At 46.1% G+C, this 72089-nt stretch overlaps 1 protein-coding gene and 2 pseudogenes across 1 annotated transcript; 1 reads left to right on the forward strand and 2 right to left on the reverse strand.

Annotated features, from left to right (window-relative positions):
* Window positions 1-22334: 22334 nt before the first annotated feature.
* Window positions 22335-26588, reverse strand: LOC146180825 (uncharacterized; annotated as a pseudogene).
* A 6318-nt stretch (window positions 26589-32906) lies between these two features.
* On the reverse strand, window positions 32907-51600 carry LOC146180826 (uncharacterized). The gene is made up of 8 exons (XM_084576154.1): window positions 51122-51600; window positions 50899-51040; window positions 50090-50404; window positions 49094-49463; window positions 48550-48723; window positions 48303-48486; window positions 46124-46321; window positions 32907-33036 (listed from the first exon to the last, which is right to left on the reverse strand). The coding sequence occupies exons 4-7, from the start codon at window positions 49178-49180 to the stop codon at window positions 46218-46220; spliced, it is 549 nt and encodes a 182-aa protein (XP_084432280.1). The 5' UTR covers window positions 49181-49463; window positions 50090-50404; window positions 50899-51040; window positions 51122-51600; the 3' UTR covers window positions 32907-33036; window positions 46124-46217.
* On the forward strand, window positions 35766-42706 carry LOC146180827 (P2X purinoceptor 7-like; annotated as a pseudogene).
* Window positions 51601-72089: the final 20489 nt, after the last annotated feature.

Consider the following 72089-nt stretch of genomic DNA (forward strand, 5'->3'; position numbering starts at 1 on the left):
GGAACAGCTGTCCCACGAATCTCTACAAATGCCACCCGGCTCGCCCCTAGCCCATCAGACCCGACCCGTTCATGGGCCCCCTGCACAGCTCGCACACCATCTCCAGGGAGGAATGCAGAATCTAAGTGCAGCTCACCGGACCCCGCCAATGCCCCCACAACAGGCAGGCACAATGCATATGGACACAGGCCGCAACACACAGGTGACCGACCATACCCACACCCAAACCCTGCTGCTACCCCACCACCCTCCTCTATATCATCCCTCTGTGGCCCCACCGTGGTTGGACCGGCGGCTCGAGTGTGTACAAGCTCGGCATCAGCAGGGCACACCCTTGCTAGAGATGTTACCGGCGCAACCACCGAGTCCGCAGAAGCCAAATGCGAACCCCAGCCTGTATCATGTTGTGGGCGACATAGTTCGTCAACACATGGCCCAGCAATGGACCCATTGGAATGAGTAGAGGCCGGCCAGGCGGCGCCTTTAGCACCGCATTATCCGCAGCAGGGTGAGCTGCCTCCAGATGGCACAGAATTCGCTGATGGTCCCCCAGTAGTGCCTAGACGCAGGCACCGTCACCGCCATCACGGCAGACGAACAGCCACTATCGTCAACGTAGGATTTCTCAACCTCCATGGAGCGAGGAAGGCATCTAAATGGGCGGAACTCTATGCGGCGCTGAACGACGAAAATGTCACCCTTTACGCTGTTGCAGAGACCCACCTAGGTAACTCGGAAGAGCCTCCAATTTACCCCGGATGGCAATGGGCTGGTTGCAACCGCAACGGGGACTGTCGCAAGGGATGAGGCGTGGGTGTACTCTGGCGCAGCAACGTCTCATGGGTACCAATGACGGACTCTTGTGATGAACACTTGTGGGTGTCTGGCAACATCTTCGGCGTGCCGGCGCTTGTGGGCGTCGTATATGCACGTGGAAAACACGATGGAAATGACAGTTGTGCAGTGCGTAATCGAAGATGTAAAGCGACGGGCTCCACAACATGAGGTGCTATTGATGGGCGACTTCAATGGACACATTCAGCCTACTGACGGATTCTAGGACCGGAACAGGGAGTTGCTGATGCGATGTTCCGACGAGCTCTCACTCGAAATCGTCAACCTTCGGGCCGACTGCGTGGGTGAATTCACATGGTGCGCTCGCAGCAGCCGTTCCACTATAGACTATGCACTGGTGTCCTCAAAATTAGCGGCCCATATCACAAAGGTGCATATAGATGAGGATGGACGCTTCAGCTTGGGGAGCGACCACAACCGCCTCCTGTTGTCGTTCTCGTCTTCCACATGGCGCCAACGAAATGCGAAGAGACACAGTCAAGCCCGCCGGTACCTACCTACTAGATCCTACGAAGCTGTGCCGATGCAGTTCGAGCGGAGTAACGTGCGGATGCAGGCAACGACCTATGACACATACGTCGATGAGCTCAGGCGCATCATGCGCCAACACGAGGTGCGCTCCAGCGCAAGGGGCAACACACAGCGGAAGCCTTGGTGGGATCAGGAAGTGAGGCAAGCCCTAGAAACGAGAAGCAAACCGTGTACACCGTAGAGCTATCAAGCTATCTCCTGCTGAAGACTGTTGCCCAGCATGGGAAGAGTACCTCCGGTGCAAGCACAACATGCAAGAGGTGGTACAAAGGAAGACAGCCCTCTGCAACCATCGGCAATTGCAGGAGATTGTGACTGCCGGTCGCGACGGAGGCCGACGGTTTTGGTCGTATGTGCGGACACTGGATCGCAAACCACCCAAGCAAAACCTAAGGGATGAAGCGACGGGATTACCGATCACTGACCTCCCCCGCCATCTGACGCGACATATGCAAAACGTGTATGACCAACCACACTGCGAACCGTGTGGAAATGACGCAGAAAGCCGCCCTGAACTGAACAGTTCCTAAGCAGATATTTAATGGCAGATGACGCCGCGAGCATTAGAGCAGGCCATTGCACACATCGGGGCGCAAACCGCACGAGGCCTTGACGGCATTCCAGCAGGCTTGGTCAAATGTCTAGACACGCAGGCACGAGAACAACTGGCCGCGCAATATACACAGGCATCATATCGGGTGACCCTGTGTCCAGTGATTGGTCTAAAGGGCGCGTGTGCCTTGTCCCTAAGAGAGGAGGTGACCGAGGCCTTCACCGGGACTACAGGCCAATCACAGTGACTAGCGTGCTGTACCGGGTTTTTGCACACATTATCAAGAAATGGATGGTCTCCTGGGCCGAAGCACACGGCCACCTCACGGAACTGCAGGCTGGTTTCCGACAGGGCCGACGGCTAGAGGACAACATCTTCACCTTGACCCAATGCATCGAGATCGCACGTCAACAACTACGGGGTCTCGTCGGCTGCTTCTTGGACGTCGCAAAGGCGTATGATAGCGTCCCACATGAGCCCCTGCTACGCCGCATGAGGACGATCGACATGCCACGGGAGTGGACTGATTTGCTGAGCCGCCTATACACCGGCAATACCGTGGTGGCCAGCCTCAACGACAGCAGCTCAGAGCCAGTCGTCATCCGAAGAGGCCTGAAGCAAGGATGATCGATGTCCCCTGTCCCCACTCCTGTACATGCTGTACACTTCCGAGATGGAACGGCTGCTTATCGCGTCGGGCACAGGCTTTCGGCTCTCCTTCTCATGGGCAGGTCTCCCGGAGACATGGACGCTGCCAGGGGTAGCGTATGCGGACGACCTCGTGCTACTAGCCGAGAACGAGGCGCAACTGCAGACCCTGGTAACCATATGTGCTGACCACCTATCTACACTGGGGCTGAATTTCAATCCTCTCAAGTCAGCAGTGCTGCGTTTTTTCCGGGCTCGCCCGAAGACATCCCTACGGTGCTGCTGCCCTGTGGAGACCCCATACCGCGCGCCGTGGAGTACCGTTACCTTGGAGTGCTCCTCAACACACAAGGTGCCCTATACGCGGCGCAGGAAAGACATTTGAAAATGACCTCAACTCGTGCGTCCCATATCCTCAGACGACAATGCCTTTGAGGGTGCAATCGATATATGATGGTGCGCGATGTGTGGAAGGCTGTACATGTGCCGGGGCTGACCTTCGCAAACGCCACTTTGCGCATACCTACCCAAACGAGAATGCGAAAACGAAATGCAAGAAAGCAAACTGGTTATCTGAAGAGGCTTTGCAAATAGCTGAGGAAAGGAGGATGGCAAAAGTTATGGGGGAAAGAGAAAGATACAAGGTTCTCAATGCGGATTTTCAGAAAATAGCAAGGAGAGATAAGAATGCCTTCCTGAACATACAGTGCCAAGCAGTTGAGGACAACAGCCAATTAAGGAACACAAGAGCTCTGTATAAGACAATCAAAGATATCAAAGGAAGCTTCTGTGCTAAGCTGGGCGTGACAAAGGACAAACGAGGCAACGACCTCACTGAAGCCTCAGAGATAAAGAGGTGGCAGGAATACACAGAAGAACTGTACAAGAAGGACCCGAATGTGCAAACCCAACATAAGACGGTTGTGATTACTGATCTCGAGCCGGGCATCCTGAAGAGTGAAGTTGAATGGGCCTTAGCCAGTCTTGCTAAGAAAGCCAGCGGAAGTGATGGCATTCCAGCTGAGTTGCTTCAAAACCTCAACCATGACGTTGTTAGCATTCTGCATACATTATGTCAGAAGACTTGGACAACCCTGCAGTGGCCACAGGATTGGAGGAGGTCAGTTTACATCCCCATTCCAAAGAAGGTCAGTGCCAAAGATTGTTCCAACTACCGCACTTATTTCGCATGCTAGCAAGGTGATGTTGAAAATCCTCCAAGGAAGGCTGCAGCAGTATGTGGATCGGGAGCTTCCGGACGTGCAAGCTGGGTTTCGCAAGGGCAGAGGAACTAGAGACCAAATTGCCAACCTCCGCTGGATCATGGAAAAAGCAAGAGAGTTCCAGAAACCCATCTACTTCTGCTTTATTGATTATGCGAAAGCGTTTGACTGCGTAGATCACAGCAGATTGTGGCAAGCTCTCCAAGAGATGGGAGTTCTAATTCACCTCATCTGTCTCCTCAGGAACCTGTATGAAGGACAAGAGGCCACAGTCAGAACTGGGCATGGTCTTACCGATTGGTTTCCGATTGAGAAAGTAGTGAGGCAAGGCTGCATACTGTCGCCCTGCCTATTTAACCTATATGCAGAGTGCATCATGAGGAAGGCCGGTCTGGACGAGTCTTCATATGGAATGAAGATTGCTGGAAAACGTGTCAACAACCTTAGATATGCAGATGATACCACTTTAATGGCAGAAAGTGAAGTGGAACTCAAGAGACTTTTGATGCGCGTACAAGAGAGTGAGAAGTTTGGGCTTAAACTGAACATCAAAAAGACAAAGATCATGGCGTCTTGCCCTATCAAGTCCTGGAGCATCAATGGACAAGAAGTGGAAGCTGTGACAGATTTTCTCTTCTTGGGCTCCAAGATTACCTCGAAAGGAGACTGCAGTCATGAAATTAGGAGACGCCTGCTTCTGGGAAAGAGAGCAATGGTTAGCCTTGACCGCCTAGTAAAGAGCAGAGACATTAGTCTGCCAACCAAGGTCCGTATAACTCGTGCTATGGTCTTTCCAGTTGTGATGTATGGATGCGAGAGTTGGACTGTGAAAAAGGCTGACCGCCGAAGAATTGACGCGTTTGAATTGTGGTGCTGGCGAAGGCTCTTCAGAGTTCCTTGAACTGCCAGAAGATCAAATCAGTCGATATTGTCGACCATAAACCCTGACTGCTCATTGGAGGGTCAAATTCTAAAGTTAAAACTCAGCTACTTTGGTCATCTGATGAGAAGAGAGGAGTCGCTGGAGAAAGATTTGATGTTGAGAAAGGTTGACGGTCGCCGGAGAAGGGGTAGGCAGCGAACGCGATGGTTAGATGGCATCCTCGAGGCACTGCAGATGAAGTTATGTGATGTTAGGAAGATAGTGAGAGACCGGAAAGCATGGCGTGAAATGGTCCATAGGGTCACGAAGAGTCGGACACGACTTAACGACTGAACTGAACTGAACCCAAACGAGGGAATGGCTGGAACGCGGACAACGCGAGGTGGGACGACTGGCGCTCGGTTGCCACGGTCGCGTTGCTGTGGAGGCCATCCAGGGGGACATGGGCTGGTCAACGTTCGAGGCCCGCGAAGCCCAAAGCAAATTTGGGTACGAGGCCAGACTCTGCGCCATGGATAATAACAGATGGGCGAGGAGGCTGTTCCGGTATATACACATTGCTGGCATTCGGACAAAATGGTGTGCTCGTGTGCAGACTCTACGACGGAAATACAGCGCGCAGACGGACACCCAGGACCAGACCGCCTTGGCCAAGACCACCATACGCACCCTCATACAGCAGGCGGAGAACGCGCAGTGGAGTGCTGCTGTCCAAAAAAGGACGACTCTGGCGCTATACAGCGCACACAAAAGAGCGATCTCCGCTGAAACGCTGTACGACAACAGCACAAGTAGCGCACTCCTGTTTGATGCACGAGCGGGAGCGCTTCGCACACTGGTGTACCGCCGCCACTTCGACACCGCCCCGGAAGTTCAAGCGGCGCTGTGCAGAGCCTGCGGGATCGAAGAAGAATCGACGGAGCACGTAGTCCACAAATGCACAAAATTGTCGCCCCAGCCGAGAGAGGGCACAACGCTACCCCTAGCACTTGAATTTACAGCAGCGGAGTGTGGCATGGAGTGCGGTGAACGCGGCGACAACAGTGGCAACAGTGACAGTGCTACGTCAGTCACAAAATCCCGTCTCCGCATGTGGTGGACACTCGTCCACCGTTAACTCTTCCTTTTTTTCTCTCTATTTCCTTTTTTCTTTCTTTTTTGGCTGGGACGCAGTTTAGTGTCCACCCGTTACAAAGGGTGCAGCCTCAAATCATCATCAGCAGCAGCAGCACAGTTTTTCGAGGCTTGTATGAAAGGTCCACACATTTTGCTTCACGTACACCACGTACGTGAAACTAAAAGTAGTCCTGGCGAAATACACGCAGCGCACGTAGACTTATCCCGTTTGAAACTAAGTTTTAGTTTTTAGTTTCAGGTTTTAGTTTCACGCACGTGAAACTAAAACTGTGCGGTCGGGTTGACGGAAATGCACTATAGGCGCCCAATTAACGCCGGACATGCCGTGCGGCGTCGCTCGGTAACAGCAGGCGGAAATGACTGAATGGTTAAATGATTAAAAGTGAATGAGAATCAGTTCCGCCCCGCCACGGTGGTGCATTGGTTAAGATGCCCGACTGCTGTGCCGGAGTACACGGGCTGCGTTTCGATGGAGGCGAAACGGAGAGGCTTCCGTGCTGTGCAATGTCAGCGCATTTTAAAGATCCCCAGCCCTCAACTACGGCTCCTCTTTCTCCCTTTACACTTTCTCTCCCACCTTCCTCCCTTTCCTCTTGGTTTTAGAGGTTCCAGACGTCAAACTGTTTTCTGTGAAAAGAACACGCATTCGCAACCGCCGAAATATGGGCCCATGTGTGCCTGGATGTCGCGGAAATTACGACGGTAGCCCAAAAGTTATTAACAGTGTTTGATTTTCCCAAGAATGAAGCTCGCAGAAAAGCAGAGATGAGAGAAGTTCTTCCAAAGGTTATTACACCAACCGTACACATTTCAAGGTAAGTAAACAAAATTTTACCAATTTTGATAGCTCTTTGAAACCCAACACACAATAAAAACCGCTTGCAAATTTAAAAGTTGTTGCATACTTGTGTCTAGAGAACTGGACGCTCCATTTCCATGAGGGCTTTCATCACCAAGCTGGTAAACAAACTGGAAGAACTGAATAGCTCAAATTTGATAGTGTTCACATTCAAAAGGACGCAGTGCTTTCAAAGTTTCCCAGTTAGCTATCGTACCTTTCCTCTACACCTTCATTCGCGAGTCCCCATAAGAAAGAAGGCGCGTGAAGAAAAATGACACCATCCAGCAATTCATCAAGCAAGCACAATGCGAAGAAGAAAAACGCAAAAGTTCACTGCCTTCGTTTGAAGAATTGCACAGCAAGCCAGTCAAAGTTTGCGACACTAGTTTGGACAGTCACAGCAAAAGAAAACAAATTAATTCTGCCCGGAATTTGGAAATATTATCGATTTGAAATATTTTAATGCAAAGTACCGAGAGCGATATAATGTTTAATGTATTCGTGTAAGGTTTTGTACGGCCTACTGAGTTTTGATTATTTTCGATGTTTAACAGACCATGCAGTTTCGAAATTGACAAATAAAAAATACGCGCTTCCTCAAAAAGGTCTAAATGCATGAGGTGGACTTGTGTCATGAATTCTGCTTCTATGCTGTCTAGGAAATAATGTTTAGCGTTAATATGATCTGCAGTGATCTCGGGAACAGTAACTATAGCAGTGCAGTGGCGTACATGAAACCGTGAAAACAAACCGCTTAGCTGCAAAACAAAGTTTATCGCGATGGGCCACGAAAGAAAGCACGAAATATAACTTAACGCGGACGATATATGAGAATTCATGCACACGGTTAAAAAACGGTTTTTTATTCATCAATTTATATTTATTGGCTCATTGCTAGAGCCATTGTACCTCTAATTGGCCTCGAGATCGAGCAGAGTCGCCACCTTGCGGCTCAGCGGCGAAACCTACTCAGTGTGGATGCGTTTTCGCGTCGCGGGCCAGCCCGCAGAGATTTAAGCGCGCGCATGCGGCGTGTACAGGAGTGTTTTGTTTGTTTCATCGTTCCTGTGCGCTTTTGCTTACCTATATGCCTCTTGCAAAATAAATATGAACAGTCTATAACCCCACGCTTCATTAAAAAATATATATACTTGTCCGTATCGAGCATGTCATGCTTGGATAAGGACATCATCCATCGCGGTCTTCGGCGCTTGAGATCCTTTGACATGCAATGTCTCAAACGAAGTGGTACTGTCGTTACCGCCGTGTCAAAGCAAAACAGGTCGTTGCCGTCAATAAAAGTTAATGCAAACGCTCAGAAATCGCATATTCCTGTTTCTGCTTGGAATACCGCAGCTACTAAAACATATGCCACCGCAGACTGCTTCATATAGCAGAATGCAGTTTGAACAGACCACTCTATGCGTGCTATGCAGTCTGTATGCACGATAGAGTTGTGTGGGTACTTTGTCTTTTTTTTGTTTGTTTGTTTGTTTGTTTTTTCTTTTAAACCTCTGTCGCGGTGTCTCAATGGTAAGGGCGCTCGACTGCTGATTTCGAGAACGGGGGATTCAATCACAACCGTTTCGAAAGGCGTTCCTCTGCTGTGGGATTTGACTGCACAATAAAGAATCCCACGTGGAAAATGTGGTGTTAATAATGAAAAAAAAAAACCGACACAAGAACCAGCCTCTGCAATCATCCGTCCTAGCCGATGCCGCTTTCATGCGTTAAACCCGGGCCAATATGCATTTTTTTTCTTTTGTTGTTGAAGGCTTCTGTGCATCCGTAAAAGTTTTAGTGAGCACATTTTGCTTTAGAGAAATGCTCGAATGTTTGGGAAACATATTCCCTGCACCTAATTGTTACCCTAAATATTACATAATACACCTAGATCAATGTACTTTACTGGTAGCCTATTATAATCATTATATATATAATCCCTTTTCGTCCAAGTGATGTCTTCCGACAAAACTTGTCATTTCTGACAGGGGGAGTAAAACAGCGTCATGCGGGATTAAATATCAGTGTTTAGTTCGGGAATAAATACATTTTTATAGTCGCATGATAAGATGACCTCCATTTCTTTCGGAATAGTTTTATATCCGGCATCTGCTTTGGAAGCAACCCTAATATTTAACTTCGCATAAGATTTAGTCACTGCTAAATAATTAGTGATAAAGAAATTTTCAGCCTGTAAAATTACTTCCCAGAACATGGCAGTGCTCATGCGCAATGTCTTCGCAGCGAGTAATTCGTAGCTTGCACATTAACATTACTACAAATTAATCGCTGATTATTGTAAATTCTGTCAAGTGTGTAAAAGTTCTCTCACGGGGTGAAATTTATTCGCATTGCAAAACAAAATAATTACACTACTAATTTACCGTTATATATTAACATCACACACATCAAAAATCCCTTATACTTTCCTCGGTTTCAGGAAATCATTTACAGTTAGTGGCGCATGCATTAATACACTATCACATTCTATGACAGTGGTCGCAAAAAGCATCTCGGCAAATTCAATCCACTCAGCGCTGTACACGTGAACAATCAGCTTTCCTGTGTGGTGAGGTTTCCTGTATGGGCCTAGTGCGCTGGTATGGAGGCGCCACTGCTCCGGAACAAGTAGCGCCACCTCCCGCCGGCGCACCCATATGTGGTCACGGCCGGTCTCGAGGGAGAGAGCGCTTCTCTTCTCTTACGGCCTTTCCAATGGGGTCTGTTTCTACCGCCCGCCGCGCCTCGGTGGGGTCGCCACCGCCCCACTGCTGCTCCTCCGCTACAGCCGTTCACGCGCAAGGGAAACGCGCGCTCGCTTTTAGCTTCGCCCGCGTCAGTTGCAACTGGCAGGTCCTGACATTTCGCCCCTTATGGTTTATACAAAATTCGTAATCAGCATCGAATATTTATCGTGTACGAGGAATAAAATACAGTCAACAATTCGCTTACGCGAGCGCTCCTTCGTCAGTGCGGCCTTGCACGGTCGAATGAAGCGTCGGGAACACTTAACATTTTTTACCCCTACGTTTTGTACAAAACTAAATTTACCAAGCTATGCAATGTACATTTGAATGTTTTAAGCAGATGTAGCGCGACCTGACGTGAGTGCATGGTGAACTGTTGGGTGGAGATTCTGTCAACCGCTACCGTTTTCGTTTAGATCAGAAGAGGCACGGGCACAAATTCATGGCGCGTCTCAGATTCAGAGTAAAGAACAAAAATCTACTCATATAGTAAAAATTTCACTTGTCTAGTGGAGTGGGCTATTCTAGCTTCGTTCAAAACATATCAGTCAGTTGAGAGACCGAAGATGTATATGTAGTCTCGCGACTACTTTTAATCAAGGAAATCGGCATAAACAGTTAAGCAGAATCGAAAAGAGCAGCAAACAATAAAAAAATTGTCCTTCAAAGTTACACATTGCACTATATGTTCATCAATTCATCAAAACGCGACCTGCGTCTAGAAAATTCAGTCTCAAATCTTCCTGCACGGCTGTGCACATAAGGAGTTGGCCTCTCTGTCTTCTCTGTCCCTTTCCTGGAATAATTAATTGAGAAGAAGAATTGTGAGAAATGTTTCAAATATCAAAGAAGCGGACCTAATAACATAGCTGTTGTCAATTCCTTTCGGGCAACTCAGTGCTGAATTCTGAAATGCTGACTCAATCAGGATCTTAAGTACTTCGAAAACATTTGTGTGTATAGTAGGTGCACGGCAGCTTTTTCTAAAAAAAAAAAAAAAGAGTTTGTTCAATAGAGCAACAAGCTCTGGTTTCAGATAATGCAGTCCACTAGAATATTGTCCTCGTAGAAAAGCGTACTACATGGGGCTGCTTCTTTCGCTAGTTTCAAGAAGAATAGAGCAAGCGTCACACCCGAAGTTGATTAACTAAACGATATATCCAGCGGCGTAAGGTAAACCGGAATATGTGACAGTGGGAAATGGGATGGTAGGAGATGCCATCACTTCCTTCAGTGCCTTGAGTTTGCTCTCAGATGAAACGTCTGTCTTGACAATGTAGCTAGCTGCTACACTGCTACAGTGCCGCTAGCTGTTGCGGCCCTCGCATATAGCATATGTCATTCCCTTGCGCACATTAACCTTACTTTCCCGAAGAGAGCCTCAATGGGTCGCTATATAGGGCTTGAAATGAGTCTTCAGTGAAAGTGTCCTTCTTTAACGCTTTAAAGTTTCTTGCATACTTTCGATATAGCAGCTGAACTCATTTGTAAGTCACTGCATCGAGTATCACCTTCATCATTTATTGGCCTTTTTTTACCACTTCGAGCACAAGTGGTGTCATGAATATCTAACTATTTTTAGTGGTTTCATAACAAGCTTAATGTCATGTAAAAATTTCATTAAAACAATGTTTATTTGCAAAATTAAAAAAATGTGTATCCACACATTGTCTAATATATGAATTGTAATAACATTTAAAACTCAACCCTACAACGTTTACTTTGACTGTTATACTAATCTTTTATATCATGCAAGCATTTTGCAATTTACATTACATTCTTATGAAATTATTTTCATTTTCGGTGTTACATGAATGGTTTCGCATCTAGCGCTAAAGACTGTTTTGCTGTAGCAGACGAGTTGCTGTCATGTTAGCCTTGAAGAAGCTTCGATGTGATCACTTCTCATTCAGTTTTTTTTTTTTTTTGTTCCTATTCTTGTACAGGCTTGGGAAAAATTCGGACTAAAATGGACAAAAGTAGCTACCACGCCGAAATGTATGCCAAGCTTGTCGAACGTTTGCTGAACGACAGTGTTTTTTATATCCGTTCACGTGTGTAGTACGTTGACGACATGCCGCTGCATCATCTACGTTCTGTGTTCTTTAATTTCGGTGCTGCCCTAACCACGAAACTCGCGAGCGACAGCGCGAAACCAGGCAAAAGCCACCCGCCGCCGCTGAAGCAGACGCGGAGCGAACAGTGAGCAGGTCGCGCCCCTTGCGGTGGCGGAGAGCGCAACTCAAGGCGAAACATTCCCATTGTTCCCGCGGCGATTGAGAAGGCCGTAAGAAAGAGCGCGCGCTCTACCCCGAGACCGGCCGTGATGTGGTATGTCTGCTCGTCGAAGAGAGGCGGCGGAGTGAACGCGAAGTCTACTCTTCTCGGCAGAAACCTTGTGAGAAGAAAACTTTTGTCGGTCATTTCCTGCCTCGTGTCACACGCGTACATAACAGACACATGTACAATGTGTGCGTGTCGAAAAATAAACCAAAAACAAAGCGAAGAAAGCCGCTACCCATTAATGCCGTCTGGGAGAAGGCCGCCGGCGCTTTGGGCGCAGCGCATCGTCGGCGCGCGAGCGCTTCTGCTGGCGGCTCTACGGTTTTTTTTTTCCTTTGAAGTAGGAATTCGGAACCCGAACAATATGGCACTTCGACAATAAACACATAAATAAAGCAAAAACTAAGCCAGTGTGCAATGCGCAGCACTGGCTTTTCCCCTCGGTGGCAGTGTATGTGGAAACGGCATGCTAGACCCCCCAGAAGCGACAGCCGAGAGCTGGGCTCCGTTGGTCAATAGAAAGGCTCTTAAAAAAAAAATCTCGTCTTCCCCAGGACGGGACGAGCAGGCTGTATATGGAGATGTACCCTAAGGCGTTGGGCCTTGCGTGCACGTGCTTTTTCGGCGCTCGGCAGTTCTACCGTAGCTTTTATTTTCTACTCGATGCGTCGAAATAAGTGGTGACGGTTCAGTGCGCGGAAAAACAGCCATAGCTGAGCAAGCTCCACAGCGCGTGCTGTTCGGGGGATTTCGCGTGATCGGGAATGTTGAGACTTGATTTAAGAATAGCTGCTTGGTGCGCGGTCAGAAACTGTACGAAGCCAGCACGTGCGTGGAGTGCGCGGGGAACTTCACAGTGCAGAAGGGCCCTCGGATATCTTCAGAAAATGCGCTAACGAAATGAAAACCGCCTTCTACGACGTCAGCTTGGAGGTAAGTTTTATTCGGCCCTTTCGGCGTCTCTTTACCACATATGTAATCCATTTTTTTTTATGTAGTTGTTGGCAAACCCACGCAATATCACGGATGCCAGTTGCGTCTGCAAGGCCTGGTGCCACTGCTAACGATGCGACACTTACTTCGCTCTCGTATGATTTCCAAGGAAACCGCAAAAAAAAAAAAAAAAAAAAAAAAAAAAAAAAACAATTTTCGATTGCCTGCCGACGGTTTTTTTTTTTTTTTTAACTTTTATGACACCCATAAACACAACAGCAGATCGAGCTGTTAGTTTAAAAGGACGTTTTCTCTTTGCGGGTAGCCATGAACGTGTGTCAAGTCAGCAAGCGCGCACTCCTGCAATGTGCTTCGCTCTCCATGTCGTGCTTCTACGTCTTTTACGTCAGGCTAGGCTTCCCAAAAGCGAGCACTGAGAACAGCTGGAAACTATCATTAGGAAGTCGTTAGAAAAAAAAAAAAAAAAAAAAAGCTCTCGTTGGGCAGGAAGGCTCCGCGCTCTCTACAACACAGGCTGTGTCCGAAAACCTGCCAGCGCTGGTTACAACTTTTAGAGCTCGAGTTGGGTCCAGAAGTAAAATAAAAAAAAAAGACCCGTTTTTTTGTGCGCGTTTTTTGCGTGTTGCGCGCTCAATACAAACAAGCGATCGCTCGTGCATGCTTGAAAGAAACCTAGCGTCAAGTACTGTACAAAAAAAAAAGTGGGAAATGCGCAGCCGAAACGAAAAGCAATGGGTGAGATATGAGATTCGAAATGACTAAGTAAGTACAGGCCCTTGTTTTAGTCGCTGTTTATTGTTTATTCTTACGGGGAACCAAAAAGAAATCGGAACACAGCGTCGGCGCTACCAGACAGCCGGCTTTTACAGCGGCGCCTCCCAGACGGCGCCACATGTTCGGCCAAAGCTGCAGCGCACCAGGCCCATAGTGTCGGCGTGATCTCATATGTGGGGAATACTTGTGCGTGGTTGTCTGGACCAGAGTTGATGTGCACTCAGTCTAAAGCAACTCGCCATGCAGTGCGCTGCCAATGCTACATTTAACCTGCTTAATCCTCGAGGCGCTTCGTATACTCCTCGAAGCGAGCGACAGATTTAAAAACCACGAGGAAAACAAGACCAGACACAAAATTATATGGGTACCGGGGCACATGGGGGTGGCAGGGAACCAAGAGGCTGACAGGATAGCTCGAGCATACACTACTTTCCGAGCATCCGACGGGTCCGCGGAACTTTTGCCAGCACCCAAGGCATACTCGGCCATACTAGAAAACTATAGAGGAAGAAGAATGCGATATCCCCCACCGCACAGTTCTCTCACCAGAGAAGAAACTGTCATATGGAGACAATTACAGACGGGTTCATACCGAAACCTACACATACTAAACAAAATGCACCCTACCATATACGCTGACAGATGTCCGTGGTGCTATGAAAAACCAACACTATATCACATCACATGGGCATGTCAAAACATAGATGTGGTCCCCAAAATTCGAAACCCGAGTGCGGAGCAATGGGAGACTCTGCTGTCCAGCGACCGCTGCGAAGACCAGAAAGGTCTGGTACAGCGAGCCCAACGGGCGGCAGCAGCCAGCGGAGCCCTGGACTGAGGGCAACCGACCATTGTAAAAAGTGGACGAAGTCGACGGAGAAGACTCTTGTGGATACAACAAGCAGACATCTCTGAAGACGTCCAAAAACCGCCAAATAATATAGGACTAAATAAAGTTTTTCCTCCTCCTCCTCCTCCTCGATTCAATCTAAATCACTGCAGGTCAGAGCACGAACCTTGTATCTGCGTGGGCTTGACACTAAATTCGTCGGTCTCACCCGCATGAGACACGTGCAAACTGTAAGTCGATAAGGAAAACAAAGCTGTCATTAGGCAGGGCCAAGCATTAGGCGCGTGAGCGCGGTACAGCACAAGAAACGTGCAAAGTAAATCTAGAAGACTGGTGGTTGCGTGCTTTGTTTTCCTAAAATCCGCTCTTCTGCTGCACTGGCGAAATCCTTGGATTTTTTTCTGCAATATTGCAGAAATACTGCAGAAGACACGTTTTCATCGCCAACAAACCCGCCGTAAACTCGGAAGCAGACCTACGCAGCGTGCGTTTCTGCGAGCGCCGGCGGCTGCCGATCCACACTACCGGAGTGACGGTGGCGCCACCTCTAGGTCGATCTCGCGGCGAATAGCAAAATAACGCATTGATAACTGCTGGCGAACCCTCCCATTGTCAGATGAGAAGGGGGATTGACACTCGGAATAAGTGCCGTGCCCCAGAGTCACACATAACTCATCAGCTCATCATCATCCACTCAACACCTCCGGCAGGCTCCACCCCAGGGCCGAGTGGGGACTGGGAGAGCTTTTTAGTTAGAGGTGAGGGCTCTACCCGGACAAGGGGGTCACCGCGCGATGCCCCCACAAGAGTGAGAGAGTGAGTAGCATCTTACGCGAAGACGACCTGCAGCGCCATCGTGGCATTGGGGTGATGCTAAATTCACACCAAATCGGTCTAGGGGCGGGGCCTCCGCTTTTCACGTGACTAATGACGTCATGGCGTCGGCAAAAAACACATTTATATATAAAAAAAGCTTTGCTCCGGCACGGCGGCTGCGTGGAAAGCGTCGTCGATGTAAGTCGCCTGCTTCAACTTTTGAGCCATAACAGCCGCTTGTGTACCCTGCACTCGTTGTGGCAAGCCAGCAGCGGGGACTTATAATTCCTTATGCTAGCATAAGCAGTCTTTCCAGCTATTTATTCACTTTTTTTTTTTGCAAATCTTCGCCGAAAGAGCGCGCGAATCTCGTTCAGTTTCAGAGAAAGAGAGAGAGAGTAAACATTCGTTTAACGGAATAGCGTGGGTGGTTTCCTCAGTCCAGGATACCATTGTCCTGGGCTGTTTCCCGGGCCCTGGTGAGCAGGCTGCGCTGCTCAGAGAGACCCGTGTGGGCCAGCGCTCTGCCTCCCACTCCGCTTGGCTGAGTGCTCGTGCTTTATATTTCTCTAATTGCTCTTTGCAGTTCCATATCATGTGAAGGATGTCCGAGACTTCACCGCATGCAGTGCATGTGTTATTTTTGAATTTTTCGGGCCAGTTTCACACTATACTATATCTGCGGCAACAGAAATGTGAGTGATGATTATACAAACTTACTATGTGCACTCGATGTGAGCTTAGAGATATTGTTCTCGAACGATACCGTTAATTGTGATCATTCGAACCGCCCATTTGCGGAGCTACGTCCATCATCAAATTTATGAGCTTATCGATCTATACCTGCATATTGCACAACTTAGTTCTATGTTCAGTTCAGTTCAGGCGTTCAGTCGTGTCCGACTCTTCGTGACCCTATGGACCATGTCACGCCACGCTTTCCGGTCTCTCACTATCTTCTTAACATCACATAGCTTCATCTGCAATGCCTCGAGAATGTCATCTAACCATCGCGTTCGCTGCCTACCCCTTCTCCGGCGACCCTCAACCTTTCCCAACATCAAATCTTTCTCCAGCGACTCCTCTCTTCTCATCAGATGACCAAAGTAGCTGAGCTTTAACTTTAGAATTTGACCCTCCAATGAGCAGTCAGGGTTTATGGTCGACAATATCGACTGATTTGATCTTCTGGCAGTCCAAGGAACTCTTAAGAGTCTTGGCCAGCACCACAATTCAAACGCGTCAATTCTTCGGCGGTCAACCTTTTTCACAGTCCAACTCTCGCATCCATACATCACAACTGGAAAGACCATAGCACGGGTTATACGGATCTTGGTTGGTAGACTAATGCCTCTGCTCTTTACTAGGCGGTCAAGGCTAACCATTGCTCTCTTTCCCAGAAGCAGGCGTCTCCTAATTTCATGGCTGCAGTCTCCTTCCGAGGTAATCTTGGCGCCCAAGAACAGAAAATCTGTCACAGCTTCCACTTCTTGTTCATTGATGCTCCAGGACTTGATAGGGCAAGACGCCATGATCTTCGTCTTTTTAATGTTCAGTTTAAGCCCAAACTTCTCACTCTCTTCTTGTACGCGCATCAGAAGTCTCTTGAGTTCCCCTTCACTTTCTGCCATTAAGGTGGTATCATCCGCATATCTAAGGTTGTTGATACGTTTTCCAGCAATCTTCACTCCAGCTGAAGACTCGTCCAGACCGGCCTTCCTCATGATGCACTCTGCATATAGGTTAAATAGGCAGGGCGACAGTATGCAGCCTTGCCTCACCCTAATTCTATGTAGCTAATAAAATAGCACATTTTTAGCTAGCATTTAAGCCAAGTGGCGTTTCGTCGGCACTTACCTCGATCATGCACAGAACCTTCATGATGGGGTCGTCATTGAATTCACCAGCTGGCACATATATATATGCATTTTACTCTTGGGATCTTAATTTATTTCATTTTATACATATGTATACGGTCCTATACCTAATATCCCTTGGCCATTCTTATGCTGTGCTCATCATATTTTCTTCTAGCTGCAGCTCAGGTGTTTCAGGCCGTCTTCAATACCTTATCCTGGGGCGAGAAAAATGTTTTGCTTCCACTTAATTAACAATATTAATTAAACCGTTAAGAAAACGAAATAAAGAAAATAAGCTAATTATAACAGTAATGTTTACCATGTCTCACAGCAGCATTCATCAAAGCTGTATTTTTATTATGCCTGCTCTCATTCGATCATACCGTTCAAATTTAAACAATTTAATTTTTTTTTTAAGTGGACAAAAATCTTTTCCAGCTAGTTAAGCTCGTAGGGCTATTCTGGACCTAACTGGCTCTAGCTGGAACCAACTGACGATTTTTTCATAAACTTACTCTAAATGGTGAAAATTTCTGCTTGATATAGTTTTAAAAAAATCTCAGAACTGAAAGCATAGCCCCATGCCCTTCATAAATTTATCAGAACATACAGTACCTGTAGCTTTCACACCATGCATCATCTTTTCTATGCAAGTAAAAGCAATCGATACATTGATTTTCTCGAAGAAGGCATGATATGCAGGGAAGACTTCGAAGTCATTGAAAATTCAAGTTTATTTATTATGTACATTATTTACATTGGAATGAACGCAATTTCATTACAAAGAAGAACAAAAAAAATGAAGCCATGTGCAGGAATTAAAAGACAGAGATGAACTATGCATGCAATAAAAAATACATGAGAAACATACTCTAATTTCCCGATATATAGTCTGCACTGTCTGTAAGAACCAGCTAAAGAAAGCATAATCCGCACATGACATACAGTGCGTGTGACTCGGGTGTATGCATAGCAATAATGGCATAACATGGTAAACTTTTTTTTTAAGTATTATGAGTGCTTTTCAATGCACACCATTGTCATCAGGTTGACTGCACCCATGGCAGTGCAAAGGCCTCTGCCATATACATGAGCTAATAAACACTGTCTTGTGCCAGCTCCACCCGCCTAGTCTTCACAAACTTCCTGATCTCATCCGCCCACCTTTCTGCCTCTCTCTGTGACGTTTGCATTCTCTTGAAATGCAGTCAGTTACCCTATAGCAACCATCCGCTAGCTTGCCTGAATATTAAATGCCCTGCATGTCCATTTCTTCTAGGTTTCAACTAGAATATTAATAACTCACGTTTATTCCTGGCCACTATCTCTGTTCACTTACTGTCTCTTAGTGTTAAACCTATCGTTTTCTATATCAAAACTGTCTGCATTGTCTGAAAGTTGTGTTGAAACCTTTTTATTAGCCTTCTCATAGCTGCCCAATAGGCAGTACCGAAAAGATACAGCTGTCACATATACTATTTACTTTTTGAGGGATACTAATGGGCAGCTGCCATTCATGATCTGAGAGCTAGTACCTGCCAAATGTACTCCAAGTCAATTTTATTTTCCTAGTTATTTGACTGCCATCGAAGAGACAGGCGGTAGCTATACCTGTACTTATAAGACATATTTCCTAACCACTTCGAGGTCCTTGCTACCTATCGTAAACTCCTATTTGCTTTCCTAGCCTGTTAAGTGTTACTTTCATTTTCTCCATATAAAATTTTAGTCCTATTGTTCTACCTTGCCTATCTAAATTCGTCCCCTGAGTTACTTTGCAAGGTACCATTATCAATGAATCACAGGTTACTGAGGCATTGGCCATCATCCTATATCCTTCAGTATGAACATTCAGAGATGAACATTCCTTTACTGGTGAACTTTGTACATGCAAGCCGCCAGAACTCTCTGGCAAAGAACTGGCTAGCCTTCTGAAAGCATAGTAAAAAAAGTCATTTCGGAGAGAACTTCCTCGTCATGATAATGATAAAGAATTGAACTGCACTTTTCCCAGCCTTCCACGATTTTTCTATGCATTTCTGAAGGCCCTGTAGGAACTGCTGGCTCTGACACTGCAGCCCTAGAGGTTTCTGTTGAGTCTTTCTTAACTGTTTATGGTCATGGAATGTTGACGCAGTCGATGCCCTCGCATCAAGCTCTGTTCGTTGTACTAACGGGGACGAAACTTTTCAGGGCGCGTCATGGAATCGAAGACGAATGATGTCAAACACATAAAAGCTGGAGCCGCGTATATGCCACAGCATATATGCGGCACTTCAAGGAAAGCAAAATATTTTCTCCTGTCCTGCAATTTTTTGCCGCCGATGAATATTTTACCGCGTTTCGTAACAGTAAGTTCAATTAACATCATTAAGCTGCTGTCAACACCACTTTTAATATTTTCTCCCCGCGCGCTTCAACAAAGAAATACCGAGTACTTCCGAAATACCGCGAAATACCGAGTGTATATGCATACGCACACAAATATATATGTGTGTGTGTGTGTGTGTGTGTGTGTGTGTGTGTGTGTGTGTGTGTGTGTGTGTGTGTGTGTGTGTGTGTGTGTGTGTGTGTGTGTGTGTGTGTGTGTGTGTGTGTGTGTGTGTGTGTGTGTGTGTGTGTGTGTGTGTGTGTGTGTGTGTGTGTGTGTGTGTGTGTGTGTGTGTGTGTGTGTGTGTGTGTGTGTGTGTGTGTGTGTGTGTGTGTGTGTGTGTGTGTGTGTGTGTGTGTGTGTGTGTGTGTGTGTGTGTGTGTGTGTGTGTGTGTGTGTGTGTGTGTGTGTGTGTGTGTGTGTGTGTGTGTGTGTGTGTGTGTGTGTGTGTGTGTGTGTGTGTGTGTGTGTGTGTGTGTGTGTGTGTGTGTGTGTGTGTGTGAAGGAAAGAAGCCAACAGTCGGCGAGGCCAAGGAAATTTAAGCGCTGGGGATGGTACTTTATGTCTTCTTTTTTTAATGTTTACTTGGATAATCACAGAAATTAGTAATGTAATCTGTTTAGGGGAAAGATAATTAAACACAAAGTAGAAGAAAAAACAACGTGCCGATGGTGGGAACCGAACCCACGACCTCCGAATATCGCGTCCGGTGCTCTTCCAACTGAGCTACATCGGCCGCTGTCCCCCCTGCTACTTGCTTGTGTATTTATGTTGTCTGTATATGAACCTTGAGAGTGTTAACCAGCGCCACCCTCAACCATAGCGACGGAGATATATATGTATATGTATATATATATATATATATATATATATATATATATATATATATATATATATATATATATATATATAGTGCCTCTGATATCATTCTTCAATCTATATATGCATGTGCATGCAGATTTGTATATGTAGTTACAGACGGTTACAGGTGAAAGGCTAAATTGCTAACGCTATATAGTTGAATGAAAAAAAAAGAAAAAAAATCAGCTATGTATAATCATCATCAACTTCAAAGTGTTGCACATACCGCGTTGTCACTCTTCCAGTATTCTTCGATGAAGATGCAGATTTTTACAAATTCTTTCTCTACCCGGAAAGGCACGTCCATGAGAATTTTTGGTCATGTGATGAATCATGGAGAACATGTAAAGAAGCACGCATTTATCAGGTTCGTATAATTTCCCGCGCGCACACGTACACACACACGCGCACACGCACACACATGCACGCACGCACGCACTCTCTTTCGCGCGCACGCAAATAAATTTTGCGCAATCCTTGCTACAAACGAAAAGCGAAATTATTGCTCTTATGTAAAGCATAAAGTTCACATTACAACAGCATTGCACAGTTCGCCTTAATGCTGTCGTGCTGCAGCTAAATGGCACAAGAAAAATCGAGTGACGCTTGCATGCGCATACACATACATATATTACTGGCTAGAAGCGCCGACACTGTGAAAGGAACTTACCTTTGGGTGACGCATCGAACTCTCGTGAAGTCCGCACAGCTACTTTGCGTTGTCAGCCGAGATCTCTCAAACTTTTTACAATCTTCTTCGCACGTTAAAGATCCCCAGGTGGTCGAAATTACTCCGTAGCCCTCCACTACGGTTCCTCTTTCTCTCTTTCCACTTTCACTCCCACCTTCCTCCCTTCCCTTACAGCGCGGTTGCGGTGTCCACAGAAAACAAGTGAGACAGTTACTGCGCCTTTCCCTTCCTGTGAACCAATTATTATTATTTTGAAGTATCAATATCAATAGCCTCCTTCATCATGTATGTTGCTGAGGTAGCGTCGCAAAATGAGCTCCTGACGTTCAGGAGCGTCCCTCATGGTCGCGAGGAAACGGATAGAGATCTGGAAGCGCGCCCGCGTGTTCTAGAATTGGGAAGTGTGCCGTCTTCGACGCGCGGCAATGGCAGCGACGTGGTCGCCGGAGCGATGAAAAGCGTAGGTGGCGCTGTCAGCCGTAGGAGCTAGGGTGCCTCGATGCCCGCGCCTCCGCTCAGGGTGAGGACAGCTGCGTTATAGCTGCGTCGTCTGCTACGGCGGCCGCCATTCTCGCGCCCGCGGCATACAGGTTTCGTTCTCGTGGGGGGAGGTCTGCTCGCTTCTGGCTTGCCGCGGGCGCTTAAAGTAAGAAAAATAGGGAATATTCTGGTGCGCTTTTGTTTTCCATGAGAATATAATACTTAATTTTGTTGGAGAGCCTGCCTTGTGCTTTTAAAAACAGGACAAGCAGCCAACATCAAGGCGTCGACAGTAACAATGAAAGCGGGTATACAAGATATGCGCCAAATATGTCAGTGAAGCTCTCCTAGAATCTATCGCTAGAGTTCAAAACCTATCTCTTATGCACTGAACCCTTTGGTGCGTGGAAACAGCAACCCGTCCCAACATAAATTTGCGTCGTCAGGTCGCTTACTCGAGTGAAGCGACCATACTCCTAGAGAAGCAGAAGGAAAAAAAATCCTGAAAACGTTTATTTACCGAGGTTTGCGATAGATTCCGATGAAAGGAACCGTTACTAAGCAGAGGATCATGAAATAAAAAGTTTTGAGTCACTTTTCAGTTAAATCTCGATGACGGTTATGACAAGGCGTATTCTGCATACCACCACGGGCATTGGCAGCCCTGTTGGTGTTATCATTCCTGCGCATGTTTAATGTCGAGAACAAAACGCTTGAAAAATGCCACAATCCACTGCGTGGAGGAGGGGGGGGGTGAACATTTATTTTAGATCACATCTCCCTCAATTGAAAGCATTTAATTCTGTTCACTTGTTTTGTAGTTAATTTCAAACTACTAAGTTTATTAGAACTGCTGGAACACATCGGGTGATTTCTGCCCAAGCTTCTTTGGCGTTCTTTATTAAATTTGTAGCTATGAATGTCCCAATACAGGTGACTGCAATGGATGGGTAAGAAAACTGAGCAGACGCGGTCAATGACACAGCGTCTTGGTTTCGCACGTTCTGAAAAAAAAAACGATTATCAGCAACGGTAATAAAATATAAGCACTCGCCTGTTCGTCTTGGTATACCTGGATGAAAACAAAAACTGTTACCCAAGCAAACATGAAATCGTTTATTCAGTGGTTATGAAAACACACAATAAAGTTACCAATATTTCTGCTTATGGGAACGCGACCATTATTGCACTTTTTCAAAGTAGACATCTATGTTAAATAGATGACTGTAATTGACGAAACAGTTGTGATTGCATATATACATAGATGCAGAATTCAGGTTTCGAAGCAAAACTTTCGCGGAACTTCATATTCCGGCTTGGTTACGCAAGGCTGACTCCAGCACAAGTTTTGCTTCCGTGGCCACTAGAATGAGGGCTCGGAATTTGGCGAAGATGAATTCGGAGCCTCACTCTGGCATACGCAGCAGTCAACATTTTTCTTATTCGCTCTTTGTGAGCCATGCAAGTCTTCACAAGGGGCTTGTCTATCTGTTCAAGATATGCGATCAAAGAACGAAGTGGCGACTTCATGGTGAAAAATGTGCCGGTACACCATGAATTGACGGCGGTAAAATGCTCTTCATAGTTTTTCAATGTTTTCATTACATCCCTGCTAGGATATACGAGGTTTTGTCCATCCCTGACGTACTCCTTGAGTGCAGTGAGGGAAGCATACTCATCGTCAGGGTTGCCAAGGAGAGCAGCCTTGCACTGCGCACAAGTTATGCATTTTAGAATTCCTTTCAAAATAAAACCGCCAAGGTAAAACAAGATACGGCACTCGGTTGACGTGAGCTCTTCAATGAACAGGATTTCCGAATCATTGATTTCATCGATTTCGTTTTCTGTACCTTCCTTCTTGGCGTGTGCAAGCAGATCGACAAGGTATTCCCGGTCGTCAAGCTCGTAACTTGTCGACCTAGGAGTGTGAAGAAAGTGGCTGACGCTGATGAGTCGAAGTGCGCACTTCGACTCATCAGCGTCAGCCACTTTCTTCACACTCCTAGGTCGACAAGTTACGAGCTTGACGACCGGGAATACCTTGTCGATCTGCTTGCACACGACTTCAAGTCGTACGCAGTGGGCACTGGCTTCATGAGCCGCACCACAGAAAAAAGGTTTTCTAGGCAGTCTTGCAACAGCCTGCTCGTGAGAAGGAATTCATACCCTTCACTGCCAAGAAGCACATCTTGAAGGCGAAGGACAGCCGTTGTTGCAATTAGGACCCCTGCTTGCGATGGCTTCCACTGAGATCCAGTGCCCATTTTGAGTTCTCTGATCGTGTCTATTGCCATACGCAGTGTGTCTAAGGCGGCATGATATTTAGTCATGTTTCTGCGGCTTAGCGCCATGGTGGGATGACGCGCTGACATAAGGGCGTACCACCTAGAAACGAGGTCCATAAACCACGCTGTTGTTTCGGCCTCTGGCTCAATCACTCCTTCTTTTATTAGGAACCGAATAGCTGGCGGGGCTTCGCGGAAGAGCTGGACAGCGACTCCAACTTTCATCTTGGTGAAGTGTCCACCACTAATGTGGTTTTCTGATAAATTTGGTGCTACCTTAAGTTCATTGGCAGCATCATAATCCAAGACGGCCTGTACATGCTCTAGTTTCACCTTCGAGGAAGGCAATCCGTTCTCGCTTACTGTATCATCACTCAGTGTGAAAACTTTAGAGCTTAGAAGCTGTCCTTTCAGGTTCTTAAGGACATGTGCTGGGTCAGAGATGAAAAAAAGTTCCTTCCCATCTAGGGTTGGGTGGGGTATCGAGCACGAAGTTGTTGAATGGCGGTGACTCGAAAAGCCAAATTCTCTCCACATAGCGCGGTTTGCTGCACCCATGTCACAGGTGACTGCCCGTACTCTTAGAGAAATCTGGCTGCATATCTGAACTATTTCCAGGACATATGTCTTGAGTACAGAGCCGTCCACGTGCCTACCAGTAAATTCATAGGCTATCACTTGCTTCCATCTTTGGTTTACCCCACCTAGCATAAAGACCAAAGCATGGTTGGCTGCCTCTTCAGGCTTCGAGGGCAAGGTCGTTCCTCCCAAAAGCACGTCTTCTCCACGGTCGAGTTCAAATCCGGGTGCTATCTCCATTTCATCTAGAAAGAGAACGCAGTCTTTTTCCACATCCTCCATTCCCTCTGCTTTGGACCTCATTACGTCGATCACTTCATGCAGGATACCTGGCAGAAACTTCAGGATCTCAATTCTTCTTGCTAACGTTCTGCTTGATGGGAGAGGGTAGCCAATCTTTCTGAGCGTTTCATACCCAGTGGTTCCACACGCAAATTTAATTTTTAGGCCTTGCTTTACTGTTTGCGCTGACCATGAATTGCCACGATTGTTGTTCCGAGAAAGGGCACGAATTTGGTCTTCATTTAAAAACTTCGTATTTCGTGAGAAATTAGCTGCCTCTTTCTGCAGCTTACGATTCTGCTTCTGTAGTATTTTTTTACAGTGTTCTTAGATTCTCTGTGGTGTTGTTTCAGCTTATTATTGGCTGCTGTGAGATCTGCTATCTTCTTCCAAAGCTCTGCTGCCCCAGAATCAAAGGGTTGGGTCGCACGAGCCACTGCAGTTTCTTGAGGCCGTACATCCGTGGTGGTCGAAGTAAATTGCTCACTAGCATTGCTTTTTTCTGTAGCCACCAATGTCCCATTTATCACTCCGTCTGACGATGAATCTGCTGGAGGATCTTCTTGCGTATTTAAGGGAAGGACGTTTGTCCCTTCTGGTGAAGAACCTTGTGCGGCAGCGTCATCACTAAATAATGCAGGCATGTGCACACTTCGGTCCCTCGGTGGTCTTCGCTCTTTAGGAAGTTCTGGAAGCATATAAATAAGGAAAAATAGCACATTACATATTTAAAATAGTGGTCCTTTTGCAAAACTCCGAAGTAAGCTTTTCTGCATTGCAAAGGACTCTTCACCATGACGGCCCATCCTAAACGTCAGGTGCAGCTGTTTTTCACCCTCCTTCAAAAAAAGGAGTGGCTAGCAAAACTGGTTCTAATCCCTTTATCCCGACAGCGTATCGTGTGAAGGAAAGGAACGCCGCATTGTTCAGACTATATATGTTTGCAGCATTCTACATTTTTCTGACTCCAAAGCTGGTTTGGCGGCCAAGGTGAAGGAATTTTGCTGTGCCAAGAAGCTGACCTCCAAAGTTTTGAAAAGGGTCCATAGAAGACGCGGCAGAAAATTTAACACGTATGCAAATCAACCACTTCATCACGTAAAATTTTCAAATGTAGACGACGAGGCGATAAGCAACATGGTAGCAAACACCAAGGTTAGGAGGTATCTGACCTTTGAATGGGAACACCGTTGGGACAGCATTGGGCTTGAGTTTTTTCCAACCGTCCGCGCGGTTTTGTTCGAAGCTCTTGTCTTCGAAATGAGCCTGCAGATGAATGTGTTATTGGAATTAGCCCCACATTGCCTGCTCGAGAATGAAAACAACAGCACGCAAGACAACAGCGTAGTCCAAATATATCAGTCGAATCAATCGAATGAGCTCCTTAATCTGCACATAACAACATATACTGTTTATCTCATTCACTGAATTAGTGCGGTGTCGTTGGGCGAAGCATAGGGCTAACAGGCAGCGCAAGCTACCCAACGCAGCATACGTGTCAAAAACTCAAAAAATCGTAAGTAAATGAATTCATGTTGGCTCCTAGACGACCCAGATGCAGAGTAATTGCCACAGCTTATGTGCCCTCGCTTGTGGTCGTGCTCTGTGCCTTGATTCGTGCCGGCCGCGGTTCTCTGACAAGCGCCTCGTAAAGGCAATTATTTTTTAATGAAAAGAAGCGGCGAAAGCACGTTTGGTACGCATTCATGAGCTTAAACATTGTGTCATGCAATTTCGGATGCAAACAGGCAAGCAGCAGACAATGACCGGTTCGGCGCGGAAGCGTGCCTTTTTATTTACGCCGAGCAAGATGAATAGTGCGAAAATGACATCTGACCAATACAAATCTTGTACTACACTTAGCTGGCTAAACGCAAAAGCGGTAAATCGCAACAAAAACAGCACTGAACCAACATGCGGCACTTACACTACAGACACATGAGGAGCTCGTCGGTTGCCACTTGTCACGCTTGATCCGGACCAGCCACAGAAGCCTTCTTTTCGAGTCTCTGGGAAAATGAAACATCCTCCAACCATTTCTCGCAATGGTTGGAGCATTGAGGAACACAACATCTAGGCATTGCACGGCGATGAAAGCCGCGCGAACGCAGGCACTTAGCAGTGACGCCCGCACGACAGCAGAGCGGCGAGGTCGGCGCGGGCAACACAATGGCGGAGGGAGCGCGCGAAAACAGTTTGAGGCGGCGTTATAGTGCTCTAGAATATTGGGCAGTGTGACGACCGGCGCCGGAGAGCGGGCCGCTTTTGCGATGACAAGAACCGGCTCCCGCGAGAGGGCGCGACGTGCAACAGGGGTGCCACGTTCGCCGCTCGGCGCGTAGCGCCCGCGGGATAGCGGGGGTACAGAGGAGGGGTACGGTTCTCTTTGGAGCGATTTTCAGACACTACGCAATTAGTGTGATAATTGATGAAGAGGAGACTTATTCCATGTGCTTAAACTGATCCCTGCCATTCTTTTACGTCTATCTGGACTCTGGAGACATTGTGCACGCTTGGGTAGTCCTTCGAAGCAGCGCGCGATGTTTGAATCGCTATCTGAAACTCTCAACATTTCTTCCTGCGGGCAGTTACAAATCGTCCAGATGAGCAATTTGTACTTAATGTTTGCAACGAAGCGTGGTGTTTTGCATTCGTTTTTCCCGTCAGGGAATAAAGGCTACTACTCATGAGCGCTATTAACACGCGGAGAAAAACAGTGTACATGCGAATCAAAGCTTGTGCTTCGTAAGGCCTCCTTAGGAACACTTATTTTTTACAAACCTTATTTACGAACACCTGCTTACATTTTGCAGCTTGCGCTTATTAATGCAGAACGACGTTTATCTTAAATCGTCAGTAATCTGTAAAATATCTCTTTAATCGGTGTTCTTTATGTGCCCTAATCACCGCTTATATAAATTACAAATACAGTGTGCGAGAAAAACACATTTATTCACTACCGTACTAATTTAAAGTACTTTGGTATTTACCGGCAAAAAAAAAAAACAATAAACAAGGTATACGCGGCTCAAGCATTTATTATTTGTTCGTGATTAACATATACGTATATCACGGACATTTGTTTGCGTGCTATTAACCAAAGGGTGAACCAGCTGTTTAAATGAAAAAAAAAAAAAGTCAAGTACAGCTACGGCATTACTTCAAATAAAATGTGAAAAATTAAACCTGTCACATACGTAATACGTTCATAGTGGGCACTTGAGTGCGGACGCTTTACTGGCATCGAATGGTACAGAGCAAACAAACAAAAATAAAAGCACTGATAATTGCGCGTCGAATTGGCAGGTATGATGCAGTTTTTGCGCGCACCGAGAGAAAGAAGAAAAATGCGAAAAAGATGACGAGCACCTAATAAGCAAGCAATTAATATAATGCCGAAATCGAATGCGGACATAATACGTGTTTATTCTTTGAGTGTGTGGTATGAAATATGAGTAATCGACTGGATATACTTGCAACTACTGCTTACCGGACTATATGTTATCGGGCTACTTGCCGCGGGTGCTCTTTTCAGTACTAACCAGACTATAATTGTTAACAAGGTTGATATTACACGTGAAATACTTCCAAGGGAATTTAATTATTTTCCCTTTGGGAACTCTTGTCGTGATTCGCTTACTTCGCAAAGAGCGAAGCCGCAAAAACACATTAAATTTCATTGCTTCAAGTGGGAGCTTTTCTGGTGCTCCAAGTAGGTAAACTTTTTGAACCTTCACATTTTATAGGAAGTTTGCAAAATCTGAAGTGCAAAGCAGTCGAAAAGGACCGTGCATCCGAGCCAAATTTTTGAGTAAATTGCGACCTAGCTTCTAACCTATAGCGCTATTTTTGTTCGTGGTGAGAAACCGTGCCGGCCTCACAACCTCTCTTTCGCAGAAGGATGATCTAGCGGAAGCGAATAAGCGTATACCCTATAGCCTCTGCGTCCTCTATTTTCCGTCGTTATTTCTTTTTCAAAGCTATTCTTTTTTTTTTATTTGTATGTACATAAAACAGGACTAGAGCGATCTTCTGGAAGCAATGACTTGCATATTACCGGTGGCTTGCGTGCCCTAGAATGGAAATATTTTCTTGAACAATTAGGTCATCCTACCTCCATGCGGGGTAGTCCACATTTAATTCATTCCAACTGAATGCCGACTTCCCTTGTGGCTTCAGTGACGTACTGTAGTCGGCATAGTTGGCGTGGGAAACAACGGAATATGCTATTTTGGACTGTTTTGATAATGGGGTTACTGTGACCAGTTTTAGTCAGCGCTCGAACGCACGTGTTGTATGTTTCACTTCTTCATACATCCTGCCTCCACACTGCCCTCTTTTCTAAACGACTGCATTTCTGGACGTGAATTAGGTGATTTAGGAATGCTAAAACAAGCTGTACGTCGAGTGAAGCGTGCTGTGCGAGTCGTACGCCGGCCCTCTCCAATTTGTTTTCTTCGGAGCCAACTCCTGTCATGTTACTTCCCCAAGGTCTTGTCGACGGCCAAAATGGAAAATAAGTAAGGTGATTGCTAACAGTACTGAGCACCGATTATCGGCATATTTGTAAAATCTTGTCGCGAACAGCTCGAGACGACGTACAAACAAACAAGAACGTACAGTCCGCGCGGTATCCGCCCCGCCGCACAGCGCGCATAAGCGGGGCGCTCGGATGGCTGACACACCAGTTGCTGGTGGCGCCCTCTGCGCTGCGGCGCCTCCGTCATCGCAAAAGCGGCCCCTCGCTCCCATGCATTTCGCGACGCGGTCGACACACTGCCCAATCTTCTAGAGCACTATAGCGGCGTCGAGTGGTTCAAAGGGTGACCTCACCCTAAGCGGGGGCGCGCGCATCACAAGCGCACGCGCCGCAGAGGAAACGCGTGGGGCGTCTGCTTCTGCGGCTCGTTTCCTGCGTGAATTTTGTTGCATCGCGTTGCTTCTCTGGCTGTTGTACTATGGCGCGTTGTTGAGCGAAGAGCGATTATTGGTCAAGCAGAAAAACACATGTTTGCAGAGAGCACAGTAACAGTTCCGTCCGTCTCGTATGACTTTCGCCCCCCCCCCCCCCCCCCCCCCTTCCTTCTTGTACTGAATGCTCTTTTCCTTCCTTTCGTTCTTTCTTCTTGCTTATTGCGTGCTCTTTCTGCTGCCTTCCCTATTCGAACCCTTCCCTTCTCGAAATACACTCAAAGAATGGTTGACTCAAACCATGGTTTCCTAAGCAACAGCACCGCGGAAGGCTTTCGGGTAACTTTGCAGTCCACAGTCGACCTTGTTGACTACTTATCTGCAAAATGCGGTTTTACATACATTATCACATAGAGACTGAGCCAAGACAAACTAGAAAACCTCTTCGGCATCGTGAGGCAATTTAATGGCTGCAACGATCATCCCACGCCGGCTCAATTTTTAGTGACAGTTAATGCCCTGGCATTTTACAACTTAGCGAAGCCCCCAAAGACAGGAAATCGTAATGCTGAAATTGTAAATGCCTTACTTGGAATTAGCCGTACAAGCGAGAAACCTACCCAGCTTCTTTCAAATCCTATTGATGAGCTTGAACGTTTGGTTGACGAGGGAAGGCTCGAGGACGTCGAAGCTACTTTGAATTCCCTTCTTTCAGATGACCATACGTCACTAGGCACAGTTCTAGCCGTCTCATAGCTTATATTGCAGGATATGTCGCTAGAAAGTTCATGAAGAAGTCAAAATGCAGTACTTGCTCGGCTTATCTCATTTCAAGCAAATCGTGCGCGGCACCAAAAGAAGAAAATCAATTTATCTCAAACTTCGACCACGGTCTTCTTTATCCGTCCTCGGAGCTTGCAAAGCTCGTGCACACGCTGGAAGAGTCTTTCACGGTATTTTTTTTTTAGTTCAAGAAAGATTAACGCAAATAGCATGCGTGAATTTGCTTTGTTTTTGCAAAGCGCAGAGGTTTTCAAGTTTGGTTGTCCTACTCATGACAAAGAAATGACACTTAACATAGTGAAGTTCTACGTCCTCATGCGATTGCGTTTTTATGCCAAGTCGCTAAACCAAGAGCAGACCTCTAAAGCAGAGCAGGTAAAGCACCTAAAGCTGAGGAGGTGCAAGTAATCATGCTTGAGGACTTTAATCATTCTGCCTTTCTCTTGTGTGTTTTCAAATTTAGAAGCTTAATTTATTCACGGCCTAGTACAGTTCATTAATATTCTTATATAGTTCTGTACAGTTTTATACGTTTGTACATATTCTTGCACTAAGTCGCGATTTTTTTTTTTTTTCACGTCGTCCATTATGTGGTTTCGTTCATTGCTATGTGCTCTCATCCATTCATTTCGTTTTGAGTAGGACTGCCAGTTCATATGTATTCGCCCACATTTAAATAAAGTCATCAGTAAGCGCTGGCATAATTTCTGTCTTCAAGCAATCTTCGCATACCTCTATTTACATGTGGCGTAAAAAGTACGCTAGCCTAGCCTAAAACACCATTCACTGCGTTTTCAGTACGTGCGAGCGTCGATGGAAGACTTCAGTCTAGCCCGCATAAACCGGTGCATCCAATATTAAAAATTTACATGATCATAGAAATGCGTTAGACATGCGTCATTGAACCTCCCGCTAGTGTTCGAGGAATAAAGCACCCAATACGTTCAGGAAATATATCTTGCCGTTGCAATTGTCAGTTCGTCGGCAATCTGTATCTTACATTGCCTGTATTTGTATTGCCGTTCCCTGACGACGGCCGCTTATTTTATAGGGAACTATAGTTGTTTTGTTCATGAACATAACCGTTTTATTACATTTAGACAAGCATGTGGGAGCTAAAGCGGCACAATTTATTGCTACGCGCCTTCGGAGTCCGATTGAACTAGCGGTGACGGTTCACCCAGCTGTCTGCTCCGCGCTCACTGCGCTCCTCCTGCACACAGCGTGTGTCATCGCTGAAACGACCAGCTCGACGGCGGCAGACGGCACACTTCTCAATTCTAGAACACTATACCCGCGGATCGACGGCGGCCGAAAAGAACACGCGGAGAGCGCTTTTTTATTGTATTTTTGGCCAACGTCATGACGTCATTGATCACGTGAAAAGCGAAAGCCCCGCCCCTAGACCGATTTGGTGTGAATGTAGCATCACCCGTGGCCATAGCATCACCCGTGGCCATACAAATGCCCGTGGCATTGAGCCAGCCGCGAGCGGAGACAAGCGGCGGACGGGCAACGAGCGTGATCTGCAGCACTGCGAAAGGCAGAGTGCCTTTCGCCCCTGCGCACTATAACAGAGAATCCGCCTTTTTCACAAGGCCGTTGTGCACATTGTGAAAGCAAGCCACCAGCCCCAGCTGCGCATGCGCAGTTTATATCCTCCGCTATCGGTGCAGTGGGAGCTGATCTCAGGGGCCATGTGCAGTTCATATTGGTGTGAGGCGTATGCAACAGATGGCGGTATCTGTCAAGTATACAGACCTCGCCATATCGCAGGTGGCTGCGTCTCCCAAGTTCCAACGATGTTTTCAACCAGTAGCAGACGAAATTTCAACCACTCCTACGGGGCACCACATCTTGTGAAAAAGGCAGATTGTGTTCCTACTGTCACCCCCGCCAATTTGGGGATGAGAGGCGCGTAGGAGCACAATTGCCTATTTTAGTGCACGTGATCCTGATTGGACCGGGGTACCTCTGCCTTTCCCAGTGATGCAAACATCTTGTGAGATGAAGTACAGGTGGCTTTGCTGCAACAGGGCAAAACAAATACCTAAAGGACAGAATTCGGCAACATAACATTTCGAAGGCTTCCACCACAAAATAAACTTCCAAGAAACATATCCGTCCTGTAGACTGAGGCCAGTTGTCGAAAAAGATACCTTTTTGAGCCAACGACACCAAGAAACATCAACCAGACAAGAGGCAAGCTTCCTGGTGCGTACACTGAGTATTCGCTCGTAACTGGGCGCCTCACAAAAGAAAAAAAATGACGTCAGCATGCACTGGGCTGTGACAATGGACCTTTTTCCAGAAGCGCACTCCTCTTCTGGCCGCCAGACGAAGTACAATTGACGGGACGGATTACCAAGAATTTGCGCAGAAATTCGTTCCTGTAGTGGGGTGGGCTTATTTTCCAAACAGAAGTTGAGTGCAGGGCTAGACTCGCCTAGCCTGTTCAGAAATCATCAGTGAACATACCTTGACCCACTACTCCCCCTCTCCCCCCCAAGCAAAAAACCAATACCTTATTGGATTATTGCCGCCAATAGGCCTATTTGTCCTATTGGTTCTCTTGTGGTATCGGTGATGTTGGGATATCGGTATCATTAGGCTATTGGTCTACGAGTGCATTGGTTCTATGAGAATCGCATTGCAGCGGCTGCCTTGGACCACACAACAAAAGCAGACGAGAGCAACGATTTCAAATCGCAAGCCATATTTTATTTTCCATGCTTACATACATTCTGCAAATTGCATGGCTGTGCTTTAGTCTTGAACACTGGGTAATGCTGCAGGTGTGGATCAGCTGCAGATCAGATGATGTCATGAAGTTCGCTGCATGGAAAAAAAGCCTTTTCAGGAAGGCATGCAACATTTCACTGCTGTACTCTAATTATGAACAGTTTTGAAAGCTGCCACTCAAGAACAACACATAAGGCAGGAATCCACACAGGGGCAGGTCAAGTGTTGCATAAGCATGTTGTCTCCAACGAACATTTTCCCGAACGGTGCAATTCCAAATGGAACAAGTGAAAGGTTGTAGGCACTTACATGCTGAGTGAGCACATGCACATTGCATGAAAGACCACATACACCCACTATGTTTCATTCTATAAAAAATGAAAAAGACGGTCCTAGGAGCAGCGTGAGTGCATGGTCTTAGAGCAATGCCTCATAACTATTGGTGTAACCAGTAAGGTTGCATGTAAAATGTGCGAGTGAGGCCTGGCCGTTTGTGACACGCACTTTCGTATTAGCTGGGATGCTACTTGAGAAACACCAACCTACAGTAGTTATAGTAACAAGACCCCAAAAATTAATGAGCCCCGAAGGCCAGCCTACTCATGGTAGGGTTGACATGCAAAGGTATTGCAGTCAGTAACCATGCAGCAGAATAGGCAGCTTGATGATACAGTCACAAAAATTACATATGTTGGTTTTGAGGAAAGTCCCACATGTATTGAAAGGCATGGAATGAAGTACCGAAATGCCACTGCTGCACAATGCATGCCTTAAAAATTACTATGATGCTGATTACTGGAAGACTAGCATGGGTGCACGCTGTCACCAGTAGTCCACAAGCAAGTTGATAATGACCTCTTACTGCAAGGGTTTTACGCGTGTTGTCACAGGAACCATGATGGAGACCAAGACATAGCTTACACAAAGCAGATCAAAGCCGGCAGCAATAAGCGAATTAAAAGCACATTCTTATACCTTGAACGGCTGCTACCATGATTTGTCCCCAAATCTTCCATAACATCCAGTTAGCAAAATAATTGTCTGACATAAGAGCTTTCACAAAGTTCTCAACACCCCAAGTTGCCATGATGTTGCATATTAAATGCAAAGCATGAAAAAATGAGCAAGAATTTCCGGATTCTTTTCAAATGTGCTACAGTGTGATAACAGCAGTATTCATAAAAATTATTCTGCCATGCAGCATCACACCAAGCCAAGTGGGGAAATGCACTGCATTAATGGTACGGTGTCAGTACTGCATAATCTACCTCCAGCGAAACTGCTGGTAAAAGCAACCTTCCTTTTAGCACGGTGATATTTTTTCGCTAACGACTACACTGCTAAGTAATCTCTCGAACTATAGTCACCCTTTTTAAAGTCAAGCTCATTTTTATTTTTTCTTGCAAATATTTGTTTTCGCACCCCTTCACTTCGAGTGATGTAGGCGATCATCGGAATGCGCGTCTGCTGCGCTGCTGAAAGCGTCTCGTACATATGCCCATGGGATAAAATTATCACCGCAAAAGCCAAGATTTCGCGCATCCGTGTTGATTGCAATACCTCACAGCGGCAGCCAACTGCAGGGTGTTGCAAATGGATCAGCTCGTGGTAAGCGGAGCTGGACCTTTAGAACGCTGATGAAAGTGGCAATCTCGTGCAGAAAGCAGCCAGGAAAAAATCAAAAATATGATTGTATGAAATTTCATATATTAATACTATTAAGACATATGTATACATGCCAAACCAATATGGATGGTTGTACTGGTTGCCCATGTTGTTGTTGTTGTTGTTGTTGAAAACTTTTATTGTCCAACAGAGAAGGACCACACCGCCTGGGCCGCTCTGTCTCACCCCCCTGTAAGGGGGAGGGGACTTAGCGGCCCAGCCGCACGGGATGGTCGCATTAGATGCTGGCCGGTTTGGTTTCGCCGGCGGCCTCTGCTGCCAGTTGGACGGCGGTGAGTTGGAGCTCAGGGTCTGAGCTTCGCAATAAGGTTTCCCAGGCTTCCCTACTGCTAATGTTTCGCGCCCTGCCTGGGGAGTAAGCGCACTCCCAAATTATATGGTCGAGGGTTCCTCTCGCCCCACACCTTTTACATTTATCGTCCTCGCAGTCCGATCGGATATGTTTATTTAGTACTGGGTTTGGGTATACTCCAGTCTGCAGGCGTCTCCACGCCATTGCCTGACCTCTATTTAACGCCTTGTTTGGTGGGGGGAAACGCCTCCGGCATTGCCTGTAGTGTTCTGTAATGTCTTGATACGAGATTAATCGCCCTTCTCTATTATGTTCTGCCTGAGCCGAGCCATCCTGTACAGCTCGGAGGTAGAGATCTCGAGCTGCACTGTGGGCCGCCTCGTTACCGCTGACAGATTCGTGCGCCGGGGTCCAGATGATGTTGATCGTCCTATCAATCACTCCTTGCGTTAAAATTTTGGTGGTGAGGGGGTTTACCCTCCCCCTACTGAAATTTTGGATTGCAGTTTTACTGTCGCTAATAATATATCTAGCTTTGGTGCCAACGCAAGCGATCGCTATCGCAGCTTCCTCCGCTATCTCGGTTTCTTTCCCTAGTATGGTAGCCGCCGTGATGAGGGTGCCTCCCCCATCTACCGCCGCTATGGTCATGTATCGACTGCGTCTGTTTCCTGCCGCATCTACGTAGGCAACTTCTGGTTGCCCATGTACAATTGGTATTTGTGTCACACAAATACGACCAGCAACCATTGGTGTAGTTAAAGGGGTCGTGAAACGTTTTCCGGAAATTTTGCACAGCTTGTGTAAATGAAATCCTTATCCTTCATCATATAATATACCTCGATTCGTTTCATCACCCGCGTTGATTTAATAGCAACAAAAACAATTTCGGTTTCCTAGCACGTCCTCCTCCACTCAACAAATGAGAAGCTCCTGTTGTCGGAGCCTGCCGAGCCGAAGTTGACCGAGCTCGGCACATTTCTAGGGGCTACTGCAATATACTGGATTTTAAAAATGGCCGACCTCCTTGGGTTCCAGCGTCGCCTTTTAGAAAGGAGTCGGTGCTTGGGTTTTGAGCCTTATGCCGATGCACCTTTACGGGTGCGAGATCGGGAAGGTTCAGACGACAGCGCCGACGACAACTGCGAAGGCGAAGACGGAGCCTGCGTTGGGCCAGCAGCAGTCGTGCCGAGAGGCCGCGATATAGCCGCGACAACATTTCGCCTTGAGAAGTCCCGATCGTCATCCTCCCGAACCCGACCATCTCGGGAGTACGCATTGATATGTGATGTTCGAGCCTTGTAACCTAGCCTACTTTCAGACGTTGAAGAAAAGTGCAATCGCTAACCGATACATTCGAACTGGTGCAGCTGCGGGCGGTGCGTACCGATGCCGTCTGCCCTCTAGAGCATCTGTTGCCGCGAGATCCCGGCGGCGACTAGGAAGCAGCCATCTGGATGCATTACGGAGCACCCCCGTTTTTGTTACGCTCTGCCTCGACGAAGCGGTACTGACCGTGACACTTGAAACGCTTATTGACCATGGGCTGCTCGTCGAGGCCACAAGGTAATCACAGTGCTCAAAGGGCGACAGCGTGAAAAAGCGACTGCCCGTTTTTCGTTTTCTCACGTGGGAAACACTGTACGGAAAAAAACTATGATGTAAAAAAAAGATGTGCAACTCCAGCATTACCTTCTTGCGATCATCGGCACTCTCCCTTAGGAAAATGCAAAAAAAAAAAAAGAAAGCGTTTGTGTTGTGTTAGCGCCGTGTGTCAGTGAGTTTCGACATCGCGGCACGTTAGCGCCAACAACAGCATCGTTAGTTTTATGCTTTTCTCCGTAGGAGGTGCGCATCAGTTTGCTTTATTTCATGCACCAGTAAACAAGGAAATGTAACATGTATCATTCGAACTTGCGATCATGGGTTGAAGAGCATGCACACAGTTGTAAGGTAATCGAAAAAAAAAAAAAAAAGTTGCTGTTCACACATACTTGCTCGTTTTATTAGTTTGGTATGCATCTTCAACAGTTGCAGAACTTGAACAGACGATTACATAAGAATGGTCATAAGGCACAATAAAATAGGTACATATAGTATTTCATTTCAAAGGATACTGTTTAGAGTGAAATTCACATGGCAAGGTAACTTGCCCCCCCCCTTACGGTCACCACCTAAGTGCTGTTTTATTTGCTACTGTTTTCACTTTTTTTGCCAACTTGCATTAGGTGACAATGTGGTATAGTGTACGAGACAATTTGAATTCATTGCAACCTTTATCACCACCTCCACTGGTCTGTGGATGCTCAGAGCAGAGCATGGTACATACAATTTGCATCTGAGTAGATGCACAGTAAACTCTCTCAAATGGTTTGATGCCGGCATCTTACATGCGCTGAACCTCGCTAAAAAAAGATTCTCTGAAAAAAATATAAAAATTTTTCCTCCAAGTGTAACAACCTAAGCAAACTTCCACAGTGGGAGTAAGCAATGGGCATCTTAAAGTTAACAAATGAAAGCTGACAAAAAGATTACATCATATAGTAGTCTTGCAACACTCGCTATTGCTGGCACATGCAAAAATTTGGCACTGAAAACAAACAATTTCACTGCTGCCTCCTTACGTGTTGGTTATGCATTCTGTCAGTGTGGCATGTTGTCGGGAAACGTTTGACAGCCATTGACAGGAATGGGCCTAACGTTTATTACTCTTTCAAGCAGGGCAACTCTATGCGCATTCCTGCTTCACGCATAGGTTACACGCTAAGCATCTTTTTGCTGCCCTGATGATGGCATCGCCTACCTTGATCTCAGACACACTACCCCTTCCCTCCAACATAGCAGCTCCATATTGGTATGATGGTCACCTTGTATACTGCGATCTGCGTGGCACTTGTTCCCCTGATGTGTTAGCAGCAACAGACCGTTCACTGTGCTCAATTCCTCATGCAAGGGTTGCTGTTGCTCCTTGTCTTTCACCTTGACTGTGGCCGCACTTCCTTATCTGGCCCAGATGATGCCGCACCATCTTTCCAGAGCACTGAACCAGCTAAGAATGTCGGCCCACCAGCTTCACTATAATTCTAGACATCCATTTCACTCCTGGAAGGAATTATCAGACATTACCTTCCTCCTGCACCCATTTGGCAGTTCGTGTGCAAATTCTCTTCAATGCCAGGCTACTCCGGTGTGGGTACTGTGTGGTCCAATTGTGTTGGCATTTCACAGCTAAACATTTGCAGGACTGATACCTGTTGTTTAATGGACTGTGCAGTGCTGCCACTACAAGGTTGATTGGTTCTTGTGAATCTGGTTTCTTCACTTTCCCCACACACCATTCAGTTTGTCCATTAATAACGGGGTTGGTATAGATGTGAGGTTATGTATCGAATGCCATTCATCATGAAGTAGTTAATCACTAGCAGTGGAAGCTTGCATGTTCCATTTCTTTAGCAGACAGTAACTGTTGCTGTTCCCACTACTTGCAGTGCCTGTCCAAACCAGGTGTGCAAATGTACGTCATCGTTTGCCAACTTGGGTTCGTCTGCAGTCCAAATGGATCAAAGCGTAGCACTATTGATCATTATGCAAGAAGACACTGAGTTCACTTCAGAAGTCACATCTTGCCATGAAAATTGAGAACCACAGATTTTTGCAAGGTGCAGATCCAACAGAGTGCAGACCGTGAAGCGTTGAAGCTTTGTGCTTGACATTCTTTGCTGGCTGAGGTCCTTGACTTGTCCCCAAGCAGTTGCTTTGCCGGTAGACTTTTCTAGTTGCTTTCTGCTTTGAAATGCTGGCTTTCTCAGTGTGACTTGGAATTTTAGCAGTAATGGCATGTTGCTCTCTCGAACCTGCATGATTTTGTACTGTGGGCATCGCCACAGTGCGAACAGCGTTGTGCTTGCTTCTTGTTAGTCTTGCCATTAATCTGATGCCTGTGTTGATTGCTTCTTTGTTGAAGTTCAAACGCTCGGTTGGCAGTTTTTACATGAATGGCGAAGTTGAGAGCCTTGAAGCACGTCAGGTCATGCTGTGCAAAGAGCTAATCCTGGAGGTTCTCATCACCTAGGCCAGAAACAAACCTGTCACGCAGCATTAAATCTGTCTGCAACAATGTAGCGTTCATTACAGTAGTCGTAGCGGTAGTAGTTGTAGACGTAGCGCCTTGTGTGGTTACTGCCGGTGCTGTTGACAAAATCCCATAGTTACAACTCGAAGCTAAACTGCATAGTGCAGTTGTGTAACAGATTCACTAGGCAGTTGGCGTCAACGTAGAAACATAGCATGGCTAAATGTCGTATAAGTGAAGGTCAAAGTGCACCGTCAGTGCCTATGCGATATTGACACGGTTTACTTGGTCTGGCATTTTTGACTGCAGAAGTGCACAAATGAAATTTAAATCTCAGCTCCACATAACGTAAGAAGGGATACATGTTGCTTGACTGGGTCGGTCATGCCATTGCACTTGAAAAAAACTTGAGTCAGCAATACCATGTCGTCCAAGATGCACCAGACAAACTTTTGAACTCCTCCATCTGCCTTGAGAAGTCGCTTAGTTGGGTTGCTATGCTCACGTTTGTTGCGCTGCTACTTAGTGTGTCTACAGACTGTAGCATTCCTCAGCGCCAAAATGTTGTCAGTGTGGAATATTGCGGGGAAACATATGAATTGACAGGGACAAACCTGGTGTTCTTTGTTCCTTTAAACAGAATGACTCCATCTGCACACACTAAACTTCTTTCTATACTGATGATGGTGCCATCCACACTTATCTCAGACACAACACTAGTACACAATGTGCAAGATGACTGCCATGTTCTGTCTGACAAAAACTGCATTGCCTTGAGGCATTAGTTTTCTTACCTCACATTTTCTCTCAGTTACCTGCAGTAAAATTCAGAGTTCACCATGCTACCAGGAAGAATAAATCCACGATGAGAATTGCACTGGCCCTGTCGCCGTGGCTGAATGGTTAGAGGGCTCAACTGCTGAGCCCAGGGATATGGGATCGAATCCTGGCGGCGGTGGTCGCTTTTTTGATGGAGGCGAAAAGCAAGGGGCATGTGTGCTGTGCGATGTCGGTGCACGTTAACCCATTGGCTTCCGCGCCTTCCGTGGCCATTCCTGCCTGGGATTCCGTGTCGAAATTTTCGCGGCGCGTGAAAGCATGCGGCGCTCCACAAAATTCGCAATAAAGTTTGCTAAACACGTCGTAGAAAGACACAGTTTGTTTTATTGTCTTCTCAATTAGTCACTGCACAAGAACACTCAATATGACTTTCGTGTATGGAATGCCTTAAAATGTACAGGCACGTGAAGTGCAACTTCACATCGTTCACACTCCCAGCGGCTCTCAGATTTTTTGCCATGTACCTTGCAAACTATGCACAGCCTCGAAGAGTTCTGCTTTATCTTGTTGGGTGGTATCTGTCGAGGGAAATGAGCCCACTCTGAGGCTTGTAGCCGCATTGGCGTAGCAGCAGCAGGTGGGCTTCGTCGACCGCGGTACTGCGGAAGAACGGCTGCTTCAAACATCTCCTCTGCCAGATTCACTTTCCAGTCTGTGTAGTGGATCCGCTTGCCAGTTGACCTCATCCACAAGACATAGCTGTCGTAAACAGCAATGTCCATGATGTAAAAAAAGATTTTTTTGTACCCTTTTGCGTACCTCCTCATAATCGGAAACGAAGCCAGTTGCTGGTCCTCGCGGTCCACTCCTCCCATACCACGGTTGTAGTCGAGTACAACCTTCGGCTTCAAAATAGGCAAGCTATCCTTTCGGCGCTTCTTTCCTGTGTCAGTAACAGCAGCTTCATTGTGCCACGTTGAAAGCATTGTTACCTGCTTCTTATCTTGCCATGTAAGGGCCATGATCCCTCGTGAAAGAGCTTTGCATTCACCTTTCTGCAATTTGCAATTTTTGAATTCTGTGGGCATATTCTTCCGGTGGATACGAACTGTGCTTATAGCATTCGACCCAGCTTCTTTCAGGTGACGAAACAGCATTGGTGAAGAGTAGCAATTATCCTTGTAGACCGTGTGGCCATCAGAAAGACGCTTATCGACGAGGTCAATGACAACTGCTTCACTGCATAACAACCCAGTGGTAGCAGGTGTTTTTTTCACTTTTTCCCGTGTAGACGGCAAATTTGAGGCAGTATCCGCTTGACGATTCACAGAGTTCATAAAATTTGATTCCAAATCTTGCACGTTTTGAAGGGTTGAATTGCACATATGACAACCGACCACAAAACTTCATCAGGCTTTCGTCCACTGCGAGGTTCTCTTCTGGGTTATACGCTGTGCCGATAGACTTTAGAATGTGATCGAGCACAGGCCGTATCTTCCACAGCTTATCGTCATTTAGAGGCAGGGTGTTATCACAGAAATGAAGATAGCGCAATAATGCCCAAAAACGCTGTCTCGGCATAACAGTAGCAAAGAACGGTGTACTTATAACACGCCTTGTTGACCAAAAGGAATGCAGAGTGCTCTTTTTCACCTGACTCATCAATAAACACATGGCAAAATAGGCCTTCATTTCATCGGCAGTCGCTTCCTGCCAAGCGGGATCGGGTTTCAAAAGCTGCCTTTCACAAGCAAACGCGTTTGTCTGCAAGGCGATCATGTTCCAAATCTCATCTCCGAGGAGAGTGTCGAACATTCCCAAAGCACTGGGAGTTTCACCTATTTGAAGTTGTATGGATCTCTTGATGTCTGGTTGGCCAGTAAACGGAAGCTTGGCAACGGGTTCGTTTCTGTCATTTTCTTCCCACTCCCATTCTTCTAGTTTTCGCGCCTTGGCGGATGGCGGTGACGAGTCCAACACATCTCCTTCTTCTGAACACATATCCTCATCAAAATCACTGTCAGTGCCAGAATTGGAATCACCATCATCTAGCGGAATGTATTCATCTTCGCAGGCATCACTTTCCGCATCACTGTCGAACACAAGTTCAAGTATTTCCGCTTCAGTCAAACTACGACCTCTGCGGGAGGCCATGTTGATCGCAAGACGGGACAGCAAACTCTTTGCACCTAGAAAAATTCCAACGCCCTCAGATTGTGGACAACTATATCCATCTGGTGGCAAATTCATGAAGGAAAAGTTAAAAAAATTGTTTGTGCTGCCATCTGTGAAACATTGCCAAAAACAACATTTTTCCCAGCGGCCGGCGAATCACCGGCCAGAGCAACTTTGGCTTCGTCTCTCCCGGCCGGCGGATCGCCGGCCACAGAAGCCAATGGGTTAAAGAACCCCAGGTGGTCGAAATTCCCAGGGCCCTTCACTGCGGCATCTATTTTAGCCTGAGTCGCTTCCAGATGTTAAACCCTACAAACCAAACCAAGCCACATAATGGCATTTTACAGCATTAACCTGAGAGATTATAATTAATTGTACAGATGCCAGAAACATGAGTAACTCAATGGTAAAAGCCCCAAACCAGACTTTTGTTTTGCTATGGTGAAAAAGAAAATAATATTGCTCCTTCTCTTGTCAACAGGCGGTACCACTACATCAGCTACAGCCAGCTTGCACACTGGCTTTGGGGACGCCTGGGCAGAAATCACCGGAAGGTTCTCCCTGCCTGTGCTGTAAACCAAATAAGGGAGAGATTTCCGTCCGAAGGTTACGCTGGTTTCCAGTATGCGCAAGGTTTATGAAGTCATCACCACCACCAGCCTCACTGCACCCACTGCAGGGTAAAGAAGGCCTCACCCATACGCCTCCAAGTTGCCCATTCCTGTCCCACCGGTATCCACTTTACCCCGCAAACTTTCCGTTCTCATCTGCCCACCTTTCTGCTGCCCTTGCTATGCTTGTCTTCCCTTGGAATACAGTGTGTCACCCATATGGGTGACACACTGGTTATCTTGCCTTTGCATTACAGGATCTGCCATTGTCATTGCCATTGTCACACACAAGTCACTGACTATTCCCTTGCCCATTCGGCATGCTTCCTGCTACCCCTACCATTTTTCGTTCCATAGATTTCTGTGTGGTCCTCAATTTAATTTGAACTTTTTGTTAACCTCCACATTTTTTGCCCCATAGGCAAGTACTGATAGATAGCAGGTGCTGTATAATTTCTTCTTGAGGGACATAGGTAACCTGCCATTCATGATTTGATAGTTGCTGTTGAATGCACTCTACCCCAGTCTGATTCTTCCTTATTTCCCTTTCATAATCCACATCTGCTGATATTACTTATCCTAAGCAGACATATTCCCTTACCACTTCCAGTGTCTTGCTACCTGTTGCAAAAAACTTCCTTTCTGAGGTTGTACAGCCGACGTCACCCTTGTGTAGAGCACTCGAGCAAGACATATCAGGCTACAAAAGCTGAAAATAGACTCCAGCTCCAGACTTCTGGGCTAGGTGCTAGTGTCTACCTTGGTTGCGACTATCTGTGGCACCACTTTCACTCAAGTGTTGCTGCAAGAACCTACCAGCTGCGGCTGATATCTGGCCTTATTTACAAGGACGTGTGTCTCCCGAGCGCTTTACACAAAGGTGACGTCGACTGTACAATACTTTAGTCTCCTGCATATTAATTTTAGCCCTACTGTTTTGTTTTGCCTATGTTATTAATCGTTCTTTGTAATTCTTCACCTAAGCTACTCAGAAAGGCAATGTCATCAACAAACTCAGATTACTGAAAGAGCCTCCATTAACCCTTATCCCTAACTGTTGTTCCCAATCCAGCCCTCTGAATACTCCATTTTAGCAAGCGATGAGTAGCACTGGGGAGATTGTCTCTCTTTGTCTAACACTTCTCTTTATGAGAATTTTATTACTTTCTTTATGGAGATCTATGGTTGCTGTGCAGCCACTATAGATACCTTCCAGTACTTCCACTAATGGCTTGTCTACTGCTGCAGTCTCAATTGAATCAAAAGCTTTATCATAATCTATGAGCTATATATAAGTTTTGGTTATATTTGAGCGTTTTTCTGTCCCCTGGTTGATAGTTATGGCTATGATTTATAGCAGAATAGCCTTTACTAAAGCAGGCCTGATCGTTTGGTTGATTGAAGTCTAATGCCTTGATTCTATTAGCAATAACCATAGTAAATACTTTGTACGTAATGGATAGTAGGCTGGTTGGTCTAATTTTTTAAGTCCTTGACGTCCCCTTTTTTTACGGACTAAAATATTAGCATTTTTCCAAGATTTTGGTACAATCAAGGTCCTGAGGCATTGCGCAGGGTGGCTAGTTTTTCTAGCATGATATCCGCATCGTCCTTCAATAAATGTATAATTTTCTGATCTTTTGCAGCTGGTTTCGCCCTTTTCATAGGTTCTAAAGCTTTCTTTACTTCGTTCTTCGTTACTAGCAGAACATCTGATTGCCCTGCACTACTGCCATTCTCATTATTGTCCTGATTACTTTGTATATGGTATACTTCAGTCAGAACTTCTGGGCTAATTTGTTAACAGTCATGTCTTGCTAATATAAGAAAAGTTTGTGGGACTGATCTTTGTCCATTCATTCTGCTGCACTAATTATTGCATAGATATTAATTACTTATTTGTGTGTTAAAAGCAACACATGCGATTTGACTGAATTTATACCCCTTTTCTCATTCTGTAATTTCGCTTTTCTAAACAAAGATAAACTGCTAAAATTGCTTATTGCTGCTCTGCAAGTAGTGCTGCATTGGAAACTATGTTAACTTATTCTGCTGCATAGGTCACATGAAGTGCGGCTATAATATAGCTTCCAAAAATTTCTGTTCCATCAGTTGTAGCGCAGCAGTGCCATCCATGAGCTTTAACAGAAAATAAAACCCTGAAAGCCTGCACTGCCGTGCAGTTGTCGTCCAGGCAAAGACTACGCCCCCCTGTCGGACTCGCACTGCGCGCTCTCTCAAAAACGGTCGATCTGCGTGTTTGGGTGTTCAATATACTTATTCACAGCGCCGCTGTGAAAACCGTACACGCGACACAGTAATGGGTCATGCAGCATTGAGGCGAAGCTGACTTAACATTTACGAAAAAGATCCTTTGTGTCACAGATTTAGTAAACAAGGCTGACCAAAGGCAGAAAAAGAAAGTAAGGCAATAGCAGGATGAAATCAGCTGCACCCTTTTTAATTACTTCCTTTCCTGAGGGGCACACAACTAAACGAACATTGGCACGGTGGGTAGGCAGGTGGTTGATGACAAATAAGTAATGGATACACTGGTCGTGTATGCCTTTTGTGCATGTGGTAAGGCAATATGCTTCATAGGTAATATAGGAGGCAGTAAACCACAAAGTGGAATTGAACTAAAGTGGTGAGAGCTGTAAAAGTCAAGTTCAGTTTCAGCTGAAGTAAAGAAAGGTTCAAAAATATAATACAGCCCAGTCAGTGATTATTCATATTTTTTGCTACGTAATCAAGTGAAAGCAAAGAGCACCTCATTAATTTTGGAGGTGCAAAGCTTCATAAAACTTAAATGTATTCCACTCAATGGACTAAAAAAACAGGGTTTGAAGTATTCGTTCACATAAATTGCTTGTTTTGTTGCAGTAAAAATCATGCTCACTGGCTATAATGTGTTATTTGTATACCAGTCACATTACAATTTTTCTGTATAGAAGTGTCCATATTAGCCAGATATCACTATTACGCAGATCGAGGAGTGCACAAGAGGGTCAATGCACAATTAGGACAAGTGACTGCAAAATGTGCCAAGGCATTTCAAAGAAGTAACAACACATAAGAGCCCTTCTTCCCTTTTTTTTTTTCAGAAGTGTTGTTTTTAAACATGCCAGATTTCAGCCTATCCATTTCTGGTAGATAATTATCTAAAGTTGCATTTACATCCACCTTGTTAACGTTATAGTTTTGCTTTCAATGTGCTGATACTGCATATGAGGGAAAGGAGGCTCACTTAGAATGTATTTTGTGCACTCTGCTCCACCTACAGTTTTGATAGGTGGAATTTTTTATGGGTGAGTAATGACCTCAAACACACCACGATAATTGTGCAGCTATATATATACTTGTTTGCATATTTAGGTGTAAGGCACCAAAGAAGCATGAATAAAGATGTTCTGCTCCAAGTGAACTGGCTTGTAAGCTGAAAATGTTTAACTTCTGGCATGCTTCATGGTAGGCAATGAACTAGTGGCCAGCCAATAAATTATTCTGAAACTAAGATGTCTTTCTTTCAACACTTCTGACTTGGTAGTATTAGAGAACGCCCACCTGTATTACTGGGTGGTGCTCCCCATGGCACTGGCAAACCTAGACTTTCTAGCTGCCACGAGTTCACCTTTGGAAGGTCTCGGGAAAGAGTGACTCATGGGGGTGGTGCAGTCGAAGGGTTTGCTGCAAAAGCAGACTTAAAAGATGGCCACTGTTTGCAGCAGCGTGCAGTCTCATCCAGAAGGAGGCCAACATAATCTGCAAATCAGAAGGAGTGCATGTATGAATGAGTGTTATCCTTATCACTCATTCATACATTCATTCATACAGGACAATCGCAGAGAACAAAAAGTGATGAAGCATTAGCATTATCCTTTCAAATATACCACACATTAACCAGTCTTACAACAGTATGTTGAAAATGCATGTATAGCAAAGCCCTCTTATGAGTGATCGTACGCAGCCGTACTATGCATGAAAACTCCTGTACTAGAACCCTCAGATGACATAGAGTTATTTCTGATTTCTGGTTGAATATGAAACCAAAACACTGGTGACGCCTCATTTTAAAGCCGATTTTGGGAGTCAGATGAAAGATTACAGTTAACATTGTAATGCAGGTATGTAAAGCAAGGCCTGTAATGTACCATATGAAGCAATGTGGCCAAAGACCATTTTCATGTCAGGGCTTGCTGTCAGTGTTCCACAGTCCTAGGCGACACCAATTTATAGATTTTACTGTATTCACGCCACTAGGTGGCTGAAAACTTTCATGTCACAGATATGAACACCCTCGGCCACATTGCACCTTTAAACTGGAGTGTACAGACTCAAAAATAAATGGTTGATTGAGCATACCATATAAAAGAAGTAACAAATTTGACCATTACATATCTGAGATCCCGAACCTTAAAATTTCACTTTTCTTTTTCCTAGTGCTAAGCATACTGACTACCATATGTAGGTTCAGCTTTCACAGGACAGGCAACAGCTGTGCCCTTCCTTGCTTTTGGGTTCTTTTTTTTCCATTTAGACAGGCCTTCAGCTGTGGTGGCTTGTCCTTAGCTGGCATTCTCATTAAAATGGAGTATTGCCAGCTGTGTTCTGAAAATAGACAATCCGACAGTTCTTCAAATGTAAATTTTCAACAGGTCTCATTCACCACCTACCTTGCACGCATGCCCTCAGATGAGGAACATATGGACTTTGGTGCAAAGCCTATAAGCACGCTGTGAAAGGCCTCCAAGCTGAAAGTGTGTGTGCTGGGTGCCAGTTTCCCAATGTCTTTAACGAGACAGGGTGCCATGAAAACCTCGACAAACCTGTTGTGTGCAGGTGTCCATATATTAAAAAAAAAATTCTGGATAAGTCTTCTTCAAATGGCACCACAATGAAGTATCATTGCATATTTTTTGGTGCACATAATTTTCAGAATTATTAATATAGTTGTATATGCACTGAGGTAACAAATAGTAGCGTGGGAAAGGTTGACCATTAGTTGAAATCGGGCACCTAAGCTGTTTGGCAAAACTTTAAATTTAAGCATTTTGCAAGTCATGCTTGATTACAAGAATATACATTCTACATGGAAGGCACATTGAGGTGTCTGCAAAAACTTATTTTGATTTCGAATAGCGACATACTGACTTGGAACAAGCCATTGCCTATCTCCAAGATCATCATGGGCACAATGTGTGTAGAGCCCTGGGTGATCTGAGTGCACATCTGTGACATGCCGTTCCATGTCTCACAGCAAATCGATGTTGCTATCGCTCATGGCAGCACACCAGTGAAGGTGATTGCTGGCTGGCTGGATCCAAAGTTCCAATATGCTGCATGCAGCTCGTTTTGCATGGGCAGCCAGCTTTTTTTTTATTCATATGTTAATTGCTGTAGGGAATGCTTCGGGAGGGTCTCTGGGTAGGTGATAAAAATGACAAATTATTTTTGACATGCAATTAGTCGGATAGAAATGCCTAATTTGGTGTCCCTAGCTGCAGTCTGCATGTATGGCATGCATATCCTTCATCATCGTTTGTCAGACAACAAAAAAAACAAACAATACCTTTGCTCCTCCTCATGCTTTCAACTTCTGACCCTCCCTTTACTACTATACTTCCCTATGATACTGTTCTCCTCATGGTTAAATTCCACCACGGAATCCAACAAAATTTAATATATAGCATGTTGCCGCATTTTGCAAAACATCATGGAGAAGTCTTTTTATACTCAATTTTACCTTTTGAGATGTGCCAAGCATCAAAGTAGTGTTGGATGATGGGCTCCTTGGTCTGCATGTACTTTGTGACTTGGACATGCCGGTCTGTTATTGATTTAACATTGAGCCCCTGTTCCTTTACCACAGTTATGCTCTTCACAAATGCATGTTTTTCCATCAAGGGGCTTGATTTGACATCTGCACACTTTTGTGGTAAAAAAAATGCACAGTCACATAAAGCCACTTTGTTACAATTGCTCTGACCTACCTCCCCAACTTGCACTTGCTCGAAATGGAAAATTTTGTTCATCTGGCTGACGTGCAGTGAGTAGGTCATAAATTTTGCCGAGAACCCTGGGGTATCGCAGCGTCCATCACCAGCCAGGTCAACATTGCAGCCTTGCAACTGGCAAAACAACTCCTGCTGCTGCTGTTGCCAGATCTGGTGCGAGAAAAAGGGGTTTTTTCACTGACCAGATATTACATGAACACATATATGCACAAATTGGTGTCTCATATTTACAGGCACATCGGCAGATGCAGGTTTTCCACCCAAAGAGGATTAGGCTATTATATGTTGTTCAATAACATTGGAAAAAAAAAAAAAATGGGAATAAATGGCTTCACATCCTGAAATTTAATGGGAGTTCAGTGTATTCAACCACCTTCTGAATCATCCCTTGTATAGGCATATGATCCAGTTGCTAAATTCTTTTGCTTGTAGTGATGGTTTTACTGCATAAGCTGGAATAACTCTAATCGTAAAGCATTGGTTCGGTAATTTATTTGGCAGCACACAACCTTTGTTCTACCTTGTTAATCGCAGGAAGCAGATAGCCTCGCTGGTAGTTGAAAAATGTTCGTGGCGTGAACACCTGCACATTCACATGCTCAAACATTCAGAGCACTGAGGTGGGGCTGGTGCTGGCAAACAGCATGGCTGCTGACAGTAGCACGTTGCCTGCTGGCTTGCCGTTCATCATCGGTTGGCTCTTCCAGGTAAGGCAGTGGTGGTTCGTGCACATCATGTGTACTTGGAGCAGAGTCCCAGTCACACAACTTACGCTTCTGCAACAGGAATAGCATTCACGGCATACTGTGAACAGCTCCTTGAGGCAGCTTTCAAACACGACGAACTTCTTCTCATCCTGAGAAAAGGCTTCCTCAGTGCTGGAGTCAAGTCTGAAAAAATACAAAGTTCGGGTCGTTAAATTGTGAAGTATTTTTCTGCAGAGGTGATTGGAGGCTAGAATTTAACAGGATTGAAAGCAGTAGTAAATATAAGAACTGCCCAAACCGGCACTGCGTCTAAGGTGTTCTAGTGCACATTTTCGCATACCATGCGCTCTGCTTTTAAATAATGTAAGCACAGGTTTACAGAGCTTCAAGAATTTTTATAATGTTACACTGATGCTGTCTGAGCAGCTGCTTGTGCCACTGAATATTGTGAAAGCATTTGATGGATCAAGACCTGCTTGGTGAATATTTATGCATAGTGAGGTTTATGAGAAGCACGAATAATATGTACACATTCACAGTTCAGTCACGTAAGCACAGACAATATGGTACTCATACAATTAGAAAAACGTAGCGGAAGGAATGGAACTAAAGACTTCTATGTTTAGCAGTGGAAACTTTTGCTACGTGTGCTTTGGGCTGAGTATGCAAACCCACTGATGCCTCTGATCCCCTAGCTCATGAAAGAGATGCACACCCTTATGTGCCCTTGTTTTTCCTAAGTCATTGATCTGATAATCACACGATCATAATGGAATAACATGCGGCACACATAAAGTCACAATATTTACCCTAGGAAGCTCTTGTTAAATGATGGGAAGAATTCCGAGTGCTCAATGTTATCCTCCTCTTCAAGTCAGGCATCCGATTGTACAGGACTAGAGGCTTGCCTTGGAATGAATGTGGTCTGAGAGAGTGCTCGATCAAGTGGAATTAAGGGGGTCCTGTTCTGGAAGAAGGTGGTAAAGGAAGAGAAAGAAGTGTTGGTGCAAAGGTAGGTGCACTTGCAGTGTTGCTGGCCTCATGGTATGTTTCAGTGGATTGCCTGAGATCTGTCTGCACCTGCATATCTCTTCTTGAATAAACATAGAAGTTCACCTGCGTATCTGTAAGTTGATCAAAACATAAGAATAAAACACATGCACAGTGAAGTGCTATTTGTTTATGCAAATGCGACATCATTGATCTAGTTGCACAATATATTTTAGACAAATTTTCTCTAAATTTTATAGATGAATGCCTCATTATCAGCTTGTAAAGGGTACATTACTGTCAAGCTTGATATCGTCTGTCACGCCCTGCATGCCAAATGCATGATTGCTTTCTTCGCTGGCTTCAAAACTGCTCTAACATTCCGCCACAACATTATACAGGTTGGACCCGACACCACCTGACTGCCGCTCCCAGAATTTTTTTTAGCATTCATTGGTACCACTGGACAATATGGAAAACAAATGTCTGCTTGCTCTTCCCATACTGAAGATTGGAAACACCCTCGGTTAGGCCGTGGTTCAACTATAGCCTAATTATTGTGACACGATTTGTGCTTGTCAAATATTAAAATGAAATGAGCACGCTACTGTTAAGAGGAAAACCTTACGTCGAGCTTGCACATCCCTGCCGTCAGTCTGGCAGGAAGCACTCGAGACACTTCTGGTGGTTTGCGTTGAATTGTCCACCATTCGAGGCGAAGTTTGCACTTCCTCAGCGGTCAAGACTTCATACTGCGAGTCGAGTAGTCCCTAAGAAAAGGAAAAGCTGTTAGCCACCGAAAGATATAAGTATGAATTGCGACGAAGTTGACATCAATCATGTGAACTTACCTCAGACCTCTTCCGCTTTTTTGGTGGTGTATCGGACCAAAGGTTTTGCGTCGGTACGACGTCTGGCTTGAGGCGAGCGTGCTTCACTTCCATGCCGAGGCTTCGAGCGACATCGAGGTTCATTTCATAATCTTCTGGTAAAAAATGATATGTACACACGAACCCCGTCAGTGTGGCCATACCGCTGGGACCATCGCGGTTAATGGCTCGAAGCCAGGCGGCTCTTCGCTGGGGATCACTGGGCAATTTGTGGAACCGAACATTACTTCCACTCCGGTACTTCGTGCTGCAATGCTTCACAATACACACGGATGGCATAGCGACCACTTCTCACACGTGCGCGCGTAGAGGAGCGAATAGCAAACACGACAAGGTATATGAACACGACGGAAAGAATAGATTTGTATGGAAGAGCGTGGATTACGGACACACGAGTTACACGAGTCTCGCCTGCTTCAACGGTTGGATGCATAGAGTTCCTTACACTAACTAGAGGGAAAGCTGAGGGCGCTGCACTTCAGCCACCATGGGCGCGCTAAGAATCATGGGCCGGTGTGCTACTTGTTGCGGGACAGTCGGTTTTTCTCGGTTACGTGGAGTGGCGTTACTGCGATGTTTCTTTTTCGTCATCATCATCATCATTTGAAGGTGCGTACATAGACCGCGAAAGCCATAGTAGCGAAGGCTCAAAAGCAGACGTTGAATGAAGTTGAATTGGTTCACAGGAAGGGAAAGGCGCAGTAACTGTCACACTTGCTCTGTGGACACCCGAACCGCGCCGAAGGGAAGGGAGGAAGGTGGGAATGAAAGTGGAAAGAGAGAAAGAGGAGCCGTAGTGGAGGGCTACGGAGTAATTTCGACCACCTGGGGATCTTTAACGTGCGCTGACATCGCACAGCACACGGACGCCACTTCGTTTCGCCTCCATCGAAACGCAGCCGCCGAGGCCGGGATTCGATTCCGGGAACTCCGGCACAGTAGTCGGGCGTCTTACCACTGCACCACCCCGGCGGGGCAAGCAGACGTCGCCAATAAATGGTTTCTGTCGCCAATAAATGGTTTCTGTTTCCCGAAATGCCACTAAAAACTTCCTGAAGTGATTGCGCAACCATAAATATTTTTATAACGTTTTTTTATTTCAAAGTTTGCATATTAAGTGCGAAATATTGGTATTTGTGCTGCTCAAAACTAAGCCAATAGGAGAAAGAGCCATCGCTTATATTTGATAAATATCACACTGACATGCTGTTTCTCTCTCTCTCTTTACAATTTATAGTCACAATATTCAATCTTAGGGCATTATTTACGGTAGAACAACGTTTATCTTTGCATTAGTTTTGGCCAAAAGTTGTAGTTCTGCACTCGGTAGCTCACTGGCCCATGATGCTTTGAGCGCCCATGGTGGCTGAACTGGCCGTCTGGAAACTCCATGTAAACGCCCATAGACGGCAGCACAGCTTTCCCTCTAGGTAAGAGTAAGAAACTCTATGGTTGGATGGATGGATGGATGGATGGATGGATGGATGGATGGATGGATGGATGGATGGATGGATGGATGGATGGATGGATGGATGGATGGATGGATGGATGGATGGATGGATGGATGGATGGATGGATGGATGGATGGATGGATGGATGGATGGATGGATGGATGAATGGATGGAATATAGGAGCGTCCCCTTTGAAACGGGGCGGTAGCAGCGGTAGCAGTAGCTATCATGCTCATTTTTCTACCTGTATCTTAATTATTGATTTAGATTGGTTAATTAAACCATCATTCTATTTATTAAATTTTTGTTTCTACATTAGTAACATTATGTCACTTCTCTGCTTTTAAGCCACCAATCTTCCAGTCGTTTTTTGCTAGTTTCCACCGCCGGTTTATTCACCCGGTTACTGGTATGCTGGTATCTCTAAACCCCAGAGCTTCAGGAACAGTGACTGCGCCTGCGTCAACTTTCGGATGGATACTGGAGTTACCACATACAGCACATGCGTAATCTCCATTGTTAAATTTCTTTTTGTAGCTGCGTGTTCTAAAGCACCCTGATCTAGTTTCAAAAAGTAGGGCATTGGCATGTGCCTCTTGAGTTATCAAAGAAATCTTCCTTCCTGATCTGCATTTTCCACTTTCGGTATAATTCCACACTCTGTTTCTTTTCCATCGAATTTTTCCAATTTTTACCTGCTGTGTTTTTCACCTGTTGCTTAATGCTCTTTATTTCTGCGTCCTTGAGACTAGCATACTTACTAGTTAGTTTCCTAGTTCTTTTCCTCCATTGTGAGTCAACGCTTTTTAAGTACAAGTATTTAAATACTTTAGTTGCCCATCTGTTACTGTCCAATTTCCTCAGGCGTTCCTCATATAATATTTTACTCTGAGCTTCCCGTACTTCGAAAGATGCCCAGCCCATATCCGTACCGCCTCATTTGTAGTTTTACCGTGGGCACCTACTGCTAATCGTCCAACGGATCTCTGATTTATTTCTAATGTCGACTGTACCTCTGATTTTAGGCACAAAACCGCATTTCCGAAAGTATGTCCGGGCACCATAATTCCTTTCCAAATACCCCTCAAAACATACCTATTGTATCCCCACAATGCCTTATGCTTCATTATCCCGGCATTCCTTCGCCCTTTGGCCTTAAGTGATTGCTCATGCTTTCCAATGAATGCCAATCCTTCGTATACCCATACCCCCAGATATTTATATTCTGCTACTCTAGGTATTTCATGGCCTTGTATTTTAAGACCCTGATCAGTTGAGCCGTTGAAAATCATCAGACCCGACTTAACTGCGCTGAAACTGAAGCCAAGAGCGTCCCCTTCGTCTCCGCAATACTTAACTAGAGTTTGCAATTCTTCCAGACTCTCAGCTAGCAGCACAATATCGTCTGCATACATCAAACCGGGGAGGCGCTGCTCTACCGCCTTTCCACCTAATCTATATGACAGGTTAAAACCTAGGTTACTGTCTTGTATCCTCCGTTCCAGGTTTATCATATAAAGCATGAACAGCACCGGTGATAGAGGACAGCCTTGTCTTAATCCTTTGCATACTTTGACATCTTCCGTACTTCTTATCCCTTCCCACGTAATTTCTACTTTGTTATCCCGGTATATTTCCTGTGGGAACTCTATTATCTCATAACCGATACCTTCTTCTTTTAATATATTCCACAGGAGTTCCCTGCTTACGTTGTCGTACGCCCCGTTTATGTCCAGGAAGGCCAAATACAAAGGTCTATTTTCCACTCTAGATATTTCGATGCATTGGGTAAGCACGAACAAACAGGCTATCATATAAGCGCATACCATTTCTAAAGCCGTTCTGAAATTCTCCGAGCACGGCCGCTCAATGGAGGCGCCTCCATTAATTTCACCGCCTTTAATTTCACCGAGTGCATGGCCAACCTGTACATAACAGATGTTATGGTAATCGGCCTGTAGGATATTTTATGTGCATCCTTTCTCCTTTCCCTTTATAAATCAAATTCATTTTACTCTGCCGCCAGCTATCCAGAATTTTCTTATCACCATACCAAAGGCTGGAAAGCCACCGGCTGTGGAGAGTCTCCGTCCTATCTCCCTCACTTCTTGCCTGGGAAAACTCTATGAAAAAGTAGTCCACCTAAGGCTCCAAAATTACATCGACGAAAACAACATCTTTCCTTCCTGCATGCTGGGATTCCGCAAGGGACTCTGCACGCAAGGTGCTTTCCTCCGGATTAGGGAAGAAGTCATCAACGCCATACCCCGAAAAGGCGAAAATTTCATTCTGGCACTAGATCTCAAAGGAGCATTCGACAACATTGGCCACCAAACCATATTGCAAGAATTAAACAATATCAACTGCGGGAAGAAAATTTTCAAATACGTGAAGGCTTTCCTCTCAGATCGCACAGCCACCATAGGAATTGGAGAGATCCGATCACCAAAAGTACCCATGCCGAACAAAGGTACACCGCAGGGTTCTATAATCTTTCCAATGCTATTTAACATAGCAATGATAAATTTAGCAAAAAAACTGTTCACCCGCACTGATATTGCCTTCACTTTATACGCGGACGACATCACCATCTGGGCTACTCAGGGATCCTTGGCGCAAAAAGAAGCTCTGCAAGCCGCTATAGACCTAGTCGAGGAATTCGCCGGGGAGATTGGTCTTCAATGCTCCCCAGAAAAATCCGAACTTATCAGGCTACACAGAAGAAATTACAAGTCCCCAGGAGAAATTCAGCTCTCTCTAGGAGACCAGATAATTCAAGAGAAGGACAAGATCAGAGTTTTGGGGCTGTGGTTGCAAAACAATTTGAGAGTGGATTATACAATCAAAACACTCAAAACCAAAGTCAACCAAATTTCCAGAATGATTAGAAGGGTGACCTGGCACCGGAAAGGGATGAGGGAGGAAGACACCCTACGCCTTGTACAGGCCCTAGTCGTTAGCAGGATTACCTACGGGCTCCCATATCACGAAATTAGATTCACTGATAAAAGGGCCATTGACACTATCATAAGAGGAGCCTATAAAACGGCCCTAAACCTCCCGCCAACAACATCAACGGAACGTCTTTGGGCACTCGGAGTGCACAACAACTTCGAGGAGCTCAAGGAGGCGGTTCTAGAGAGTCAGAAACAACGCCTAACAACAACGCAGGCGGGTAGGGAAATCCTGTCAAAACTAGGGCTATGGCAGGCACTAAGAACTTCTGAGCTCAAATCACAAATTCCGACATCCACAAGAAACAACATCTATGTGAACCCTATACCCAAGCACATGCACCATGAGTTACAAAAGGGTCGAAGGAAAGCCAGAGTCAAATCATTGGAAAAACAATTGTCTAAAGACGTGGAAGTTGTCTACGTGGACATAGGGGCTTACGGCGAACCTGGCAAGTTCACAATAGCTGCAGTTGACCACAAGAAGAGGCCAATTATTCAGGCTTCGATATATGCCAAGGATCCTGCGGAAGCAGAATCACTGGCAATAGCCATCACCATAAAAACACAAGACAACCAAAATAAGTCATCACACGTAGTGACGGACTCCCAACCAGCCTGCAGGGACTACCTGGCCGGAAAACCTCACAAAAGAGCGTGTGCAATATTACGTTCCATCTCCCAGACGCACACAATTACATGGACACCTGGACACGAAGGCCTAGAAGGAAATGAGGTAGCGAATGATCTAGCCCGAGCTCTCACAAACCGGGCGGATCCCCATCCCTACCTCACCCCTCTCCTAGGACCCTACGGCGACAGGCTGGAACACCTACGGTTAGAAAGAAGAATTTTCTCACCACCACACAAACACCTTCCTTCCTTGGACGCTATAGACTGGAGAAAAATACAAACAAACACATTCCCTAATCTTCAAATTTTAAATAAGCCCAACAAAATACACGAGTTACTGTCCTTGGTGCGGTGCAAGCCCCACACTCTTTCACATCTCTTGGGAATGCCAGGACAAACCTGACCCAACGTTAATAGTGCCATGCCCGACACACGAGCAGTGGGAGGCGGCCCTGACCAGCGACAACCTGGACCAGCAAGCCTGGATTATCCAGCTAGTCCGAAAGTGAGCTGCTGCCAGCGGAGCCCTGGACTAGGGGCACCGACCACCCAGCTCCTGCGAATATTTACTGATTATATCATATTCTAGTACACTGTAATTATATGCTCATTAAAAGTTTTCTCTCTCTCTCTCTCTTATTCGTTATGACTGTTGCTCCGCGACGCCAGCGCTCGGTTTCTAGCGGAGCGGAGAGCAACTACAAAACCTACGCCATGGCCTCCGAGATCACCTCCGCGCGCACGTTTCTCTCCGGCCGTTCTATAGCCGTTCCAATCAGGAGGGTATTTTTGCACACCGTGAACGCGCAATCACGTGACACAAAAGTGACGTGGAGCTACTACGTCACTTCTGCGTGTCCTATCGACGTTTTTTTTTTCTTTTTTTCTTTTTTTTTTGTCATTTGTTATTCTACTGGGGCAGTGAGAAAAAGCGCTTGGCTAGCTTGGCCGTCGGAGCGCGGCTTCGAGCTGGTGGAGGTAGTGTTCCTGTATATGCTATACAGGAACACTAGGTGGAGGGAGAGCATCTAGCCGTCCGCACTTAGCAGCACGCACGCTTTCTTCTGTATTTTTTTCCTCTTAGGGGGGAGAGGTTGAAAGGAGGGGCGGGTAAAGCCCCTCAATAAAGGGGCTTTAGGGGCGGACAGGTTAGCCAACGTAGACAGCGTGGTTTCAAACGAGTGACGGCTTGGAGCTGCCCTCGGTAAAGCAGTATGCACGCTTGCTTCCTTTCTTATTTTTCCCTAACTGTGATGTATGGGCTGGTTTGGCTTGAGAGGCAGCGGAGGGAGTGCTGAAGATTTGCTGTGTCGTTTACTTGGCTCAATCAGCCGCTTTTGCACCTTAAAAGTTACGCCTCAATTATGTACATGCATATATATATATATATATATATATATATATATATATATATATATATATATATATATATATATATATATATATATATATATATATATAGTGACGTATTCGTAACCTAAGTAACATCTTGTATAATTTCACAGCTAATTCCAAACATCAACGTTTACGCGCAAGATGCTGTCAAGTTATTTGCCTTTTGCCACTAAAAAACTGCATGTGTGTGGGCGCGCGTGTGTGCAAATAACTCATGCGCAGGTACTCAATATATTTGAGGCCCCGCATAAGGTCAGTACTCTTGCACGTTTTCATTGTAGTGAGGAAGCAAACTCACAACCCCTGCAGCGCGCTGCGAAGAAGCAGACTCGCGACTCGAAGTCCGAATACCAGCTCTAACTAACCCCGCCAGACCACCCGAAGAAAGAGAACGAAAGCAAAAGACTGCGAACGCACAAAATCTGCGCTCACTCATTCCCGCGGGGGAGGAAAATTCTGTTTACTGCTTGGAGCCATGGGGGAGGGGAGAAGACTGTATTGGAGGAGGAGCCATGGCGTGGACAAAACTAACTGCCGCGAGCGCTTTATAGAAGAAAAATACAGAAGAAAGCGTGCGTGCTGTTAAGTGCGGACGGCTAGATGCTCTCCTTCCGCCAGCTCGAAGCCGCGCTCCGACGGCCAAGCGCTTTTCTCACTGCCCCAGTAGAATAAAAAAAAAAAAAACAAAAAAAAATAAAAAAAAACGTCGACAGGACACGCAGAAGTGACGTAGTAGCTCACGTCACTTTTGTGTCACGTGATTGCGCGTTCATGATGTGCAAAAATACCCTCCCCTCTCTACGCGCTTTCTCTTCCTTCTCCCCACGTGCCTTCTCTCTCGCTCTGTCTCAAACCTTGTGGGATTCGGGCTTGCTGCGGCTGCCCTTTGCGCGGCCGCCGCCCGCTTCCCAGTTGTTCTCCCCGTTCCCTTTCTCCCGCCTGAGGCGGCGGAGAGGGGCTCGAACGACTTTTCACTGTCGTTCGGGCCACAGCTCCGCCCTGGCGTCCCAGTGGCTGTTCTCATTGGCGCCTTTTGGCGGGAACACGGCACCGCTTCGACAGCCGCGCTCGTGCGACTGTCCGAGCGGAGCTCAGAGAGAGACCCCTCCGAGACATCGCAAGGTGCGTACGCAACTGTTCTTGTCTGCCGGCCTTTGTCCGCGCAGACCAGTGTGCGCTCGAGTTCGTCTGCTCCGGGTCGTACCTGAGAGCGCAACTCGAGCCTGTCGATCGTGATCCAACGATCCGCGACAGGCGTACCTTGCGGTGGTTGCCCACTATCTCTCAAAGGAACCCTTTGGTCACTGCGAGAGAGAGATCACAGCACGCCCTTGCGTGCTTGCGGCGCGCACTCCGTGTCACTTCGTGCGCGCAGGGGAGCCTTGCTCCTCGCGCGCTCCCTTGACACGGTGACTGCGTATGTGTGTGTATGTGCGTTTGTAAATATGTGTATGTGTGTGCATATGTGCGTTTGCAAATATGTGTATGTGTGTGCGTGTGTGCGTTTGTAAATATGTGTATGTGTGTGCGTGTGTATGTGTGTGCGTGTGTGTGTGTGTGTGCCGCTGGAGAATGGCGTTTCAATAAACGTCTCCTTTGTGAACTTGGAGGTTTGTGTCCTTGCAGCGAAGTGCTCTCCTCCCGGTGGATGTTGAGTGCGCGCTGCAGTGTTTCAGTGCGCGCGCGGTGACGGCTGATCGGGGCCTCGGCTCGCGCGAAGCTCGAACCCGCGGTGGTTGGTGGCCTATGTCCATGTAGAAACCACAACCTCCCTTTCCAAGTTTCATCTTACGCGAGATACTTTTCGTTTTCTAACCGCGCTGCGCGACTGCGGCAGCACCGCGTTTATACAAGTTGCAAAATGCACGGATAAATATTATTTACCTTGTGTTTCTGCGACCCGTCTATCTGAGGAGTGGCCGCACCCCAAACACGTGCCATGGAATCAGACAAGGTTGGCGACTGGGCAAGTTGGTAAGGGTTCATATTTACCAGCCAAAAGACGAGACACAGGGAAGAAGAGGACAGGACAAGGCTGGACTAGCAACTGAATGTTTATTGAACGAAAGAAAACGAAGACTCGTTCCGAGAAGCTCGCGCACACCCAACCGGTGAAATGGCGAGAAATTGAGAAGATTGAGAAGAAGATGAAGAAGAAAATTCGAAGTCAATTCAAATCAAGGCCTAACGAACGACTTTTCTAATAGAGCGAATTCCTTGCAATGAAGGCCAACCGATGCCTTAACCACACACTTTTTTTCAGCCTTAGAAATGTAATATGCCTCAACAAACTCTCGACAGACTTGTTTACCATTGCTGTAAACTACACCCGTATTACTGAAATCAGGCGTGCAAAGAGACGGGTCATCTTCCGATTTACACTCCCGGGATTGCACATGTAGCGCCAGATTAGAATTCGCCTTCCCTCCCAGAGAATTAGAGTGCTCAGTCAGGCGCACATTTAGACATCTGCCTGTCTGCCCGTAGTACGAGATTTCGGGATTTGTAAAGAAGCATCTAAATATGTTGAAAGTTCAGGACCCGTCTTTGAATCCGAGTTCTTCTAAGATGCTAGAGTTTTTAATGGACAGAAATCCGGGTAGGTGCTCTGCAGTGAGCATTGATGTGGAGGACTTATATTATTATTTGCCCCAGGTCGGACTTCTAAGGTGTTTACAAGACTGCATCACTGTGGATAATGATGAATTGGCTTTTTTTAATGCGTGCGGTATATCGGTTGCCAGTTTCTTGGAGCTGTTATCAACTTTCATCTGTTGGCAAGGCAGCATGTACATCCAGAAGTCAGGGGTATGCATTGGGTGTATGCATTGTGCTCAGCGACATTATTCTGTCTTAAGTTGACACCGCATTGAAACCAGGTTTGGATGCCTTCGGTATAGTAGCGTTTCGCTACGTTGATGACTACCTAATTTTCTTGGATAAGGATGGTTTTGATAGGTTGGCGCAAGATGTGTTACGAATGTTCAAAGAGCAAGGTCAGGGCCTGTCTTCTACGTATCAGTTTCCTAAAGATCAACATATACAGTTTCTTGATTTGGACCTGTGCTTTAAAGACAATCGCGAGTGTTGGAGCTACAGCCCCAGGCTGGGAAGCCTCTGCTTAGCTTTGAATCGGACCACTCGAGGTTGGTAAAGCATGGGTTGGCGGTCGCATGCATCAAGTCCGCATTACGTAAATCTTGCCATCATCGTGTTGAAGATGCATTTTCACAACAAATTTCGAAGTTGTTGGCGGCAGGCTTTCCAACTGTCCATCTCGCTCGTCTGTCAGAACGTGTTTTAACACGTTCGAGAAAGAGCAAAACGGGGCAGGTTGATGTTGGTGTGGCGACGCGGCGAAAGAAGGTGGCTGCCATACCTTACCTCCATGTCGTTTCGCAGCGACTCAAGAAACTTGCGGCAATTACGACGTTGACGTTGTATTTACAGCGAAAAACAAGATACGAGACTTGTGCGCCAGAAAGGGGCTCGACAATGTAGCTCGTAATAGTTTTCATTGCGCAGTGTCCCATAAGAAAAGCTTCACCACCTGCAGAAAGAATGTGGTTTATCGGGTGTTAGGAAGAAGAAGTGGAGGTTTTCGAACGCCTGACGCTAGCGCTCTTCCACATTTCTGGATTTTTTATTGCTGTGAACTATTTGTGATCTCGTCATCCTTCGGGATGGCGGGCGCACGACCCCTGCGCCCACCCGCCACCGTCAAACAGGCTGCGGCAAACTCGACGGGTCACCTCAACATTGCGGACGTGGAGCTTCCGGACTCGGCGGATGGCTCCACAGTGACTGAAATGGATTCTGACAGCAGCTACACGCCTGTACAGTCGCGTCGCCTGAAAAGGAAGCTGCGCCGTACATCAATAACGAGTGAAACACCGATGAAGAATGCTGAAAAACAAGGGATCTTTTCGGTGGCCTTCATACCAATAACGGCAGCAAACTGAATGTTAAAAACAGACAGCACGTGACCCAGTTTTTCGATCAGCTGGTTCCCGGTGAAGTTGACGAGGTCAGAATTAATCCCTGGAAGAATGTCCTCACCGTGGATGTCAAGTTCCAGGCTACAGTGGACAAGCTGAAAGGAATTGGTGCGCTTGGCAAATGCCGGTCCGTTCCTTTCTTGCACATGGAAAAAAGTCTACTGCAGGTGTAATCACTGACGTTGACCCCGAGATAAGTGAAAGCGATCTCTGCACGCTGATCAAATCTACGGCGCGCATTGTGGATGTTCATCGTTTCGGCCGCTCAAAGTGCGTTAAACTAGTCTTTGAAACTGAATCCCTCCCATCCCACGTTAAAGTGGGCTATGTGAGACATCCAGTTCGGATGTATGTTCCGAGACCTGTTCAATGCCACAAATGCAACAAGTTCGGACATGTGAGTGCCGTATGTCGAAACGAGGTATCCTGCCGTCGATGCGGTGGTATGCACCGTCATGACACATGCCAGACGGAGACTGTCAAGTGTGCGAACTGCTCGGGTGCCCATGAAGCGACGGCTAAGGAGTGTCCTAAAATTCGGAACGAAAGACGTATACTCAAGAAGATGGTGCGAGACAATTCGACTTATCAAGAAGCGGCTGAGCCTATTCGTCGTCGCAAGCACCCTTCCCGACTCCGACACAAGGAATCGGAAGGAAAGCCTAGCCTGGATAAGACAACTTTACAGTTAACGTCAGCTCAGGTGCCACAACAGACTGAGTCCAATCCCGTCAAGAATACTCTGGCTGTAATGTCACAGACAATGTGCACAGGCCAAGGATCAGACAGAAGCTGTTGTATTACCTGCCGCCTCTGATGCTGAGTGGCCTGCTCTACCATCAAAGGCCATCACCAGGCCTCATCCCAGCTTGGTTGCCACACGTGCTGAAAATTCCGACAGCCCCGACAGCCAACAGGTGAAAGAAATGCTGGCAGCTTGTTCGTTCAATGCGGGTGCTGCTCTCCAGCACCAACACGCAAGCAGCAAAGTTTGCTGTTCAGTTTCTGGACGCATTTGAGCCGCTCTTGGCGGCATTGCAATAATTCACAATGGCGCAACAAACTAGCGCCAGCTCTGTGACGATGCACTTGCGCCGCAGTGTAATGATGCAATGGAATGCCCGAGGCTGCGTGGTCGGCTGAGTGACTTCAGACAGCGGATACAGAAGTACCGCTTTCCTGTGATAGGGATCAGTGAGCCCAACATGCCGGCTACTTTCCGCCTTTCTGGATACGTTCAGCTGAGGTCTCGAGAAGCAGACGAAACAAGCAAAGTGCTGGTGTGTATACGCCAAGACATTGCGCACGTCCGCCACGCTCTACAGCCCCACAACACGAATCACTACATTTGTTTGACATTAACCCTGAAAGGACAAGTATGTTCTCTAATTGGCGCTTATATTCCACCGAGGGATGGCTTGGACAAGTCATACCTATTTTCAACAATCCAGTGTTGTGCAGCTCCTCGTATTATTGTGGCGGACTTTAATGCTCACCACCCTCAGTGGGGTAGTGCCATAATGAGCAATCGAGGAAGAGATCTGGCAGACTTTATGCATACGCAAGATCTCGTGAATATAAACGACGGCTCACCGACGTTTCTACGCGGAACAACCTACAGCAGCTGCTTAGATGTGGCGTTTGTTTCCAGAAGCCTCCTTCCCTCTGTTTCTTGGTGTAGTGATGTGGAAACACATGGGAGTGATCACATACCAACGTATGTATGCATCAAGTGGTACGCACCTGCCACTTCGCCACGTGTGCAATACACAGACTGCCCCGCCTTTAGGGCATCGGTGGAGACTTCCAGCATGGTCCTCCAGTCACCATCTCAAATAGAGGACCTCATTACTTCCTCTCTCAATGAGAACACTCGCTATGTTTGTGTGCCGGCGTCAGTGTCCAGCATCGACGTGGAATTCGAGCGGCTTCGCGCGATCCGTCGGCGGGATGAAAGGAAGTACAGAAGAACGAAATCTGCGCAAGATCTCGTACTTTTTCGCCGAGCTAAACGAAAGGGTTTGCGCTACCTGGAGAGGTTAGGACGATAACGTTGGAGGCAGTTCTGCTCATCACTAGATCCCCGTAAGCCCCTGTCGCGTATCTGGCATGCTGCGAGAAGCTTGAGCACACCTCCGCAAGAAAGGCACCCTTTTCGTGCCCTGGCCCTCTATCAGCACCGCAATGAAGTTGACGTAGCTGAAGATTTTTGTAAAATGGTTGTGGGCACAAACCAGGCACAGTTATCAATTTCAGAGGTTTATGCGCCACCTTCGCCGAATGATCACTACGATGTGCCCTTTACAATAGCTGAATTAGACGCCGCTCTTGCTTCTTGTCGGCATTCATCTGCACCTGGTCCTGGCGGGATTACTTATTCAACCTTATCAAACCTAGGCAATGATGGAAGAACTGCACTGCTGAATTATTTTTTTATATATTTATTTACATATACCTTACAGGCCTCCAGAGAGGCATTGTGTAAGGGGGACAAATACAAAGATATCCACCCCGCCGGGGTGGCGCAATGGTTACGGCGCTCGACTACTGTTCCCAAGGATGCGGGATCGAATCCCGGCCTCGGCGGCCGCTTTTCGATGGAGGCGAAAAGCAAAAGCGTCCGTGTGCTGTGCGATGTCAGTGCACGTTAAAGAACCCCAGGTGGTCGAAATTTCCGGAGTCCTCCACTACGGCGTCTCTCATAGCCTGAGTTGCTTTGGGACGTTAAACCCCACAAACCAACCAACCAACAAAGATATCCGCAAAGTGGGTAAAAAACAAAATCACAATCGCAAGTACAGGAAAACAGTGGTAATTATACAAATCTATAAACAATATATTGCAATGCAGACGGAGTTATAAGAACTACTAAGCACAAATAATATAAGGCAAGCGAGAAGATGCAAAAAAAAAAAAAAATGTAGATTGAACTATGCCACAGAACTACTGCGCATCAAAAAAGCCCCTTCAAGGAATAGTTACATAAATGACGGGAACATACATGATATGCTAAGCGTTATCAATGAAGTGCTTCAGCATATCTTCGCGAAACGCTTCGTGATTGTGGAGCAATGCGATGCTATTCGGAAGATCATTCCACAGACGGATGGCGCGCGGGAGTGATGAGAAGTTAAAAGCGTTAGAACTGCCGTAAATGCGAGCATAGCTGTAGTCGTTATGCAATCTATGCGATAGGTAGGAGGGACGTTGTAGATGACTTAGGGATGACTGAGTGCAATTGGCGTATTTATGAAAAAGAGATAGAAGGGCGATATCACGACGGACATTTAACGGATGAAGTGAAAGTTCAAGCTTGAGCTGGGTTACGCAGAAATGGAAATTATAATTACGCGAGATGAAATGACAAGCCCTGTTTTGTATTGCTTCCAACTTCTCTAGTAAATATTGCTGATGAGGTGACCAGATAGAGGAAGCGTACTCTAGGAGCGGACGAACAAACGTTATGTAGGCTAATCTACGAACATGAGATGTAGTGTTTTGTAGGTTGCGGCGAGGAAATCCTAATCCTAATCCTGGAAGCATGAGCAGAAATGGTTGCTATATGATCTGCCCAACAAAGATTTGGAGTGAGGTGGACACCTAGGTATTTGTACCGCGTAGTCCGAGTCAATGTAACGTTATTAATGTGGTAGAAAAAATTCGAATTCGCTGATTTTAGTGAGAAAGAAATTATGTTACATTTGGAAGTGTTCAAGGTCATCAGCCACGTTTTACATCAGTCGTTAACGCGGTTCAGATCATGTTGAAGTAAAATGTGGTCTTCAGTGTCCTTTAATGCACGATAGATGATGCAGTCATCAGCAAATATGCGTGTACAAGACGAGATGTTATTCGGCAGGTCATTAATATAGATCAAGAAGAAGATCAATAATATATGGGCTTCTAGTACTGTTCCTGAACACTGGAAGATTAGCCGCCTGGTTGCTTTTTGAAGCCTGGAAAGCCCCCTCTCGAACTTACCTCATACCGGCCAGTTGCCCTAACAAGCTGTGTTGGAAAAGTTATGGAGCGAATGGTGCTGGCAAGACTTGAATGGGTTCTAGAGAGTAATGATCTTTATCCGAATATGATGACTGGATTTCGCCGGGAACGCTCTTCCATGGACAGCGTCATCGACCTTGTGGCGATCGTAGAACACGAAAGGCGTCACCGTCTACTAGTTGCTGCTGTCTTTTTATATATAAAGGGAGCTTACGACAACGTCCTCCATGATGCTATTCTTGATGAACTTGACGATGTGGGAGTTGGTGGCCGGCTGTACTTGTGGATTGTAAGCTATCTCAATGGCCGCACTGTTTACGTGACTACGCCTGAAGGAGATACTACCAGCTTTCAGGTCGGTCGTGGAGTTCCACAGGGAGGAGTCCTCAGCCCAACTTTATTTAACGTTGCGCCAATTGGCATGGTGAGTGAACTGCCAACTAACATCCACATAAGTGCATATGCTGACGACATCTGCATCTGGGCCTCTGGTTCGACACGCCCACAACTACGTGCGAGATTGCAACAAGCTGTGTCATCGACATCGATGTACTTACGGCGTCAAGGTTTATTTTTAGCGGCAGAAAATTGTGCAGTGATAGCATTTACGGGAAAATGTGTCAGCCGCTATCCGATTACTCTTCATGGAGTCGCAATACCATACGTCTCCAGGCGCTGATTCTTGGGAGTAATTATTGACCACTTACTATCTTGGTCGAAACATATTACTATGGTGAAGAAAAAGCTAATTAATTTTTGCCGTGTACTTCGTTTCATAGCTGGCATCAAATGGGGTCCAAGTGAGCGCTCCTTAATACGACTTTACGAGACTGTTTGTTGGCTACATCCGGTACAGTCTCCCAGTGCTCTCTAGTATGAGCATTTCCTGCTCGCGGGCTTTAGACAGCGTGCAAGCGCAGGCACTGAAAATGTGCCTTGGACTGCCCAGATGCACCTCTAACAAGGGCGCAATTGAAGAGGCACATGCTCGCCCAATATCCATATACTTGTCGCACGAACCACTTCGTGTATAGTTGCGAGCACTTACAAGACACCGTTTTCATCCACTCAGCAAGATTGTTAATGAGCGGCCGGACTGCAGTTTTACAAGTGCACTCAGCTGCCATCAGTCGCAAGTACCGACAGGATATGCCCTCCTATATTGTCCCGCTTAACTACCATGGACGATGGATAAACCAAATTTGGTGCACCTTCATGTTCCCGGAATACTAAAGAAATCAATTGTGCCAATTAGTGGACTCAAACAACTCACTCTGGCGCACATTTGGTCAGAATATCCTAATTATATTCACGTATACACCGATGGATCTGTGTCAGCACGGACATCCGCTGCAGCTGTGGTCATATCAACTCAGAAAACGACTCTGCATTTCATTTTGGAACATGCTTCTACATCAACCGCTGCTGAACTTGTAGCCATTCGGGAATCTATTCGCTACATATGTGGGGAACCACCTCAAAAATGGTGTATATTCACGGACTCAAAGACAGCATTGCAAATTTTGGTAAACTTCTTTCGCCACACTGTCTACCAGTCCCTGGCACTAAACATTATGGAGCTCCTCACATCTGCCCAGCCGCAAGGCCACAGGATAATGTTTCAGTGGATCCCTGCCCACTGCGGGCTCCATGGGAAAGAACAGGCCGATGATCAAGCGAAAAGCGCACTCATCAATGGCCTCCAAACAGACGTGCCTTTTTCGAAAGCGGATACAACTTGTCTTCTTACGAGTTGTATGAAGAATGCTACAGCAGCTTACTGGGCTCAGCCAGACGCCCGACACATTCGTCTAAGAAGGCTAGATCAAACATTAATATTTTATGTTCCGCGTGATATTCCGCGCCATCAGGCATGCTTGCTACATAGACTTCGTTTAATGTGGCTTTCACGCCCAAGTACTTACATTTAATGGGGCAGGTGGACTCGCCGGAATGTTCAACTTGTGGCATCCCAGAGACTGTGGACCATATATTATTGGTGTGCTCAGCGTATATGCGTGCGAAAGAAGTGGGATAGCCGCTTCCTTGAAGCGTTTGGACAAGAGGCCTCTGTCGGAGGAACTGCTGCTGGGCGGTTGGCAGGACAAGGGGAGGGGTGTCCAGGCAGTGCGTGATCTTTGCCGTTTTTTATGCGCCAGCGGACTTGATTCGCGCTTGTAAGGCAAGCCACTGTGCTTGTAGATATGTATTTCATATTCCTTCTCCCACATAGTCACCCATCACGATCTTCTTTCTTCTCTCCTTCCCCTTCCCCAGTGCAGAGTAGCAGGCCAGATTTGAATTTTTCCGGCCAACCTCTCTGCCTTTTCCTTTCAATAAATCCATCTATCTATCTATCTGGAAGACATTTTGACAACTTAAGCCCAAGTGTTCGACTTTGCATCAAACGGATCGGGTAGCCATTTCCCAGCTTGTCAGCTACAGTACAAAATTAAGACAGGAAACGCACCCCCTATTCGCCAAAAACCTTAGAGTCTCCCCGGCAGAGCGCAAGATAATTCAAGAACAGGTGGACGAAATGCTGCACAAAGGAATCATCCGAGAATCATCCAGTCCGTGAACCGCACCTGTGATCCTAGAGCGAAAAAAAGAATTCTTGGCGATTTTGTGTATACTACCGTCGTTTGAATGCGGTAACAAAAAAAGACGTATACCCGTTACCTCGCATTTATGACGCTGTCGATTGTATGCATTAGGCGTTATATTCTCCTCTGTTGATTTGCGATCTGGCTATTGGCAACCTCTTCTACATCCATCCGACCGTGAGAAGGCTGCTTTTATACCACCAGATGGTTTACACGAATTTAATGTAATGCCGTTTGGATTATGCAACGCTCCCGCAACGTTCGAGCGATTTATGGACACTATCCTTCGTGGCTTAAAATGGGAAATATGCATGTGTTACCTTGATGATGTTATCATTTTTGAAAAGACCTTCCAAGAGCACAATGAGAGGCTCCATAATGTTCTTGAATGCATTGGCAAAGCGGGCCTCATTTTGAATTCGAAGAAGTGCCATTTTGGAGAGCGACAAACTTTAGTTCTTGGGTTCCTCGTCAACGAGGATGGTATCAGGCCGGATCCGCAGAAGATTGCTGCAGTACGCGACTTCGAAACTCTACGCACCCTGAAAAGTCTTCGGAGCTTTTTTGGCCTCTCTTCTTATTTTCGTCGCTTCATTGCTGGTTTTGCGCAACTTGCCCACCCCCTTACTTCTCTACTGCACAAGGATTCGCAATTTGTGTAGACTCCAGAGCGCAAATCTTCTTTCAATCTGCTCAAGTCTTCTCTAACTTCAGCACCACTGCTGCGCCACTTCGACCCTTCTACTGTGACGGAAGTTCACACTGACGCCAGTGGCGTCAGTCTTGGGGCGGTGCTTGTGCAGCTGCGTTGTGGGGAAAAGCACGTTGTTGCATATGCCAGCCGCATGTTGACAAAATGTGAATGGAACTACACAGTTACCGAATTAGAGTGCCTCGCAGTTGTGTTCGCTGCGCACAAGTTCCGACCATACCTATATATATATGGACGCTACTTCACCATATTTATCGACCACCATTCGCTATGCTGGCTCATCGGACTTCGCGATATATCTGGTCGTCTGGCGCGCTGGGCAGTACGCCTACAAGAATACAACTTTGGTGTCGCGTACAAGAGTGGACGATATCACAGTGATGCTGACTGATTGTCACGGCATCCATTGCCGACTTCCATTAACGATGAAGACGGCTTCGACGGCTGTTTAGCCTCAATCGCGTCGACGTTTCCTAGTATGGCGGCCTTTAGGCGAGAACAACGCAACGACCGGTCACGACATCCTCTTATACAAGAGGCAGAAGGAAAAGCAGAGTCAACGCAGTGTACTATCGAAGACGGTGTTTTTTTTTTTTTTTTCAAGAACTACTTAGTTGACGGTGCTGCCCTCATTTGGTCGTCCCAAAAAGTCTCCGTGCACAACTTTTGCATGCCATGACGATGGCATTACCTCTGGACATCTAGGCTTCTGTCGTACCCTGCACCGAATTCGCCAGCGTTTCTATTGGCCACAAATTTAGGACAACAAAGCAATACGCTGCGAAATGTGAACAATGCCAACGGCTTAAGGCACGCACCACCACGCTGGCCGGATTTTAAAAACCCGTCAAGCCACCTACCTCACCTTTTGAAAAGATTGGAATTGACCTCCTCGGTCCTTTTCCAAAGACTGTAGAGGGCTGCCGCTGGGTTATCGTCTGCGTTGACTATCTTACCAGATCAATATGCAGAATACTATGGTAATGTTCAATAGCCTAGGGAAGGAACAGCAGTTTACGTTAGGTAGCGAAGTAGTTGGCGAATATGTCTATTTAGGGCAGGTAGTAACCGCAGATCCGGACCATGAAAAGGAAATAACAAGAAGAATAAGATTGGGATGGAGCGCATTTGGCAAGCACTCGCAGATTATGACTAGCTGCTTACCGGTATCGCTCAAGAGGAAAGTATACAACAGTTGCATCTTGCCTGTACTCACCTATGGGGCTGAAACGTGGAGGCTGACCAAGAGAGTTCTACTTAAGTTGAGGACAACCCAGAGGGCTATGGAACGAAAAATGGTAGGGGTAACATTAAGAGATATAAAGCGTGCAGAGTGGGCCAGAGAAATAACTCAAGTTACCGACATTCTAGTAGAAATTAAGAAGAAGAAATGGACATGGGCATATATATGACATATATACATATATATGACATATAATGGATATATATATATATATATATATATATATATATATATCATCAGCCTGATTATACCCACTGCAGGGCGAAGGCCTCTCCCATATTTCTCCACTTAACCCGGTTCTGTGCTAGCTGCATCCACTTGACCCCTGCGAACTTCTTAATCTCATCCGCCCACCTAACTTTCTGCCGCCCCCTGCCACGCTTTCCTTCCCTTGGAATCCAGTTTGTTACCCTCAGCGACCATCGATTATCCTCTCTTCGCACTACATGTCCTGCCCATGTCCATTTCTTCTTCTTAATTTCTACTAGAATGTCGGTAACTTGAGTTATTTCTCTGACCCACTCTGCACGCTTTCTATCTCTTAATGTTACCCCTACCATTTTTCGTTCCATAGCCCTCTGGGTTGTCCTCAACTTAAGTAGAACTCTCTTGGTCAGCCTCCACGTTTCAGCCCCATAGGTGAGTACAGGCAAGATGCAACTGTTGTATACTTTCCTCTTGAGCGATACCGGTAAGCAGCTAGTCATAATCTGCGAGTGCTTGCCAAATGCGCTCCATCCCAATCTTATTCTTCTTGTTATTTCCTTTTCGTGGTCCGGGTCTGCGGTTACTACCTGTCCTAAGTAGACATATTCGCCTACTACTTCCAGTATTTCGCTACCTAATGTAAACTGCTGTTCCTTCCCGAGGCTGTTGAACATTACCTTAGTCTTCTGCATATTGATTTTCAAGCCTACCTTTCTACTTTTCCTGTCTAGGTCATCAATCATTATTTGCAGTTTTTTTTTTTTTTCGAAGCGTTTGCCACAAGGCATAAGTTGAGAAAGGGGGAATGGGATGCAGGAGATAGAAAGTTATTATTCATCCCCCGAGTTGCTTAGCAAGGCAATGTCATCAGCAAATCGCAGATTACTGAGGTATTCTCCATCTACCTTTATCCCTAACTGCTCCCATTCCAAGTCTCTGAATACTTCCTCTAAACAAGCTGTGAATAGTACTGGGGAGATTGTGTCTCCTTGCCTAACACCTCTCTTTATGGGAATTTTGTTACTTTCTTTATACAGAACTATGGTTGCTGTGCAGCCGCTATATATATCTTCCAGCACTTTCACGTATGGCTCGTCTACCCCCTGATTTCGCAATGCCTGCATCACCGCCGAGGTTTCAACTGAGTCAAATGCTTTTTCGTAATCAATGAATGCTATGTATAAGGGCTGGTTATATTCCGAGCATTTTTCTATCACCTGATTGATGGTATGGATATGATCGATAGTAGAGTACCGTTTCCGAAACCCTGCTTGATCCTTTGCTTGACTGCAGTCTAAGGTTGTCCTGATTCTATTAGCGATTACCTTAGTAAATACCTTATACGTAACAGACAGTAAGCTGATTGGTCTGTAATTTTTAAGGTCCTTAGAGTCCCCTTTCTTGTGAATGAGGATAATGTTTGCATTCTTCCATGGTTCCGGTACCGTCGATGACACCAGGCACTGCGTATACAGGGTGGCCAGGTTTTCTAGCACGATATCCCCCCCCCCCCCCCCCCCCGTCCTTCAGCAAATCTGTAGTTATCTGATCCTCTCCAGCTGATTTCCCCCTTTTCATAGTTTCTAGTGCTTTCTTGACCTCGTCCTTCGTCACTGGTGGAACGTCTGACTGTTTTTCCCTACCGCCAATCTCATTACGGTCCTGACTACTTTGGCTACTGTAGAGATCTGTATAGAACTCCTCGGCTACTTTGACTATCTTTTCCAT

The sequence above is a fragment of the Amblyomma maculatum genome, chromosome 8, assembly GCF_055883805.1.
Source record: "Amblyomma maculatum isolate TAMU_Amacu chromosome 8, ASM5588380v1, whole genome shotgun sequence".
Classification (NCBI taxonomy): Eukaryota; Metazoa; Arthropoda; class Arachnida; order Ixodida; family Ixodidae; genus Amblyomma; species Amblyomma maculatum.

Coding starts and splice junctions, on each gene's coding strand:
- LOC146180826 (XM_084576154.1), bottom strand. CDS start 49,180: ATGTTTGAGCATGTGAATGTGCAGGTGTTCACGCCACGAACATTTTTC. Junction 48,487..48,549: donor AGCAAGTGCAAGTTGGGGAG/GTAGGTCAGAGC, acceptor TTACCACAAAAG/TGTGCAGATGTCAAATCAAG. Junction 46,322..48,302: donor TGCTTGGCACATCTCAAAAG/GTAAAATTGAGT, acceptor TCTGATTTGCAG/ATTATGTTGGCCTCCTTCTG.